Raw genomic sequence first — 71,510 nt, forward strand, 5'->3', positions numbered from 1 at the left:
TCCTTATTAAATTTCATCCTATTTACCTCAGACAACTCCTCCAATTTGTCCAGAACATTTTGAATGATAATCCTATCACTTGCAACCCCTCCTAGTGCAGTATCATCCACATTACTCAATCTGTATTTCCCTTGTGTTTATCTGCTAAAGGATCAGGCGTTGGTATTTTTAAAACACTTTGCCACAGTTCTTAAATTTGTAAAGAGCTGAAGTTTTGAGTTGTTCATATATTTCACATTACTCCTCAACTTGTGACTTTAATGTGATCTGTAATTAACAGGGCTCAACAAATAATATAATCTACTCGCCCATGGCGAGTAGATTACAACCCGGAAGAGCGGAACAGAGCAATCTGCGCATGCGCACAGCGCAGAACCACACAACTGGCGAGCCCTGGTAATTAATATTACCATATGCTTGTGAATCCTACTATTATAAAGTTAGTAGGTGTGGAGGCATTGTTCTATTTCATATTTATCTGCTGAAAGGCCAAACTAGAAGCGTGTTGCTCATCTATTTTTCCCCATGAACACAGCCAAATCATTTCTTGCTCTCAACTTCTCACCTGTTCTGAATTTGAAATCCTCACCCAGCCCCTCTAACAATAACTCTATATCAAATCAGATTATAAAAGTTATCCTTTCAACTGAGGATCTGACCAGAAGCACACCACGTTGCTTAACTGTTAATGTGAGCAATTCAACAGAATTAGACTTCAGAGCCATCTCACCGCTAGAGGGTAGGTGACAACGTTCACACTGTATATTGTTCAGATCTAGACTGAAAACAAAAGGCATTCAACTTTATACATTACAATCAGAAGAATTATGAACTAGAAAAGCTCAAATGCTACAGAATATGATTAAAGATCCATGGGAAGAACCTTTTATGTCAACAAGTTTTCTAGTGTAGACTAGGCGTTAACACACAACTGTAGTATCAAGTGCAGCTGCACCAGTGTTAAGCACTAATGTACACCAAACAAAGCCCAACCAGGTAAAAGTTACTTCCAGCTCCATTTGCATCTTGCTTACCTGAACTGGTTTTCACAGTTGTCTGGTCTATACTTGAATTTAAAACCAGCATAGCCAGTGTTAAAGACCTATACAGAATATGACAGTATAGACTGAGCTGTTGTCTCTTGTGTTTGCATCAATCCATTTCTATTGGACCCAGTGATGTGTGTTGGAGCCAGCCACAGCTTTCGTTCAGGAGCAGACAGAATATGGAACAATGGGGAAGTTACAAAAGGTTACATAAAGATAACATTTTATAAATTATATGAAATTTATTTATACCTTGTCTTCAAAAGCCAGAACAAGACAATTTAATTGCTTAGAAGCTTTCTGAAACATTTTATCGGAATTACATGGAAGTGCACTTAAATACTAGCAGAAATCTGGAATCAGTCAGTGTAGTACAAGACTTTGGGTTCTAACCAGAACCTACAAACTCTTTAATTCAATATTAGGAGCCTCCACCCAAAAGTGTTGAAAGATGTTACGATATCTGCTGAGCAGAGTATCAAAAATACATGTGAATCACTTTTTAAAAGTCAACACGCAAGTCAAGCAGATTATTGTCTGTTCCAAATTAGCAAAGTCATATTAAAAGCCAGTTCAATTTAAAATGGTTTAAACTTGCCCAGCCTGTGTGGATGAGGCCAAATGTCAAACAAACCATTTAGCTGGAACTCTTTAAACTACTACTTAGAACAGTTCAAAAAAGTGAGTTGAAGACCCAGTAGAGACGGGTGGCTTAGCTGATAATGGGACCTCAGTACTTTGAAGCTTCTAAGTGCTAACTTATCAATAAAAAAAAAGTTAAACCAAAGCAAGCAGCATTTTCTAGTAGGTAATATCAACTGCTATCCATTAACGGAATTAACAGTGAGCCACTTGGACATAAACCACCACACTAGTCGAGGTCATTAGATGACATGCCTAGAATTCTATTGTCACCAATACGTAGTCTTGGAGTTACAGCTAGTTGATGAAGACTCTAAAGATGATGAAACTACATATAATTATTGTCATATAATTCCCTGGGGATACACATCAAACAAACATACTCTGGGCCCTAGTTTTCAGAATTGCATGCTCTGAATTGCACAAGCATTTAGGTGTCTAATTTGTGCAAGTAACTGTGTGCAGAAGATAGGTACACAAATCCAGTCAATTCTGAAAGCACAGACCCTGGTGCAGTTTTACCTCAGTTTCTGACAATCAAGTTTTTTTAGTGCAATAGTCCCCATTACACAAAGCAAAAATCAACTTAAGTCTTCTTTCATGTCAGATTGAAGCTCAGCCCCAACAGACATGTAGTAATGAAGCTTAAGTTTTGGCGCCATGTGTATGGGGAAGTAATGGAGTATTACACAATCCATCAACAGAAGGGACATCGTTAATCAAGTGTCACTGCATAGGACATAGTAATTAGACATTATAATTTGCTTGTTACATTCACACATTTAAAGTGGAATGTACCGTACCTTTGTGTGACACATATTTGAGTTGTGTCCCAGCTTTCCACCTGTCTGCCACAATACTACACCTGTATACACACACTACATGAAGACCATATTCTAAATACAAATTCCCCTCTTTACATCACATCTTTCAGAAGACACCAGAAATTCTCATTTAAATGAAGCTCAGGTATTCAAACCATTATTAGAATTTGTAAAGTATACAAGGAGTGGGTATAAACACTACATATTATTATTCCAGTTTGTAACTCTCAGGTTGTCCGGAGGAACAGGAGAATTGACAATTTACAGGAACATTTTATAGTTTAAAAACAACGTAGAGGTAAAAGTAAAATTTTTGCTTTTGAATTCCTGTCAATGAAAGGTTGCATTTAATGCTTAACGGTTCAAACTCTAGAATACCAATGCCAAAGATGTAAAAAAATGCCAAGACAGCAAATAAGGTTGTGTCACATCTAACAATAAAAAGAAGAAATACTTCCTGTGAATTTTTTTTTAAAAGTAGTAAGAATTATCTTATCTTTTTAATACAGTTGTACTTTCTATGCTAGAAATTTATCACTAGAATATGATTATTTATAATTTATGCCAGTTTGTAACATGCAGCTGCTGAACAAATCTCTTATGCAGGTGCACAGAACTGTTAGTGTATCATTTAAAGACTTATTATTTAGGTAACCTATTATGTATTAGTAATATTGTACTACGTTAGAATTTATTACATATACCCTTCAGGTTGACTACCAGCATTATAAACTGTTAAGTGTAGTCCATAGTTGCTGTAGGTAGTCTTAAAATGCAAACCAATTTTTGACAGTTGCATCCAACAACTGGCTTTCCATTGATTGCTTCCAATGCTCAAACAACATTTAAGAAGCATATATTTTCAAGGCTTTTTAAAAAAAAGTAGTCTTCAACTATCAATTGACGCCATTCCATCTTGAAAGCTTTATAGTTTTATGGGATCTGAGGAAATCAGAGATGAATATAGTGAGCAGAAGGATATGGGGAAGAAAAATGAGAGGAGGCAGCAGAAATGGAGACAACTGGCTGAATTTAAGCTATGTGTCTTACAATCATAGCCCACAAGTGGAGATGTGCACATCAAAGTTTTTCTGCCAGTATATAATCACCACCACCTCTGTGCCAGCAGAAGCATTCTTATGTCAGCACAACAACATCTACACTGGGAGTTTTGTTGATATAGCTACACTGGTTAGGGATGTGGGTTTCTTCACACTTCTAACTGCTATAGCTACAGGAGTATAAATTAAGCGTAGATCAGTTGTGAGGCCTAGAATACACTAAAAAATTAGGTCAATCCAGCTTTGTTGTTCTGGGCTGTGAAAAATCCACTCCTCTGGCTTAGTTAAGCCAACCTAACCCTCAGCATAGGCAAAGCTAGGTCAATGGAAGAACTTTCTCTGCTGACCTAGCTACTGCCTCTTGGAGAAGTGGATTACCTACATTGACAAGAGAATCCCCACTGTTGGCACTGGCAGCATCTTCACTGAAGCACTACAGCAGCACAACTGCAACTCTGCCACTGTAGCGTTTCAAGAATAGTCAAGGGAGCAAGAGTAACACCCTAACTGGATGAGCAGCAGCAAAGAGACCCTTCAAAATGGATGGAGAGATCAGATACTGGAGCCAAGAAACTGTAACTCTTCAAAATCTTCCATATTTATTTTCAGATGTCAGAGATCATCTTGGGATGAGAAATGACAGGTGTCACGGATTTTGTGTCTTTTCCCCTAATTCTGGTATATCAGTTTATCTCCCATTCTAGTTCACTGATCCCTCAAGGAGCGTAGCAAAACCTGTGCCATCATATCATCTTCATCAGCATCATAATCCTAAAGACAAAAGGGGCATTAGAAACTGAACTTCATGATAACCGAATAAGGATACTAATGAAAACCTTTAGAAAATGTAAAAAGAAACAAAGTCTAAGGTGCCACACAACTAACAAATATATCATGAGCTTTCATAGGTAAAACCTACTCCATCAGAAAATGTAGGTACTTAAAAAAGCCACACACAAGCTACTTAACATGATCTGTATACCTCATAAAACAAGGTGAGCTGCCCGTCAGGACTTTGTCAATATGGGGCAGATTTCACAGAAACAGTTGAAACAAACTAAGTTTGAATACAATTAAGAAAAAAATGTGTGAGAGTCACCATTTTGCTATATTCCAATATTAAGGAATATCCTAAAATAGTTATTAGTGGTATTTCTAACTTAAAAAAATCAAACCCATGCCACAACAGATCTTATAGGAACACAACATAAGAACGGCCGTACTGGGTCAGACCAAAGGTCCTTCTAGCCCAGAATCCTGTCTGCCGACAGTGGCCAGCACCAGGGGCCCCAGAGAGGGTGGACCGAAGACAATGATCAAGCGATTTGTCTCCTGCCATCTCTCTCCAGCCTCTGAAACAGAGGCCAAGGACACCATTTTATCCCCTGGCTAATAGCCTTTTATAGACCTAACCTCCATGAAATTATCTAGCTCCTCTTTAAACTCTATTATAGTCCTAGCCTTCACAGCCTCCTCTGACAAGGAGTTTCACAGGTTGACTACACGCTGTGTGAAGAAGAACTTTCTTTTATTAGTTTTAAACCTGCTACCCATTAATTTCATTTGGTGTCCTCTAGTTCTTCTATTTAGGGAACTAATAAATAACTTTTCTTTATCCGCCCTCTCCACACCACTCATGATTTTATAGACCTCTATCATATCCCCCCCTCAGTCTCCTTTTTTCTAAACTGAAAAGTCCCAGTCGCTTTAACCTCTTCTCATATGGGACGCGTTCCAAACCCCTAATCGTTTTAGTTGCCCTTTTCTGAACCCTTTCAAAGGCCAAAATATCTTTTTTGAGGTGAGGAGGCCACATCTGTACACAGTATTCAAGATGTGGGAGTACCATACTTTTATACGGGGCAGTAAGATATTCTGGGTCTTATTTTCTATCCCTTTCCTGATAGATTTTAACAGTTTGCATTCATTACATACCACAAACGTATCATAGGAAAACTGATGTCGTCGCTGAAGATGTTCCATGAAGTTAGCACTCCGATAATTTGGATCTCCCCAGGGCATCGAGGCACAAATTGGGCAAACCTTAGAGGAAAAATATATGAAAACATGTTACCCAAATACTGAACTCGATTTAGATTTGAGTTCATAGGGAATATCCTCAGAACTGAAGACTTCTTTAGAGACTATTATTACAGCAGCAGCTTTTGGAATCTAGGTTTGCCTCTTGAAATTAAATTCCTTCCTCCCGCCCCCAAATCTGACTTAAAACAAAGATAATTGTAAAAATAAATGAAAGGATAAACAGTTTTATAGGCGTGTGAAGATTATAAACACAACCATGACCTTTATAAAAGACACTCACATTGCGGGAAACAAATTAGAACACGCTGCCAAATAATTTTAACACTAGGATATTTGGTTCCTCACTGCATTCTTTTGATTCAGTTTTTAGGTTTCTGAATTGAACTACTAACTTTGAGCTGCCTTTGTTTATGGACAGAATACTGAATAAAGTATCTTGTTTTGCAGAAATATTTCATCCTACCTCTTTTTCCAAGAATAAAAAAAAAATTTCCACCCTCATTATCCCCTTGGAGAAGATACAGGTCTGCATGGAAAAAAGCATACTCCTTTCTAAACTTTCCTAAAGTTACCAAAGCCACCCTGGGGACAAAAAGGAAAGAGCTATTAATTCTTAAAGCTGAATTTCTTTAAGTTTTACAGCTTGTGTTTTGCTTCCTGCTATACTTGTAAGATTAGTGATCTACTCTAATACTGAGGACATAGGGGCTTGTTTAGAGAGGTTCTACTGATAAAACTTCATTATACATGACTCATTTTAAATTATCTGTGGGGCAGGCAGTTTAAGATTGCCTTTTTAAAAAAGCACAACAGATTTTGTAAGCTGCAGCACAGGCAAGTGAAATACCTGATGTTAATTCTAAGACACCTTAATGTCTTTAAGGAAATTTGTCCTCTTTAGGCTCCTCCACTCCACCTCAAAAAAGTGTGTTTTTGACATTAGCCATCTTGTTATTTCATTCCAGTTGTTTGTGTTTTATTAAGTTATTACTACTATGTTCTATTTCAATTGTGAGGCTGTAATATTTTGAAAAAATTAAAATGGGTGCACCTGTGACCATGCCACACCTAAGTTCAGATTTTTAACCGTTCAACCCCAATGCTGCAAACAAACATGCATATATTTAGTTTTATTGCACAAGTAGTCCCACTGGAGTCAATAGGAGGACCCAAGTACTTAAAGTCAAGTACATGCTTGTGTGTATAAGGTTCCCAAGTCTGTAGTTTCCAAGAGATTTACCATTAAGACCAAAAAATAAACAGATTTCCTCATCAAAACTGTTACACTGAGATTAATACTGTATATATTACCACTTGTTTTGCATCCATGGTATGGTACTTTTTGCAATGCTCAACTAGTCCTTCCTGATCAAAATTTTTCTCACTACAGTAAGGACAAGGAAAGGTAAAACGATTTGGAACATTTCTGTAAAAAAAAAAAAAAAAAAAATCACAGAAAGGTTAATTAAAATGCAGAGTCTCTCTGGATATTCAAAGTCAGTTGGCAGGATATTGAAAAAACAGAGCACTCAGAAGTTAAATCCTCTTAAACAGCATAATTCTTAATACATTTAGAATTTTACAGCACTTACTTTCTAGCATCTACAAATATTAGCTATATCTAAGTAAATATATCATTTCTCAAGTTGTTTTCTTTGTTATATTTTGCAATGCTTTAATAAAGCACACAATTAAGTGCTAGATATACTGTAGTACGATTCAGATTAATAGAGCAGTGCAGATGTTTCCTTACCTAGGGCCTGCTCCTGGAACAGACTGCTTGGGCAATTTAAGTGACTGGAGCAGCATGCCTACATGCTCCATTGCAGGATTAGGGCCTAATTAACACCAGTCTCAGAGCATTAAAGTAAATATTATGCAAACTAAGTGACGAGCTAATGCTCTTGTTTGCTTTCGTTTTCACTTGCTGGCTCACTGGAGCAGCGAGCTGGAATATTTAAAAACAAACTCCCCCTACCCCCAGAGTCAATTAAAACCACTTCCATCTTAAACCTCAGCCTTGTACATTAACTACCCGAGAACACTGCTCTAATGGATCTGAGAAAGGAGTGTTTCATGAGGTATCATCACCTGGTGTTTCGAGGTGGTTCTTTAGTTACAGCTTTAACACGCTCCATTATATAATTCTGGTATTTTGAACAAGAAGCTGCATGACTTCGCATCTTTGAGAGGTACATCTAAGTGAGCAAAAGAGGCAGAGTTAACAAGCAAGGTTATTTTCAATTAAAAATTCAAAAAAGGATGATAAACAAACAGTGGAATCTACAAACCAACTGCTATAGGAAGAAGCTTCATGTTCAGATAAGACTGAAGTAGGAAAAGCCAAATGTTTTGGCCTATGTGGCAAAACAGAACAAGGAGCTATAAACAGAAGCTAAAAGTTAATGAAGCTATAACACTCTTCTGTTAATGGACATTGCATATTGCCTAGCACAGCTCACTCCTTTTTATATATTCCCTTTTGATGCACAAAACTACTGTATCTGCTTTGTACTAAGTCAGTTTTCTAGCTCCTCCTTTCACTATTCCTTGCAACAACAGGATCAAGTGGAAGTAGGTTACTCATCAAGTGACAGACTCTAAAATATACCTCACTGAGTATTATACCAGGGAAGAATAAGAGTGTCAGAGAAATGCAGAGGACAAAGGTACTTTCCTAAATAGAACTTTAGTGATCAAAGTCTAGCTAGTTATGCTGTTCTGGTTAACATATATAACCAGTTTAAACCATAAGCTTCTCTATTAATTCTAATAAGGAAATGGTTTTAAGTGTGGTTTTGTCACCAATGGCACACATCACTTGTGTCATCAAATTAAGGTCAAATATATTACAAAGGGTGGGATCCACAAAGGTGTTTAGGCACTGAAGTCCAAGTTTTGGCTCTCCTGAAGTACATAAACTACACACCTCTATAGGCACCTACATTTTTCAGAATGAAAGTTCCCCTAACATCTAAGTTTCTGTTTGTGGGCAGGCAGGCAGATGTCCTCTTCTAGGTGTCCGAAACCCATCTCCCACTAAAGCCTCAGACGTGCCCATAATCAAGGAAAAGACAGACCTGCTTTATAACACTTAGCCCTGTGGCTAAAACACTTGCTTGGCATGTGGCAAACCCAGGAGTAACTTCCCCCTTCTGCCAGAGAAGGACAAAGGATTAGCCAGGGCACAGAGTTATGGGGTATTCTGATATAGGGCTGCCTCAATCTCTCCTGTTAAAGTTACTGTTATGAGTGATTGGCGCATGGGGACTGGAGCTGGGATCTCCTACCTCACAGGTAGAAGTCCTTACCATTAGATTAGAGGAGTCTCTCTCTCTCTCTCTCCCTCCCTCCCTCCCTCCTAGCAGGTGAGGCTTTTTGTTGACTGGGCAAAGTTATTTTGTGTAGATTACACTTTTAGGAAAGATCAAGAAATTAAATACATGTAATAGAAATTTTATTAATATGCTTGCAAAGGGGAAGCAAAATAATAGTTTTAAACTGGTAAATGTTTCAACTTCAAACATTATTCATTTTTATTGAATAATTATCATATATAGTAAATTTGAATCAGACATTCATAAAGCTTCCATTACTCTTTCTGAAACTTATTTGAATTATTCTGTGATTTGTAACTGTAAAAATTTTCTTTGCATTAAAGTGACAGTTGAATAGGTAACTTGATTTTAATTTTTTTTATGAACTCTAATCATAACAGTCATGACTTTTTAATAATTATTTTTGTTTATCATCAGAAAAAACAGTGTTGCTCAAAGTGGTCTGCAGACCCACTCTAAGAAAGCTGCTACTGGGCCACAGGCATGGAGTTTCACAGTTCCCCCTTGGCAGCAAACAGCGAACCACAGCCAGTGGGAGCGTGACTGCGGAGCTGGTAAGTAAACAAACCAGAATGGCCTGGTAGAATCTCTCTCAAAGTGGGTCTGCAGATCGCTTTGAGAAACACCGATTTACACCCAGCATATTCTGGTGTAAAAAGCACTGCATTCAGCTAATTTAAGTGGCAGGATTGTTTATACAAATTTGGTATCTGTAGGTAATCATGAAGTATGACCTTATTTTGCACAAACAAATCCACAAACAAAAAACTCTTCAAAATATTTAATAGATAGTAGAACATAAGGCCAGAGAGAGAGAGAGAGAATGAATGACTCAGGTGTTAGTAGGATCTAATCTAACATCAAGGAACAAAAATGAAACCAACCAGAAACAAAAGTGAAACTCATTGAGTTGTTATGCTCTCTCAAGCTACATTAAATACAAAAAGCAGAGCATAAAAATGAGAAACAAAAAAAAGTGTGCGTTATTTAACAGGGAGGGGGCATTTAGTAACGATAATTTTACATGACAATATGTTTTACACGACAATGCCCCTTAAATAGCTTTAAATGATAATTTCCTTAAGGCAAATCTAAGATTAATCTTAATATTTAGATACAGGACTATATTAACTGTAGAAGTTTCACACTATGCGCCATATAACAAAGTAACAAGAGCTAATTAGTGCTTTTTATTTTTGTGGCACTTATCACCTGCTGTTACAGTTGTCAGTCCTCCAGGATTGCCCTGGAATTGTCAGGAATTAAAGGTTAATCTCTATTAAAGATTGTGTCATGTGATGGAACTTCCAGGCATATGTCCAAACTAAAGCAACTATTCTGCCAGGTATCCAATAATTCCTGAACTGCACTGTATACATGAAGGACTAGCAATTCCATTATTTCCCTACCATCAGAAATAAAATTGATTAAAGGATATTGCATACACAATCTTCTTGTGAATTTCACGTCTATAGAAAACACTACCCGTAGACAGCTTTGTCTTAAGATACAAACATAACTTTTAACAGATTATAATATACCTTTATTAGAAAATTATTTCTATTAAGAGACTAGCAGATTGGTTTATTAAGAGAGTTTTCACTATGTTCTGTATTTACAGAACTTATTCCTGAAGAAATAGATGTAACTCAGTACCTACTGCATCATCAGCTTCATGTGAACTGTGTATCTGTACCTGAAATCTACCTATTAATGAAAAAACAGCAGCAACAGGGGAAAGGGTATCATTACCCTATATCATGTGGGGGCAATAATTTTTAATGGGGTGGGAAGTGGGAACTCCAAGAATTTGGTAAGTGATCAAAGGCTGCGCTTTTATTATAGAAGGAAATGTGGAGTCTGAGTCAGAATTTGGATGCAGAAGGGAGTTTGGGGTAGGAGGTTGAGGTGTGAGACAGGGTTATGATATGGGGCAGAAGCTTGGATGCATGGTCTGAGAGGGGGTATGGGTGCAGGAGAGGATTCTGGCCTGGGGAAAGGGTTTAAGAGGGGGTACAATGGCCTGGGAGGGAGTTGTGACCTGGAGAGTTGGGGAGAGGGGGCTATAGAGGGTTAAGCTGGTGACCCTATGGCAGGAGGAAGTGGTGGCCTAGGACAGGTAGTTGTGGGGGAAAAAGAGGGGATGGGATGCCAGAGGCAGATTCTGGCTGAGAGGCTCTTACCTAGGTGGCTCCCAAACAGCAGCCCTGCAGAAACTGGAGGCAGGCTGTCGGCTGCTGTCCCAAGCTGGTCAAAACACCTGGATGCTCCATGTGGCTCTCCTCCAGCATGGGGAGGGTTCACATGTTGCCCCTGCTCCCAGCAAAATTTCTCAGCTTCTGTTGGCCGAAAACTGGCCAAAGGCAGTTGAGAGATTTTGCTGGGTGATGGACTAGCAGGAGAAGCCTCTATCCTTCCTCACCAGTGTCCAGAGCAGCCAGCCATTTAAAGTGGCACGAGCTGCTCTGTGCCTAAGGGTCCCAGCGAGGCAGCTGAGGGCCAAGTCTGGTGGTTTGGCACTCCAGATCCAGCCTGCAGGCCGCATATTGCCCACCCCTGCCCTATATGCAGTCCGTGCAAATTATTTATCAAAACTAAAGTTCTGATTGTTTATTCCCTAGAAAGCTGATGTGCAAAATAGTGCATTTCCATGTAAGCTGTTTGCCTATTTTAACTATATATGTACTTCCTTTTTTGTTCTTTCATACTTTTTTATTGCAGCCATCACAAGTGGTTTCTGTCATTTCAATTTGCTTTTCCAGGTCCAAATCTCTACTGCCAGGAGAGAGGGAACTGCGGCAGACTCCACAGACTGGCTTAATAGGCTTCAGACATTCCTGCAGGCATGGAGTGCAAAAGCTAATATGGGAGAAATACGATTTGTAAAAATGCATGTTGTAGAATATACGTGTATTGTTCCCATTAAAATAGAGACCTACTCTAAAGGAAAAAAGTCCCAAGTGACAACACCCACTGACAAATAATCTGTTGATATGTGTGTTATACTAAAGGACAGCCAAGTCACTGTAAATCTAGTCAATTTAAAAACAGTTTCAAGTCATGTCCCTGTCCCCGAATGCTCTTACCAATTTGTGGTTTATGCTACATTTCCTCTTTTCAAAGTTTCTCTTCACTGTTTCCAATAGAAAAATCCACACAAACAGCAAAACCCAATGATTACATAGAGAAGCTAACCAAAGTGCTGTCAAACACACAAAATAAACAAACTGAAAAAATATTCTTTTCATTTTTCAGTTTTAGTAATCTGAAATATAACCTGTAAAAGTCACCCAACTATTCTCCCTAGATGCATAAAGAGAAAGAAGGGGGCCTTAGCTTGCTCTGCAAAACCCTTTTCTTTAGGTCCCCCCTCCACCCAAGAACTTGAAGGCGATGTACATTGCTCTTTCAATGGTACATTTCACCTGAGAAAAATGTCATGTTAGAAAACATTAACTAGACCATTTTAATGGACTATTGCGACAGCAACATTGTACTGTAGAAAAGGAAAGCAGTGTGATTAACATAAGGCAGGTCTAACCTGAGGGCTTATTTCCTCTTAGAAGCCTCTCCTGTGAATTTTACAGGAAAGGAGGGCATCTTGTCCCAGCAGAGACAGAACTGTACTTAAGTTTCACTTTAGTCACAGCCAAACAGAGAGCTCATTTTGTAAGAAAGCTGTCTACCCCACCCATCTTGTCAGTGTCCCACTCACAGCCCTTCTATCCACAGCTCAAATCACCCACATTTTATCTAGTGTTTCCATAACACTCACACCACTGCACTGCAGATGAGCCCATATACCTGAAAATAAAAAGGCCAAGCTTCTTCCTTAGCCCATTCCACACTTCTCCTTCACCAGCACATGCTGCCTTCAATTAAATTGGTTCGCTTTCTATTCCCTCTCTGGTACAGTTTCCCAGAATCGACCGGCTGGGACTCCACCCTTTTCTAGCCATGGGAAATCCCGGCACTCACTGCTATCCATTTGAACAGTCGGATTGTCTACCAGGTGCTCAAAAGTGATCCCTCTAGGGCCCAATCTTTCAGGGCTTGCTCAGGAAAAGCTCCCCGCGCAACGAAATGGCCTGTGGCTTTGAGCCCCACTGGGGCTAACGGGCTCCAGGAGGAGGATTAACAGGTAGCGGGGGAGCGTTTCTCGGGAATCCTACAGCATCAGCAGACCCATTTCTTCGCAAGGGCTCAGGCCCGCTCCCCAGGCTGGGGGGGGGGTGTGGCGGGGGCCCACACGGGAACCGTGCACTAGTGACAACTCCGTCCTGGCGCCTCCAAGTGCCCGCGCCTAGGCCCCACCAGTCGTGCCCCCCGCCCTCTCGCGCGCTCAGAGGGGCCCCCCGCCTCAGGGATCCGCCCCAGCCCCGATATCACGGAACCCTCCCGTCCCGCGCTCGGCCCTCCCCGAGGGGTCCGCTCACACATGGCCGCAGGGGGCCCGCATCGGGCTCTCGAACACCTCCAAGCAGACGGGGCAGGTGAAGCGAGACAACGGGTCCTGGAGCGCCGGGTACCGGGAGCCGCTCTCTACCCCCGCCATCTTCCACCGGCCGCTCGCCCCGCACTTCCGCAAAGCAGCCCGGGCGCCGCGACGGCGGCCCAAAGGGGCTAGTTCTCCGCCACGCCCCCTCCGGCCCACTCCGAGTGGGCCACAGGGCGGCGGCCTAATCCGCACGCGCAAGACAGCAACGGCTTCTGGCCACGCCCCCTCGCGGCTCGGACACGCCCCAGGACGGGCCGAGTTTCTTCAGCTCCACCCACAGCTGGCCAGGGGCCGTACTGCGCAGGGCAGGTGGGTGGGGCGAGAGCTCGGTAAGGAAATAGGCAGGGAGGAGCCTGAGCAGAGCTAGAGCCACTCAGGATATAGTGGGCAAGTGGAGTGGCCAGGGGACAAAACTGGGCGGGAAGTGACTCAGCTAAGGAACATTTGGGCAGGGAAGTCACCGTGCATGGGCACAGGCAGGCAAGTGCATGGCCAGGCAGGAGAGAAAAGGGCTACAACATGGCATAGATGCAACCAGCCACTGATGGAGTTGCTAAAATTTGCTCCCTCCTTGCCTCTGCCATATATGGAGTGATATGTGCCTTTGGCTACACCGTCCACCTTCAATAATGCAATGTGTGTACAGCTCATGCAGTGTTGATTATAAATTCACTGTCCATTTTGTTCAGCCCCATGGTCCGAGATGTTAAAAATTGCAATTTTCATGATTTCAGCCATTTAAATCTGAAATTTCGTGGTGTTGTAATTGTAGAGGTCTTGGCTCATAAAGGAGTTGGGGGGAGATCACAAAGTTGCGGTGCTACTACGTTTACTTGTGCACTGCTGTTGGCAGTGGCGCTGCCGTTAGCATGGCAGCTACAGTGCTAAGAGCCCAGCTCTGAAAAAGCAGAGCCACCATCAGCAGCAGTGCAGGAGTGTCACAAAATGGTGTTGCCACCCTTGGTTCTGCAACACTGCCTGCAGAACTGAAGCCCTCAGTAGTTGCTACTCTCCAGCTTGTCCAGCTCTGAGGGCGGCAGTGCAAGGATGGCATGGTATGAACTGCCACCCTTACTTCTGTGCTGCTGCTGGCAGGGAGCTGCTTTCAGAGTGAGGTGCTCTGAAGGCAGCACAGAAGTAAGGGTGAAAATACCATGACCCTGGTAAAATAACCATACAACTTCTCTCCCACAACTCTCTTTTGAGTCAGAACTCCCAATTGAGAAACACTGCTCTCCATGGTGAAATCTTTATAGTAGAGGGTAAAAGCAGACAAAAGACCAAATTTCACAGCAGGAGACCAGATTTCACTGTTCATGATACATTTTTCATGGCTGTGAATTTGGTACGTCCCTACTTACTATGGCAGCACTAGGACTTAAGTGGTGCCTTCCCTCCCATGTGACCTTTGGTGGAAAAGTAACTGCAGAGAGGATGGAGCCATGTAGACTCTAGCCAGCAGCCAGCAGCCAAAGCAGAGACCTTAGACATTTAACTTCTTTGTTTTGAGTGGCCTTTCTCTGCCTTGTGGAGATTGTCTCCTTGCTATAATCCTCTCCCTCACAGTCTGTTCACCTCTGCTTTACACCGCCCCTGCCCCCTTATAGGGTTGCCAGATGGTTTCAACAAAAATACCAGACACACTTGACGTTACATCACAATCTACATTACATCTTATTTAGAAAATACTGGACATTTATATTTTCTCAATTTGTTTCCTGAACAGAAAGCTCAAATACTGGACTGTCTGATTCAAAACTAAACACCTGGCAACCCTACCCTCTTACCATCTTCTCCCCGGCCCTGTCGCTCTGCACTTTCCTTTCCATCCGCACTCCACACTCTCCAAAAAAGGTGGCCCTTAAGTGTTTGTTGCCCTCATATTTTTCAACCAGCTTGTGTGGTCTACCCCTTCTCCCATCCTGTGTCTGTCTGATCTATTTCCATTGTAAATTCCACACTGCCAGGGACCATTCATTACACTGTATTTATACAGTGCCTTGCACCATTATTGATTGATCTTTAAATATTACTGTCATATATATGATTAATAATACTAATTAATAATTAGGACTGAGGTACTATATACATGTAAAATTATTATAATTATTATGAGAACACATCTCTGCTGAAACAGCCTGTACTAGAAATGTGTAAATGACACACAAGAGATAGACACTGGAGATGGTTAGAAACTGGGGTTGCACATATAGTCTTTAATTGTATCGGGGTTGCTATATTAAGTGGAAGGAAACGGTGCAGAAGAAGAAGGGGCTTTAGTTTAAATAGTTCACAATATGACTGGTTCAGTGAAAGGAGTTCAGCCCCATCTCTTCATACCATCATCCTGTAATATAGGGAGGTAAACAGATGACAATACACTGGGGATGTAAATTTAAAACAATGCTTTCTCCCGTGGACAGCCAACTGCAGCAGGAGGAGATCAAAGACTGAAACAGAATCTTGACTTTAATACAAGCTAGAAAATACAGACAGAAATATATAGCAATGCTAAAATAGGAATGCCGAGTCTTATGCTTCATAGTTTAAATTCTTCAGTGCAGGACACACCCTGTCATGTCATATACTGACTAAGTTGTGTTATTGGTGAGTTTCATCTTCCTCTGAAATGGCAGGCATTGGGCATTATTTGTCTATCACCTTATGAGTTACAATTTCATCCTGTAAATCCTTTTTCACTGCACAAAAGGGAACATAAGGCTGCTGCACTACAGTTAAGTATGAGTAGCAGCTATGTGTGGGTGCAAGTACTAAGCTCTGAGAGCCAGACTGTAAGCCCAGTGAAGTCACTATTTGAACCCAAGGGGGTGGGCGGGTGCCAGCCCACCCACTTCTAAAAGCCCCTCCCCCAGCCTTGCGGGAGGGACAACTGGGCCCAGGGCTCAACTAAATACAAGGGACAAATGATGAAAAACAGGGTCAAGTGGTGCGGGTCAAAGGTTTAAAACGAGGGAACCGGATGGGGACACTGCTCCTCAAAGCTGTTTATGGAGCCAGCGGACACTGCCTAGAGGAACTCTGCCTCAATATGTGACACAAGGGTGGAACGGAAGTAGGCCCCACAGTTGCAGAGCACCCCCTCATCCAGCATTCTCCCCCTGGTATTATATATTGCGGCTTTTGCCAGAGCCAGAGGAGGTTGACGAGGAGGTCTTGTGACTTTGTGGGGCCATGGATGGGGTGTGCATAAATAAAAAGGTGAGGGGAAAAGTGCAGCCAGACCCTCAGCAATAGGTTCTGGAAGAGCTGGAAAAGGGGCTGCAACCTGGTGCATTCCAGATATTCATGCACCAGGTTTCCCCTCACGCCGCAGAAGGGGCAGGCGTCTGGGATGGGGGTGAACTGTGCCAGGTACGCACCCATGCTCATGGCTCCATGGAGGAGCTGCCAGCTGATGTCCTCAATGGGATGTGGGATTAAGGTGGAATAAACACTGGTCCGTTGGGATTCCTTACCTTCAACTGACCTTAAATAATCCTGCCATTTGGTATCGGAGCGGGACACGAGGGTGAGGAAATGCAGTGTGTGGAGCATGAGCGTGTACAGATGGTCTCTGGATGCGGTTCAGAAATAGAATGGCTACAAATCCTGCAGCCAGTGGGAGTCCAGGGATGGGGAGTCCGGGGCGGGGGCACGGAACAGAGTCCTGAGAAAAAGGGAGGGAGGGTTTGTAGTGGCGGCAGGGGGGTAGGGGTGGGGGGGAGGTCATACCCTCTCACAGGGCTCGCTGCAGGAAATCAAGAGCAGGCTGTGACAAGGCTGCCTTCACCTCCTGGAGCATGTGCAGGGTGGATCAGAGGGTGGATTGGATCCACCCAGTTCCCCTGTTATAATCCAGGAGGTCTCTAACCTTGGTGGTTTCTGCCAGGACCAACCTCTGGCACACTGAGGGAGACTCCGTCATCTGCACGCACAAGTCTGGATTGTGGAGAAGGGCTGCGCAAGGAGGTCCACCCCTCGATGGCCATAATGGACCAGGTTGCTGAGAATAGCTTCCAGGTCTGGAGGAGTTCCCAGAGGAATTCCAGCAGCTCTGAGAGGCTCACGGAAGACTTCTCAGATGGATAAAAAAGAGCTGCCAGTCAGTATCAGAGCCCTCGGAGGCAGCAGAGGAAGGCGTGCACCAAAGAGCTCCACACGAGACTACCTGCACTATACAGGAGTCTCTGCAGGGCCTGAAGGTGGAAGGTCCAGACCTGGCTGACATGCAGACCAGGCCCTGTCCGCCCTCCAGCTGGGGGAGACACAGGACCCCTGCAGAGACCCAGTGCAGTCCTGGCCAGAAGAACTCCAGGACTATCCACTGGAGTCTGGCCAGGACCTCCAGGACTGGACTCAGGGTGTTGAGCCGGTGCCAGAGCATGGACAGGACTAGTTGGTTCAGCACCAGCACCCTCCCCCGCAGGGAGAGACACTGGAGCAATCCTGTCCATACCTGCAGCTGCTCACCCACCCTGGCTGCTAAACCCTGCTAGTTCTCTGGCGGAGGGGGATGCGTGGCAGATAGAAAAACGCCCAGATAGAGCAGTGGACCTGTGCTCCACCTGATGGGCTAAAGCACGGGTGGGAGGGAGCCTGCCTGCCACCCGTCCCCGACCACCAGGCCAAAGCTCTTGACCCAGTTGACTCAGGTAGAGAAGGCTGCAGAGTAGACATCTTGGCAGGCCTCCAACCATACCAGGTTGCCCAGGTTTTGGACCACGAGGAGCATGTCATCAGTGTACGCCAATAGGACCAGCTGCAGCTCTGGTTCTCAGAGCACCAACGTCTGGCGGAGGAGACAGAGGAAGGGCTCAATCGTCAGAGCGTACAGCTAACTTGATAGCAGACACCCTTGATGACCTCCCCGCCCAAAGCTGACCTGCTCGGTCAGGGTCCAGTTGAGCTTGACCAAACACTCCACGGAGGCATACAGCACCCGGAGGAAGCCCACAAAATGGGGCCCGAAGCCAAAGGCCTGCAGAGTGCTCAGGAGATACCTGTGATCCACCCTGTCAAACACCTCCTCCTGCTCTAGGGACAGGAGGACAAATGACAGACCATCCCTACACCTAAGCTCCAAGAGATCCTGGACCAGATACAAATTATTGAAGATGCTGTGGCACGAGACAGTGTAGATCTGGTCGGGGTGGACCACATTCGACAGCACAGACTGCAACTTCAGCGAGATGGCTTTTACTACAACTTTATAGTCTGTACTGAAAAGTGAGACGAGATGCCAGTTCTGAAGATCGCGGAGGTCCCTCTTCTTTGGCAGCAAGGCAAGCACCACTCACCTGCACGACAGAGGAAGGACCCCGCTCTTCAAGGACTTGGCCCAGACTGTGACGAGGTCTGGGCCGAGGATGTCCTAGAACACGACAGAACTCCACAGTCAGCCCATCCATGCCTGGGGTTTTGTTGGTGGACATGAGACAGAGGGCTTCCGAGAACTTGGCCAGAGAGAGAGGCAGTTCCTGCCAGTCTCTGTCACCCGCACTAAGCGTCAGGAGTTTGGTCCAGAGCACCCTGCAGGCATCAGTGTCAGTTGGATCCAAGCAGAATAAACTGGCATAAAAGGCCCTGGCCCTCCCACGAATCGCCTCTGGATCCGTGAGGAGGGTGCTGTACTCTGCCAAAAGGCAGGTGACGTGCTGTTTGGCCCCCCTCTTTTTCTACAGGGCGTAGAAGTGGGAGCTGTGATCCATCTCCCGAATGAGACAGATGCAGGATTGAACAAAGGTACCCCGGGCCCATTGGTCCTCGAAGGCCCAGAGTTCCTCCCACTTCTCCTGGTACGCTTTGTGGAGGGATAGATCCTTGGGGTTGGATGCCACATGCCTCTCAAGCTTCAAAACCTCCTGCTCCGGCTGCTCTATAGCCACATCCCTCTGCCGGCTGGTGCTCTAGAAGGGGTCACGGCAGAAGAGCTGAGCACGTACCTTCCCCACATCCCACCTTCGCCTGCGGAGGGAAAGGCGGGCCATGAAGGAAAGGCGGGCTGCCAATGAAAAGACACCCATTGACTGGAATGGGCTTTGAATCAAGCCCCAAGTGTAGCCCTGTGGAATGAGCAAGTAATAAGCATCAAGCCGCTTGCATGTCTACCCCATTGCCACAGTGCAGGGTAAAAAGAAGCAATGCTGGGGAAGAATGAGCACATCTGAAGATCTCAAATAGCATCTTTACCACTCTCATGAAATATTTTGTCAAATGACCTTTGAGCTTTAATTTTGCTATTAGGAAGTTACTTGTCAGCCATGCAGAATCACTATCCTTAGTGCAGAACTGGGTTCCCCTGAGTACTCATTACACTTCCATATGCAGCATTTCAGCTGAGAGATACAGGATCAAGTTTTTAAGAAACAGATTGTCTGATCCGGTACAGTAACTCTTTTGTGTTAAGGAGGACTTTTCAGAGGAGTAAAGTTCTGGAAAAGCCTTCAAGGGGAGCAAAAAAACCTAACTGGCTTCAAGACTGAGCTTGATGTTTATGGGGAGAGGGGATGGTACAATGAGACGGTCTACAATGGCATGTAGCTGATCTGCAACTGCAGGAAATATCTCCAATGGCCTGTGATGAGACACGAGATAAGGAGGATTTTGAGTTACTACAGATAATTCTTTCCCATGTGTCTGGCTGGTGGGTGTTGCCTATAAGCTAATGATCTAACAAGACTGCCATATTTTGGGTCAGGAAGGAATTTCCCCCCAGGTCAGAGTAGCAAAGATGATGGGTTTTTTCTATCTTTCTCTACAGCACAGGGCACAGATCACTTGCAAGTTTAAACTAATGTACTGTAAACAGTGAACTCTCTGTAACTTGAAGTCTTTAAATCATGATTTGAGGACTTCAGTAACCCAGTCAGAGGTTGGGATCGATTACAGGAGTGGGTGGGTGAGATTCTGAGGCCTGCAGCATGATGGAGGTCAGATTAAATGATCATGATGGTCCTTCCTAGCCTTAAAGGAGGTGTGAGCAATAAAACAGTGGTGGTTGCCAGGGTTAGCCCTTGGAAGGCTGCTGCTGCTATATCTACCTGCGCCTCCACAGATACCGGCAATCGCACCTCCTGCTGCCTGCGGATGGCCGTTCCCAGCCAGTGGGAGTGGCAAAAAGTGGTGCAGACTAGGACACTGCTTCCTGCAGCTCCCATTGGTTGGGAACAGCAATCTGTGGACAATGGGAGCTGCGATCGCCAGTACCTGTGGAGGCTCAGGTATTTGCCCACCCCTGCCTTAAAATCTATGAGTGACTGAATGGAATAATGATCAATCTTTTCTTTAAAAAAATAAAAAAAGCATCCTTTCCTAACAAGGATGGTGGCAATTTATGTATGGAGCAGTTTGCAGATATTGTCCTAACCCACTGTCCTACTCTGCAGGATTTAAGTAAAACTTTGAATGCTTCACAATTAACTTTTGGTGGGGAGGAAGTTAGAGAGGAGAGTAGTGTGAAATGCAAATCAGGAAGGCAGAAGGAAAAATACAAGAGAAAACATACTGTATATGTGAAGCCAAATGTTTCCATTCATGTGCCAAGTGCCTTGTCACTTAACTAGCAGAATTAGAAAATCAAAGCTATGGATACACTGCCAGTGACAGAAGGTCTCTGTTCTTTTCTCAGAACTGTGCTCACAACATGCATATTAACTGCACATGCATATCCACGGGTAGGTTTAATCCTGAGTTTAAATTCAGAACCAGCTGCAAAATAAGGACTCATTTGTAAAGGCTTTAATGGGTCAGATTTAAGCCCTTATCATATGGTGCCTGACACTCTGTCTTATAGTTTAGACTTTGCTAATGCTTTGCTTCTGCCTGCAAGTGATACAGGCCTCCTGAAACTGAATTCACTGAGTGCTTTGTCAGATGGAGTCACCTGCCATACATGGAACATAATGCACTGAAGATGCAGAGAAAGAACAACTATGCTTTTGACATTCAGAGTTGGTCTTGGAAAACAATCAGCTTCTAGTCAGCTGTAAAACACATTAGCACTTATCACCAGCAGCCTTAGAACCTAAACATTGTTAGAACAACAAGCCAGGCTTGAGGTAAAATCAGCTCCCTTCAAGCAGAATGTAAAGGAAATGGAGTTTGTTAGTTTCAGACTGATCTTAAGTGGAACAAAAGGTAAATGATCCTGTTACTAAAAACAAACAAATACTTTAAAAAATAGCTAAGGCAACAGAATGTAAGTAACCGTTAGCAGGCAGAATCTGCCTGGTTTTTGACATAGCCTCAAGGATGCAGGTTGTCCACATTTTAATCATTATGTTATTCCTAGCATATGATTTGGGTGTTTTCTAGTAACAAAACGTCATGCTATTTTCCTCTTCATTTATCATCATGGCTGTTCTGGCTATATAAGAAATATTGACCTTTTTAGAAAAGGATAATGCTGTTGTTATTCTGTGGCTTTCAAAGCAATTTATAAAATAATTGTCTCATGATTTGTCAATAGATTTCATTGTTGTGAATGAGTAGCCACATTCTGCATTATTTTAAAGGATTTTTTTTTTTGCTGTAATTATGATGTAACACATTTCTCCTCTAGAAAGTGAGGAAATTGAGCTGCTGGAATTGACCTTAATGTCTTTCAAATGAGATGTAAGACCAAGGCTGTGACTCTTTCGCACATTTCAAAATCCCATTTAATCCCAAGAATAAGCAGGACTAGTGACCCAATGATCCTGTCAAAGCTTTCCTTCCTCCCACTTTAGTGCAGCATCCTGTTGCCTCCCCACATGTGATTGTTTTTTAGAGGTTCTGCTGGATTGCTATGGGTGTCCCAAGAAATAGTCCATGCTATGTTGCCAACTCTTGTTGTTTTATCACAAATCTTACAATATTTAATGTTTTTTTCCTTAGGCCTCAGTTCCTGTGTTCTTGTAACTGCATGAACATTTCAATTTTCATTTAAAAGCGTGTTTCTAGCTCAAAGTTTTAGAAAAACGTGGAAAATGTGAACCTTTATGAGCTTTTAAGCTCAAAAATAAAAATAAAAATAAAAAAAAATTATGCACGCCCAACTCTTGTTTGCAAGTCTGATGGCTTGGGGTCCTGAACGATGCTGTTTGAATACATCACATTGGTAATGCATTAGAAATTTTGGAATCAGACTGACTAAAGCTCATCCTCTTCTCTGGCTCTCTGTGGAACAAAGGTGATGAAGTAAACACTAAAGCAGGTCAAAACTTGAAAACAGTGTTTTTTCCATTCCTGATCATTTTCTGACAGTTAAATCATTTACAGGTGGGTGGCCAGGTCAGGATCGGAAACAGCATTTATTTTTCAAGATGGATTCTGTGGGGTGGCAGCTTTGTCCTGTTCCGAGGCATTGGTTGCAAAGCCCTAAAGGAGTTTATCAGTCACTGAGGCCTGGTGTACACTACACAGTTAGGTTAATGTAAAGCAGCTTACATCAACCTAATTCTGTAAGTTTCTATATTACTGTTTTGCTCCCACTGATTTAAATTGTCTACTACCCCAACTTAATAATTCTACCTCCATGAAAAGCTCAATTTAGGTAGATGTGTAGATATGATGCAATGTCCGTGTAGACACTACATTGTTTACATCACGTTGGCTGTCCATCCCGTGTAGGCTGATAGCTGGAGCGCACCTCCCCTCCCCATTATGGGGCAGAGCAGGGAGCAAGAGTCAAAATGTGAAATAGGAGTCCCCATGTAACTTACAAGAATGTCCTGGAGCTGGGAGCCTAGCAGTACCAAAAATCACCTGCAGATGAGGTTTCCAGGGCTGCTGCCACTGTGGTGTGAAGAGTTTGTCAGCCTCCATAATCCTGGCTCCAACTGGGCACTTGCAGGCTGGCTGCAGTATTGAGGGCATCTACCAACTCCAGCTGTGAGCTCCACACCAGACCGATTGCTCTGCCTGCTACCTCTACAGTGGGTGAGTGGGATCTCCAGCTGGCAGTGCTCCCACAATGCCCCACTTTACTCATTGGAAGTACTCCTGGTAGGGATGCACACCACTGACGAAGGAACATAGTGCGATGTGAAACATCATTTTAATTACAGTTATGGCTGTACATCAGCATAAAGTTGACTTAATTTTATAGGGCAGACAAGCCCTTAGCTAGTGCTAGAAAAGCTGATCCATCTTCTCCCTCACCTAACAAGGCTCTAGCTCTGTGGTGTCCAACCAGTTCTTATAGCAAACTGGTCACACTCAACCAGCCAAATAGCCACATGTGGATAGTGTGTTAGACACCGGGGCTCTAGATGAAGTACCTGGGACTCTCATTCAAGCAGGGCTGGTGCAACCAGGCACATCCCAGGACTATCAGCACCTGCTGCCAGAGCTGCCCTGTTGTGAAAAGCCCAGTTTTATCCAGCAGGCCACTTACAGCCTGGGCCCTTGCTGGACAGGAGTAGTCAAGCTGCAGGTGGCCTTGCAGGTCTATAGGAAGAGCCCTTATGGTAAGAGGCCAGGTAAAAAAAAAAAAAAAAAACCTGAGGAAGATACTCTAGCCCTTTAAATCCTTCTCTATGACATCACACGTGAAGTGACGTCCCCAAAGAAGCGCATGCGCAATGACTACGGACCTCAGTAGTACGTCACTTCCTCCGCCTAAACTGATTTGCTGCCCGTGGTGGCTGCCACTGTTTCGCTTTTACTGGAGCCAGGAGCATGCGGTTGCCTCGCTGGGGGGAAGGGACAAGAGAGAGGGACGGAGGGCTGTCTTACAAGCTACAGCAGTGTTTCCCGAGAGCACCGCGCATGCGCCAAAGCCCTTCCGGGTCCTTGTGCTTCCCCTCTCGCTCCCACAGGGGTCACTTCCGGCTGCTTGAGGGAGGGCGGGGGTCTGTATCCGGGTCACCGGCGGCTTCCTGCAGGCGGGCGGCTGGCCGCGGGGCGCGCTACGGCTTCCCCTCGTTGCGAGCTGTGAGTGGGGAGGCCCCAGCGGGGGAGAGTCCCGGGTGCGGGGTGGGTCTCGCTGCCTCTCCCCGGGCGGTCCCGCGGGTGCCTCCTGGTCGTAAGCCCTGCGGGTCCTTGTCGGGCCCCTCTCCGCCCGGCTCTCGTGCGCCTGCCGGTGCGGGGTGCCCGGCCTGCCCCGCTGCGGGCCCTGGGTTCGCTTTCCCTGGCTGGGGGAGGTTTGGGTAGCCCCGCCGAGCACAGGTGCGGAAGGGCCAGAGAGATCTCGGGCTCACATTGGCGTCCCCCGGCCCCTGGTAATGTACTCGGAGACTTCCTCCTCGGGGGGGGGGGGCGCTAGGCTGGGAGGAGATGCCTCTAAGGGTGCAAAATCTCAGCCCAGGGAATCATGCTGGAGCAGAGGTATGTCCCGTGTTGGGCAGGAGGTCAGACTAGGTGATCCCGGTGGTCCCTTCTGGCCACTGTGTGGCCTATGCAGAGAAGGATGGTCCATTGACTGTCCAATCCACAGCAAGTTTTGCATAGGGTCCTACGGGTGTAGTTACATTGCAGAAACAAATACCTGCCCTCCAGCTGTCTCTGGCCTATGCTGGGGTGCTAATGATAGCCATTTAGCTAGCTGCCTCTGCGGCTGTGAAATCATGGGAGTGGGAGAGAAACTTCAGAGTTTGAGTTCCAGATCAGTTAGGAACATTTGCATTGTTCATTTTAGTCCCAGTTGACCCAAGCTATGAGGCTTCATGATGTGGTTGGTCAGGGTTGGCTTTTGTTTTCCTTCAGTGTAAATGGACTCTGAAGTTAGAGAGAGGATGGGAGCTCCTGCAGGTAACTGATGGACAGCAATGATTTATAATAAAGTGTCTTGACTTTGTACCAGGCACAGGAAGGTTCTGAGGCTGAATTAGCAGCAAAGTTGACTGACAAGTAGCACTGGAAGAATATTCCAGGAGAATGGTCTCTTTGAAAATGTAGAATTGTCAACATGTTAAATGCAGTGCCAAGGAGAGAACCTAGCTTTTCTCAAACAGTATACCATGGAAACCAGATTGAGAAGGTTGCCAGGTTAGAGCAAGCTTTCACTGTATTAGGTATGGGTTTAGGCTTTCACTATATTAGCTATAGGCTCAGAAACAGATTGAAAAGGGAATACCAGAGTAAGTTATTTTATAGGTTCAGATGAATTTTTTAAAATCTGCATGCTTGATGAGACCCTGGTGTGTGAGCCTCTCTAGCCCAAATTGTTATTCATGAGAGATGCCTGTGGGTTTGTGGTAAAATTATTGTGACAGTTCAGCCATATTTCATGTTGAGTTGCTCAGTGTAATAAAAGCTATGTTCTCACTGTCTGGGGCAAGGAATTCCACTTACTCAATAGTTCTTTGAATCAGAACTTTGTATTTTGAATGGTGCTAGCTTGAGTAGTTAAGAAATATGGCAAGAAATTGCAGGGGGATTTTCTTCTGCTGGTCTGGGGATTTTTCTTGTCATATGCTTTAGAAACCATTTTGAAGACCAATCTAAGATTGCGTGGGTTTTGCTTATTCTTACGGGGACAGAATTATTTGACTTCCCTATAGATTGCCTCTCAGAGCTGTCACGTTTTTTAGAAAAAGCAGTTGAATTTCACTACAATCTTAATTCTGCTTTTTCTACTGTAATCATTATTCTGAAGGTTGCACATTTTATCGTCTTATAAGTGTGTTGAATAGGTCAGCTAGCTTTCTTTAGTTTGCTGTTTTAAGAGTTTTAGTTCTTCTGAGATAACACAACACAAATTATGCAGTTTATAAGCAAACTGGTTTTGATTAAGGGTGATAAATTAATGTCCTTTGTAGTTTTCTATCTTTTCATAAACTTAATCTATGATGCCTTATTATTAAAAGGCTCTTTCATGTTGCTAAGCATTGTCTTGTGTTCAATATGGTACTTCTTTGTGTTAGTGAACGAGATGTAAGTAGTTGATGACCAGATAAGCCTAAATTTATTGGGTAATTAATTATTGGGTACTCGCTTCCTTTACCCCTGTGCTGCCTCTATATCAGAGGCAGCAAGGTGGGGGACGGCAGCTGGCTTAAAGGCTGGTTCTCCTCCAGCACCGTCTTCGCAGTGCCATCTCTCCTTCCCCCTCTTCTCCCCCTCCCCCGCCCATGCTGCTGCCTCTAGTGGAGGCAGTGGGGGTTATGGGAGGCTACCATGAAGCAGCCTCTGCCTGCAGTGGGCCCAGGCTCATCATGGGCAGAAATTGCTCTGGCTACAGGCCCTATCCGAGGTCACCCCTGTCCCCTGTCCCCTGTGAACAGAGACTGCTCTGCAGACCAGGGGGAGGGGGAGGGGGAGCAGAGCGGAGCGCGCGGCCAGCTGACAGCCCAGACGCGTCTGGGCTGTCAGCTGGCCGCGCGTTCCGCCGCCGCTTTACTTCCTCTCCCTGGTCTGCTCGAGACCAGGGAGAGGAAGTGCCCCATTCGTAACTGCGGATCCGACGTAAGTCGGATCCGCGTAACTCGGGGACTGCCTGTACGTTTAAAATGCAGAGCCATAGTGGTCCAGGCTCTGTAGGACATACATTTAAATTGCAGAGTTGCAGTGGGGGCTATAGGAGCCGGCCTGCCTCCTCCTACATTCAAACTGCAGAGCCTTATGAACTAATCATGTAGTCGATATGATACAAATTGTATCGACTACACAATTAGTCAGTTACCTGCCTCTAAACATCCTTAGGTGAAAGTCTTAGAGACCGAAATCCTATTTCAACCCTATAAAGGTGATCGCATGAGTAGCAGCATGGTATAAGCTTTTCTTATGTCGGTATGGCTGTATTTCATCTCTATACTACGCTAAATGTTTCTAGGGTTGAAAGGGCAGCTGAATCTAGGGCCCATTCATTTTTTTTCCATTTCTATGCTTGGACTTTGTGATGAGGGGAAGAACTATATTAATGGCATTCTTTATGTCCAGAAGGAGCTGGACTAAGAGCACAGCTTGTAGTATATAGGTTACCACATGAGATGTTACAACTTTCTGGTTGAGCTGCATGGAGAGGGTTCAATGTTACTCAAGCTTCTGAGCAGGAGTCATTACTAGGTCTATTTGTGCACTGAATTTCTTATCCAATACTGTAACCATGTATGGCATAGTAAACTGTTGCCATCTAACACCTGTTAAAACCTGCTTGCTGATTAGTGATAATGATTTTTTTCAAGAAGTTAAACTGTAGGTGTGGAGAAGCAAAACAAGAGTTTTCTTAAGTTGTTGGTTTCTGACTAAGGCTTTGTCTACATTGGCACATTTGTTAACATTTTTATTGCTCAAGGGTATGGAAAAAGAAACAACTCTGAACAAGGAAAGTTGTAATGATGTAAAGCACTTGTATAGACAATGCTTTAAGGAGAAACGCTCCCACCCCTTGGTGGTAGGGATATTAAATGGTGTTTAATCAGCTAATCAACTAGTTGATGGAATTAACTCTACTGAGGCTCTGCCTTTTAAATGTATTAAGAGCCCGGTGGCATTTAAAAAGCTCAAGTGCAACAGGAGGGTGGGGCGGGGGGTGAGAAGGGCTGAGCATGAGCCAGGAATCAGCTACGCCTCTGTCTCTTCTGCCCTCCAGCCGAGATGGTGCTGGGGAAGAGGGATGCTGCCTAGAGGTATTAAGGACTAGTCAGTCCCATCACCCTTGCTGCCTCTATCGGAGGTGGGGTACTTCAAAGCGGCAGTGCCACGTGGAGCCCGGGATCAGCTGTGTGGTGCTGCCCCTTTGAAACGCCACTATGGTGTTTCAAAGCGGCAGCACAGCGTGGAGCCTGGGGTCAGCTGGGGCATTTCAAAGGGACAGCACCGCTCTATCGACTAATTGGTGCAAAAATGCATTGACTATTTGATTAGTGAATTACACACTACTTAACATCCTTATTACTGCCTCTCTTTGATAGGCAGCGAGGTGGGAGTGACTAGTTGATTAGACACTTACATCCCTACTTGGTGGAAGTGGTTTTATTTTGTAAAAGAAGCTACACTGTGCACCTTACAGTGTTTTGGCTGCAGTGGCATACCAGTGCTGTTGTAAGGTGTGAAGAGTAGACAGTTTGATTTTCAGCCATGAGCTGGTGAACCCTGGCATGTCCACAAATGGCAAGTCATAGTAGGAGCTGGAGATGACTATGAATGTCACAGTTCATAAGATCTTTATGAAGGACTTACTTGTCTTTAGGGGACTTCCTCATCTGAATGCCCTATTCATGTATGATACAAGAGCTTTGTTACCATTATTGAAAATAGAGATGGAGGTTAAGATATCTAATCCAGCTCCATTCTAGTACAGATTTGTTCTCTCTTTAAGTCTACTATCCAGACTGGTTTGAAAGTCACAGTTGATTAGAAACAATCAGAGCTCTTTTGCATAGCTTATGTATGTATTTATTTTGGTTGAGCAGTGGCATTCTGCTGCTTTTGCTCAGTTCTGTTTTATACAAATAAAAAAATAGCTTTAGGGAAGGGACGTAAATCATCTTGTGGAGAAGACTGAAATGCATTTTTATTTATGTTCTTTGGGCTGAGATATAAGTTTAGGACTCCATAGTCCCTGTAATTCACAACATAACTCCTACAGATGTCAAGATGTCCTACTTGTGTGCAAACAACTTAGTTTGTTTGTTGCCTCTCTCGTTGTATTCAGCATCATGTGGTGAAAGAATATTCTTGAATTTGGGACCACTGAAATTTCTCCCCTCTGTTTCTCTTCTTCATTAACTTCTTCCTGATGTATCTGCTGCAGTTCTCATTTTTGCCTCCTCCCTCTGGCTTCATTCCCATCTGCTAAAATGATCAGCAACTTAATAATTACTGATGGCATTTACATTGGATTAATGTGGGTTGGAGAGTTTACACTTTGAGTCATTGTTTCAGGCTGACTGCAGATTTAAAAAGACAACACTCCATTGACTTTCACTTGGTTCACAGTTGGGAGGCTTTCACAGTCATGAGTAGAAACAGTGTTCCCTATGAGTTTTTTCTGCTCCTGAGCGTAATGAATTTTTTAACCTTCATATTAGTGCGCGCGCACACAATTCATGTGGTGGCAGGGGAGCCAAGGGGTTCTTGAGTGTGGGAGGAGGCTCAGGGCTAGGGCAGAGTGTTGGGGTGCAGGCATGGGTTCTAGGGTGGGACTGAGGGATTTAGGGAGGAGCTTTGGGCTGGTAGTTGGCATGCAGGAGGGAGTACAGGCCAGGGATGTGAAAGACTAGTAGACTATCCAATAAGCAAAAGTTTATTGGATAGTTGATACTAGTTGACTAGTTGCTCCCCCCCCCCTTGCTGCCTCTATCAGAAAGAGGCAGCAAGGGGGCAGGGAGAGGAGGGGAGGCTTCAGAACAGCAGTGCTGCGTATAGCCATGGTAGAACCAGGGTCAGCAGGGGAGTCCCCAGCTGGCTTCTGGCTCCACACATTGCTGCTGCTTTGAAATGCCACAGGAAGCCAGGGGACTCAGTCACCTGCTGGCCCAGTGCTCTCAGCATGGCTTTCACCTTTGAAGTGTAGCAACAGCCTTGGGGCTCCCTTATAGGCTAATCAAATAGTCCATGCAAATTGCATCAACTGTTCAATTAGGCTATTAATCTAAATTTAGCATCCCTAGTTCAGGCTCTGGGCTAGGAGTGTGAGCTTTGGGATGAGGCTAGGAAAGAGGGCTTTGAATTACAGGCATGTGCTTAGGGCTATGGGGGAGGTCTAAGGTGCAGTTGGGGCTTGAGTTTGCCTGATCAGTTCCCTGTTGGGGATGGTGGAAAGGGGCTCCCCTCTGCTAGCCCTGACAGCTTCAAGGTTTGGGGAGAGGGATCTCTCCCTGTTGCTGCCCTGAGCCACTGCCTGGGGTTAATGGTAAATTGCACAGCCACCCAGCTTAGGGGAAACAGAGTAGAAGCATACTGGATTGAAAAATGAGAATTTGTATTCTGTATTATTTAGATGACATCTCCATAGCATTTGGAAGTCAATGTAAAGGGATTGACTGTGGTGGAGACATCAAGTCACTGAAGTAGAAACACAAACATCAATGCACCTATTAAAAACTAGGAATGTTAAGTCAGTTAAATAGGCAATCGTTTAACCACTGAAAACCTCAGTGGTTACAGTTACATACTGTGGGCTCTGCAGTATACTGCAGAGCCTGCAGCAAAATCTCTCGCGGAGCGGGGCTGCCAGCACCTGCCAGCCTGGCTTCCAGAGAGGTGGCTTTGCTGTGGCAAGGAAGCTGCCTCCCTGGGAACAGAGCAGGCAACCCTTGACTGCCTGGTTCCCGGGAGAGGAGGCTTCGTTCCAGCAGTGAAGCCTCCTCCCTGGGAGCTGGCTGAGCATAACAGACACCATTGAGCCATATGCATCAGCTTATTGGTTAAAGAGTTATCTGGTTACACTCTGGCCAGGTCTACACCAGGGTTAAGATACAGGTTAAGTAACTCCAGTTACATAAAATATGTAGCTGGAGTTGGCTTACCTTAAGCTGAGCTTAGTGCAGTCTTCATAGAGGGACGCTGATGGGAGCAAATGCTCTCGTCAGCTTCCCTTACTCCTTGTAACTGCAAGGAGTACCAGTACCAACAGATGCCACCCTCAACATCTGATTTAGTGGGTCTTAACTAGACCTGCTAAATTGAACACCAGAAGATCAATCTCCGGTATAGGGATCTAATAGTGCAGTCAGTTAACAGATAAGCAAAAGCTAACACTATAGACTACATGCATTTCCCTCCCCCTTCCTCCGCCAGTAAACTTTAGCAGGCTGGCCAGCAGCCTGGTTCAGTTCCGGCTCAGACCCCCTTAGACACGGGCTGCTGTCACCCACACTGCTGCCTCTTTATTAGAGGTAGCAGCACAGGGGACAGGCAGCTGATTTGCGAGGGGAGAAGCATCAGTGTGGAGTGGCAGGCAGCTCCTTGAGTGAGGCCAGAGCACACTAGCTGCCATCCCCAGAGACTATAGTCGACTAACTGATAAGAATTCATGAGGTTACTTGACTATTCAATTAATCGATATTTAACATCCCTACTCAGGTGCAGTAAGTGAAGACATGGTTATACATCCCTAGTGAAAAACAAATGTATTAAAGGGTTTTGTACTACACCTGCCTAATAGTCCAAGTAGAAAGTACTAGCTGTTGGAAGTAGGGACACGAGCCTTTTGATGTTTTAGATTGAAACTGGCAGTTACCATGGCTGTGTCAGTTGCTGCTCTCTGCCTCCTGTCCAGTTGCATGTGCACTCTTCCACAGAAATGAGATGAGTGTCCAGCAGCCTCACCTTTTGGGCAAGTTAGTGTATGCACATCTGGGTAGGCTATTAGTAGCGCACAGACACACAGAGAAGGATGGAAAGACTAAAATGCTGGACTGTCCAGTCTATGCAGTGGTAGGGACTTATAGCAGAAGTCCTGAGTTAAGTAGAAAGGACCCTTTTGGAGCAGTTCATGTTTATATGTTTTTCTGAGGAAAACAAACTAAGATAAAATCTCTGATTATAGTTATTACTCCTCATGCAACTTAACTCCGTCCCCAGAACTATATAAATAGGTAACTTATTTTTTCATGGCACCCACCTTCACTTTTAGTCATCAAATCTTTCTACTCCTAGGGACCCAAAAGCATTTCTGCTCTCTTTAGGCTCATGCGTACCTGATTTCTTTGGGGCTAGGACTGTCTTCACTCAAATCAAGATGGGACTTAGAAAATTGTTGTTGTGCACCCATTGCTGGAATTTATCTCCCAAATACTTACATTAGTCTCTAGCTTGGTTTTGTTCTAGGATGCAGTCAAGGAGCGGTGTATATAATGGCTGTGAAATGCTCTCCTTGGGGCACCAAGAGACCAGTACACCTATTACATGGCTACAGAGACCTGAAGGGTTTGTGGTTGGGAGCCACTGCTCTGTGCACTTTCATAGTCTCCTTTGGATATGTGGAAATTACAGGTATGCTGGAGGAGTTCCGCTGTAAACTTTGTTTTTCTTTTTATTTCAGAAAAATTACAATTACTGAAAACTTGTAAAAGACTCACTAATCTGCCTGTTGCAGAATAACCATGGAAGAAACAAGGTAGCCACCCAAAAGTGACCCAAAGTCCTATTTCAATGGATACGAAATATAAAGAAGATTTATTTAGGAAATATGTACACTTCCATGAATCCAAACTGAATGCTTCTGACAACAAACAGCGTCCTGTTAATGATGAGTATTTGCGAGCGGCAGCATCAGCTTTACTTTGCCTTCCCAAGATTGATCCCTTTTATAGATTCCGGTTGATTAAATTTTATGAGATGGTTGAAAATTCCCTAAGATCCCTGAAATCCTCCAATTTACGTTCTCTCCATAATGCATTCACTTTGCTGGAGGTAGTAGGTGTTAATCTCTTTCTTTACCCTTGGAAGAAGGAATTCAAAACTATAAAGGTAAGAAGTCTCACATATAGTGGTAATGTATTAGAATGATTGTCTGTAGTTTCATCTAATGTTATTCTTGAGTATTTTTTGCAATAGTGAAAGGTGACAGTTCTGGAGTCTGAAGTCCTCTGTATCCACAGAACAGTTACAACTCAGGAAGAATCAGTGCAAAGATTCCCTCCCCCATTGACTATTGTTGTATCCTGACCTTGGTGGTGAGAGAACATCACGAGGGTGAATGGATAGTTGACTTCTAAAGTTCACTCAAATATTTGCCCTTTCTGCCAGAACTCCAGTTGATTTAGCACTAACTGTAATGTGCACTGTTTTGTGAAGTGGACACTTGTTTACTGGAGACTGGATTGGGATCCTCAACTCATTTCACACTGGCAAGCAAACTTCTTTAGTTTTCTTTAGGAACTTTTCTTTGTTCGTGATCACATGGAGCCTTAATTTTCAGTATCCTTTCAAATGCCTTACCTGTGTCAGGATCTTTGCTTGAAAATTATAGTTTTTAAAAGCCTAACGTAATTTTCATCATCTGTGCTATTTGTTTAATACTTGCATATATCTCATTTAAGACCATGGAAACAGACTAGTTGGCTTCACTTCTGCTGCGAGTTTTGAGTCTCTTGTCTTTGAGTTCTCATTTATAGTAGTTCAAAGCTATAGTGTTTGCGTTGTAAACACTGCATGTGAAATTTTAAATCCAGACAAGTTGTTTTTAAAAGCTACATGTAAGCACTTCTAATATAGCTTTACAAAGCATTTTTCTAGACATTAAACTATTTGACAGTATCCTTTTTAAAAAATTGCACTGTGCATTTAGTAGTTTGTCTCATCTCAGAGGGCAAGGTGGGAAGGGCGGGGCTGGGGATATTCCAGACGAGTAGAATTCTCCATATGTCAACTTCCTCACTGCAATAAGTCCTGAGAGGTTGGAATAGTCTAGATCTTACAAGTGTCCTAGACAGGGATGTAATATTATATACTTGGGTCCTATATGATCATTTTTACCACTGTTCAAGATTGACAGAACCAAATATTTCCACTTATGACCCATTCTAGGATTTGAAATCCAGTCAGATAGCATCTCATTTGTGTTGCATCACAAGGGATTTGTGTTATGGATCCATAGGTTTCCTCATCCCCCACAAACCTCTCTTTACTGTAGACTCTTGACATATAAAACATGACACAGTCTTAAGAAAATTTAGAAAATAAATTTACTTTCCAAATCAAACAGTCTTCATGCTCTTTGGAGTCAGTTTTGTCAACACTATTGAAGGCTTTCTGTCCTTTATTATTAGCACGCGAAACACCTTTTATCTGGGAGACTTTGCAAATGCAAGTAATAAATGTTATGTCCATTACAGATAGGGGAATGGAAGCACAGATTATTTCAAGGCTTTGTGGCTGTAGAATTTGCTACAAAATCCATCTCTTCCTGCAGAGTTGTGCTCCAAATATGTTAAAATGTTCCACCCACTTAGTGTGAATAAAACCTTTGAAATGTGAACAGCATAAACCAGTGCAGCACCCCCTTCAGTCATCAAACCATCTGAAATATTTGCCGAGATTTCAACTATCATCATCCATTTCAGTACATATAACACTGAAGTCAGATAAGATTTAAATGTCAACCGTAACTATTTCAGTGACTGCTGTAGTGGAAACATTCAGTTAATTTTATGATTCCCATGTTCCCAATACAGTTAGTTTTCCAGATTCCTAAATTCCCCTACCCACTCCTGAAACCTCCATTCCCCTCCCCCTATACCTTGTACAGTGTAGTTGTCTTGTAAATTCCATTTCTGGTATTTTACAATTTAATACTTAGGGGATGCATAAAAACAAAATTTAACAGTGGCATTAAATGCTGATCATATTGCCTTCAAATTTAAGCAAAACCTTCCTTTTTGGATTATCTGATGCAAATTTAGTCTCAGACAGGAGTGCTACAAAATTTGGGTTTGACTTTCATGGACTATATGTACTCTTTGGTCATAGATTGATTAGCTAGGACTAACAAGGTACCTATATTGTACCCATCACTTAATGTCAAAGCATCTAGTTTCCCCACTGAACCTAACTGTCCTTTTTTTTTTCTCCTTCCAGACCTACACGGGACCTTTTGTCTATTATGTAAAATCCACACTACCTGAGGAGGATGTAAGACAGATTCTGAACTACATGGGGTATGTCCAAGAACTGGGAACCATGTATAAGCTCAAAGAGCTGGTTGATGCCATCCAAGTCAAAATGGTTTCATTTGAACTCTTTTTGGCAAAAATAGAGTGTGAACAACTGCTTGAAATTTATTTGCAAGTGAAGGATAAAGGTTATTCGGAGCTTGATGTTGTAAATGAGCGAAAAAATAGCAATGAAGATGTTAGAGGCTGCTCAGAAGCTATGAAACGGCGCACAGAATGCAAAGAAAACTTGAACACTTCTATGGCACGCATGGTTCTTCAGAAATCTGCTAGTGAAAGAGCCTCTAAAGATTACTTCAAGCCAAAAGTAAGCAAGCCTTCTAAATCCGTCGACACATATGACAGCTATTGGGAAAACAAGAAACCACCATTGATGACTACATTGAGTCTCAGAAAAGAACCAATTTTGGTTGATACAGAAGATGACATTAAAGATGAAATAATACGTCCATCACCATCTCTTCTTACGATATCAAGTTCTCCACATGGGTGTTCAGATGAATTTTTGCCAGTTCCATCCCATCCCAATGGCATGTTAAGAACAACTGTCCCCCACAACTCCTATTTTTCCACTCCAGAAGACTTAGATTTGTATACTGATCCTGATTCTAGAAGTATGGTACATTTTAAAAGACAAGAAGCTGGTAAACCTGATGTATGGCTAATAAGAAATGATGCCAATCCCATTTACCACAAACGTACACATCTAGCCAAAGAGACAACTTCCCTCAAGTGCCAGAATTGTGGCATATCTTGTGGCTCTTCTGTTTGCCAAAAGTGTGACAATGTGCTCATCTATAGGCAGGAATATCCAGCAGTGAAACAGAGCAGTTATTCAATCAAAACCATTCCAAATGAAGGCTTGTCTCCTGGCTCTGCATTGAGAGAGAAATCTCAGTATGCATTTCAGAGTCAAGAAAGAGCTGCTCAACTCAGTTCAAAATCCAAGCCTTCAGGCACCCTGCGATGTGGCTTCTGTAATCGATCTGGAGCTGCAAACACATGCACGTTCTGTTCAAAAGTCTCATGTGATGTTTGCCTCAATGCTTACTATTATGATCCCTGCTGTAGAAAGAGTGAGCTCCACAGATTCCTGCCTAACAATCAATTAAACTATAAATCAACCCAGCTGCCACACCTTGTTTATAGATAGACTTGAAATTGTGTGTTTGAGTGGGGGGGGAAACAAGGGCTAAAACACATGGAATTTTCTGATTTCACTGGTAACAAATATGATACTGACCTCTTTATATATAAGTGTAAAAAAACAGCTATGTCCAGTATTTGGAAATACATTTCAGTGACTAGGTGCCAGTTTCAGTTTTAGTGGCTTCACAAATGCTGCATACACATTAGAGTTCATGCTGCTACCATTTAGATGATTCTTATCCAATAACTTCTTTTCAATTTAGATGTAGGAGAAAAGCACACTTTCCTTTAAAACTTGGCAGCTGTTGCACTTTGACACCACACCTTTGTTATTACATGGCAGTTATTGCCTCACCCAAATAAAACTTCATAAGAATATAAAATCAAAATTCAGAGCAGCGTTTTCAGTGTATTGTGAACTCACTGTCTGTTTTGATAAAGTAACTTTAAAATATTTTCAGGAAGTATGTGAATTACTTGGTTGCCAAAAGACTCATTTATGAAGAGTTTGGCTGCATTTCCTGAGCTCTAAAATGTAAACACCAGGACATCTTCCCTTCATGTTTCTTCCTTCTCCTTTCCATCCCTCGATGTTTATCTCAAGCTTATACAATCTGAATTTGAAGAGAGTTCTTGCTTTATTTTCTAGTGTTGCCAATATCATCCTGCTGGTTTTTACTGTGTGATTTTTAAAAGGTGAATCTCTATACATGTCACTTAAATTATGCCTGGAGTGTTGTCTTTCCAATTGAGTTTTGATTTTATTCATCTTCTGTTGTACATGTGTTCAATCCCATTCTTTGTACTGTATATAGGTGATTTGGAAACAGTTTATTTTTTAATAAATATATTCAATATGTTGAATTCTGAAGGTGGTAAAATCATTATGTAACTATGAAGCCTCTCTGGGTTACTTGTTCAGATTACTTTCCTTTGTTTTTTCACTTGTACTGTATTTCATGGTTTACTACAGTCACTGTGGCAGACTGATATTATTGGCTCAGTTTTTCTTTGCTTCTTTCTTTAAAGAACCCAAAGTTCTCAGTCAGGAGAGACCCCTGCTAAATTAACTGGAGTCTTACCTGAGTAAGGACTGTAGGATTTTGGGCTTAAGGGCACATTTTCTTCCCTTATGCTTACGGGAACTGTGTGTGCATGGATGATACACCTGCATCTAATTCCACTACAAAGTCTATAGCATAGCTCAGTGGCTAAGGCAGTGATCTGATTAAAATTCAGAGAGCTTGTATGACTCCCATTGGAGTAAATCCATCAGTTGTAGATGTGAAGCAGGCAGTAGAACTTACTATTTATTTGTATGACTATCGTGCCTAGGAGCCCTAGTCCTAGATTAGGATTCCCTTGTGCTGTGTGCTGTACAGTTTGGCTCACAGGCCACATAATAAATTTAAATTACACTTTCCATGGACTGACTTGAGTCTATGGGAAAATAAAATCTACAAGAGCCCCCTTTTATTTAGTTAGGGTTGTCTTTTTTTTTTTAAACAGACAAGCTAGTTTGACAAAATATTAGAAAATTCAGAAAATCAAACACTTCAGATATCTAAAGAGATTAAGTGTAAATTAATCCACTATGCACTAAAATAATGGTTTTGATCAGTTTGATTCTAGAGGTTTTCCCCCCAAATGTCCATTGACACTGTGTGGAAAAACATGCATGAATGATTAATCACCAAATTTTTCTTATTGTTTTGGTTGGAGGGGAATTAGGCTAATATTGTAAACTTACTAAAATATTTTAGCCATAAGTGTGTCGATGTACAAAGAAAAAGGTGAACCTGGTTTTATAGAAGGCTGAGAGAACAGGCTGCTTTATGGCTTGCATGAAGAAATAAAGTAAATGGCATGTGGTTAGCTATCAGACAAATCAGTGGTTTAAGTGGGTACTATCTTGCTGACTTTGAAGGCTATGGAAAGGGTTCCCAAACTTTCTGTTGGCATAACTCTGTTTTAATTAATTATTTCCTGCCGGGACTCCAGATAGCATAGAGGATGCCATTTTGTAGAGCAAAACGGAGTCCTCTGTGACCCCATATGCTGATGGTGCATTGTAACCCACTGTTTGGGAACCTTTGGGCTAGGCTTATATGAAAAGATTTTGAAAATCTGAATGGCTTTTTTATAAATACGTATATATAATATATAAAATAGAACAATGTAGATACCTAATGTATATAATGCAGAATTTAAAACAATTTTACTACTAAAATACAGTCTAAGGGTGGCTCTCATTTTGGTAGTTATTTTTTCTGTTGATCTTTCTGAAGTGTCACACCTGTTCTGGCTGCTATACAATGTACCTTCTAGTTCACTAGTTCAACTTCCATAGTGCTACTTTCACTACAGTAATTAACTAAAACTGTGATGCCACGTAACTTATACAGTGAACATAGCAGGGACTACGTTATTTGCTTTAAAAAGGTAAAAGTCCTGTGTATATATCTGTCATTGAATACTGTAGTACAAAACTGTGTTGAATTGCAAGTAATACCATGCTCTATTTTCTGTGTATCTTACTGTATGAGGTTGCTGTGATTGAGACAGTAAAATATATGCTAACTTACAATGCAGGTGTTTTGCATCTGATTTCTGTTAAAACATCTGAATGTATGTATTGGAGCCTTTTCTAAAATGCCTCCGTCTTTACGGAAGGTGGGAGGGGAAAGTTGAGTGGATTTAGATGTCTCACATGCACACTTTGCACAAAAGTTTCTCATTTGGGCACTGAATGATATTCAGGAAATGGAGACTATTTCTCAGTAAATGTAGATTGAAGTTTTTTTTAAGCCTGGCAGCATGACATTGATTGGCTCATAATGTGAGTGTGATATTGCTTTCTAAGACTACCTGAGGTATATAGAACAGATATGCTTGGTGTGAGATCTTCCTTTAGTTTACTACTTAGACTTAACTGACTTCATTATTACAAGGACATATGTGCTTCTTTTAAAATCAGCTTCCTGATGTCCATATGTATGCTATAGCTTTTGAGTAAAATATGTGGAACTATTCACATGCTTTTTTTGGCAGTTGAGTTGAGATTTTTGGAAGATAGTTTTATCTTGCATATTCCAAACTAGACTGACATTGGATTTGCATATGTTTTAGAACTATTATGTGAGAGTCTTAAACCAGTAGAGGGCCAGTCCTACATGCAAATGATTTGAAAAATCTAGAGTTCCAGTTGCATGTTTGGGAGGATCAGGCACAAGAAGTGTAACTAAAACATTCTTGCAATGGCTCTCATCCTAGACTTATGTGCTTGTGGAGCTAATGTATTTCTAGTGCATAGAAAAAACCCCCAACCCATGTGGCTTTCTTGCTGCCTGACTTCTGGTTATGGTTCACTTTATTTTGCTCCCTCCTTTGCCTTAATAAAAGTTGACACATTGTCAAGTAGTTTAGACTGACAGTTTGCACTTTAAGCATATTCAATGGAGTAGGGATGTTAAATTTCAATTAATCATCTGAGTATTTGATGGAATTTCCATCAACTAGTCGATGGGGAGGAGGTGCTCTCTTGTATATTTCATAGGGACAGAGGCAGCAGGTTTCCGCTGCCTCTCTGCCTTTGAAATACAAGAGCCGCAGCAGCTCCTGTCCATTTCAAAGGGACAGAGGTAGCAGGTACCCGCATCAGCAGGGAGCAAAACAGTCCCTGGGTTTCTCTCTGTGCCTCTTCTTTTGAAATGTACAAGAACTGCAGGCGGCTCTTGTACATTCCAAAGGGAAAGAAGCAGCAGAGGGACAGGTGTGAGTAGGACTGTTTCAATCCCTGCTCGCATGGTTTCCCTGCTGCCCCCTGCCTCTACTTGCTCCCTGAGGAGTGTTGGGGAGGAAGGGGAGAAAATGGCTTTTAAGCCAGCTACCCCAGCACCAGCTTATGTTCCCTCCACTTGCTGCCTCAAGGGGTGGAGAAGCGACTAGTTGATTAGTCGTTTACATCCCTACTATGGAGGCTATTCCTCTGGATTATAAGCACCTAGTGTTATATTTACAAATATTCAATAGTACTTGCTAAAGGCTATAATATATTAGAGATTTAAAAATCTCTTCAGTATTCTTTATAAAGAGGCACTGGTCTGATCTCTGGTGCCTATGATGTTGCTGTACGATGAGGTTCTGAGTGAAAGACAAAGCTGCGAATTAAAGTAAGATAGCATATCAAGTGTACCTATTTAGGCTTTAATCCAGTTTTCTTTTAAAGTAATTGAGCATTGGATCTGACTTTCAATGTCCATTATTATGGTACATAACTAGCAATAGAGTCAGGTCAAGAAAGCACTTAGATTTTTTTTTTGAGGCTGTTTTATACCCAATTCAGAAAATGATGTAATTGTTAGGTTTAAGATCAACTTTGACACCCGTGCCTTTTCTTGAGAGCTTTTCACTTGAATGCTCTATCTATTCATTCTACTTACATTAATATTTTTTCATAATTAGTTGTGCCCATCTCGAAAAAAATTCTTTGGCAATGGCCTCTTCCATTTGCCTTTACCCTTCTGCAATGGACATGAATGTACATAACTTAAAGGTGCTTTGAGCAAATTATTTCATGTAACCTATCAATCTTCACGTCATGATCCACTGGTTCTGTTTATCTTATTTTGATATGTATCAGTCTTGTGCGTAAGATTAGACATATGGAGTAGGGAATACTTTCATTCACACATTTAAAAATCATAGTCCTCAAGTGAGGCCTCTGCATCTGGGCAGTCATATGCAAATACACAAGGCCCCCACTTTGCAATGGCTCAATTTATGACCCCCGGCACGTACAACCTTTCCTGTAAGTGCGGAAGGGGCCCCAAAAAAATGCCCGTCGTAAATGCGGACTTGGGTTATGACACCCCCAACTTGCGATGCTATCTCCAGAACTGATCGTGTTGCAAGTCGGGCGCAGCCTGTAGCCTTCTGTCCTTAAGGCTTAGCAGTGGTTGGTAGGGACTGGCTAAGTGACTCCCCATACAATAAGGGAATTCTTTAAAAAGAATAGGAAGGTAGATTTTTGTCTTTTGGCTGGGCTGCAACTGAAGGAAGGAGCCAAAGACTTCAGGGTGGCGCGACAGTCCTGGTTTGGAGGGGCTGCTGGAAAAAAGGTTTTAGGGTGAGTTTGAAAAAGTTTGTCCTGAGGTTTCAGTGTAGAATTAGCTAAGTGTTTGTTTCTTTTGATTTGTAATCTACTTTGCTCTGCCTGTTATCACTTATTACCACTTAAATCCTACTGCTTGTACTTAATAAAGTCACCTTTATTTCCTATCAAACCCAGTGTAAACAATTACTACCTAGGGGATCAATCAGTGTTTACATTCCCCCTTTTGTTGTTAAAGGTGGCTTATCCTGTTCTAATTCTTTGGGGTTTGATCTCATTTGGGGAGCGGTATCCCAGGAAGCTGGGCCCTAAACTGCACTCTCCTTAGACCTGAAGAGGTTCAGTGTCTGTACTGCTTCTCAGCTCAGGGCCCTGACTGGGGATACCAACAGAGCTGGCCCATCAGGACCGGGCAGTGAGAAGCCCCAGAGAATGGGAAGGCAAGTGGCAGTGACCATGAGGGTACCCACGAGGGGTCTTCTGTGACTGCACCCTGGCACACCTTCCCTCTCCATTTTCAGTTAAAATTACTTTCTGTATTCACTAGCATCAGGGCAGTTGCCTCATTCTGCTCCAGAGTACAAAGGCACTAATTACTGGATTAGGTAATCTGTTTGAGCTTTGCTCTGTGTAGGTGTGGTGCTTTCAGTGGTAGTTCTGAAGCCATGAAAATCTTTCTAATGCACTATATGGTTAAGATTTAATAGGTTTGTAAGGAGATGGTTGGTAAAGCCAGGGAGCAGTTCCTTTCTCTGGAAGGATTATTTAATAGACTTCCAAGCAGGTGGTAATATGTGGAAGATAGTGTTGCTTCTTACTTACGGCATCATAAGATCTTTGGGATAGGAAAGAAGTCTGTGTTTATACTGTGTTCATAACACTGGGACACAGTTCACGTGGTTGGGACTTTGGGCACTAACACAAACGCAGTGCTACAAGGCTACATTCTACAAATATACTACAGCCGGTTCCCAAGTTACAAACATTTGCGTTTACGACCAAAGCTCCCATTAAGTGGTCGTAAAGGCAGTCCCTGAGTTACGAACGCGACCCGCACTTACGAACAGCACGGTCACAATGTAACTCAATGGGGTCCGACTTACGAACATTTTGAGTTACTGCCAAGTGTTTGATCCGTAACCCATTCGTAACTTGGGGACTGGCTATAGAAGAAAAAGGAAGACCAAGGATAGTGTAAGCCTATTGCTCAGTGAAGAGTGAAAACCGGAAACGGCAGAGGTGCTTAATGACTTTTTGCACATGCGCAGATCGCCCGAACCCAGCTCTTATAGACCTGGCTCTTCCACGGGCAAGTAGATTGCATTATTTGTCAAGCCCTGGTCATAATTCAAAATTATGTGGACAAACTAGAGAAGTGGTCTGAGGTAAATAGGATGAAGTTTAATAAGGACAAATGCAAAGTACTCCACTTTGGAAGGAACAATCAGTTTCACACATACAGAATGGGAAGTGACTGTCTAGGAAGGAGTACTGCAGAAAGGGATCTAGGGGTCATAGTGGACCACAAGCTAAACGTGAGTGAGTGTGACATTGTTGCAAAAAAAGCAAACAATTCTGGGGTGCATTAACAGGAATGTTGTGCACAAGACATGAAAAGTCATTCTTCTGCTCTACTCCGTACTGATTAGGCCTCAGTTGGAGTATTGTATCCTGTTCTGGGCACCATATTTCAGGAAATATGTGGAGAAATTAAGAGGCAGTCCAGAGAAGAGCAACAAAAATGATTAAAGGCCTAAAAAACATGAGTTATGCAGGAAGACAACTGGGCTTTAGTTTAGAAAAGAGAAGACAAAGGGAATATGATAGCAGTTTTCAAGTATCTAAAAGGGTGTTACAAGGAGGAGGGAGGAAAAATTTTCCTTGGCCTCTGACTATAGGACAAGCAGCAATGGGCTTAAATTGCAGCAAGGGAGGTTTAGGTTGGACATGAGGAAAAACTTCCTGTCAGGGTGTGACACAGGGTGGGCATACCCCTCACTAGAACGGGAGGGGTGAAAACTCTGTGGGTGGAAGAAGTTTTGCCCCTTTGTCCCTGCACTTGGAGCATGCCCAATCAGGTCGGTGTAAAAGGCCAGAAAGCAGCTCAGTTGGGGCTGGCCGGTGAAGGGGAAGGATCTCTATACAGAGCTCCAGTGCTGCTACAGCCCACGTCCCAGACAGAGGGAGCTGAAGTGCCAGGAGGCTGCCACTACAGAGACCTAGGGAGAAACCACTGCCAGGGAGCCAGGAGACCCAGCCACTACATGGGACGATTCCCCACTGAGAGGGAGCGGTAGGTAGCCTCACTGCTCGCAGGGCCTTGAGTTGGGACCTGGTGGAGCAGGGTGGCCCTGGGTCCCCCTACCAGGGGCTAACTGCAGTCGTACTGACTCTGGCTTTTAGACCCTACTGCCCCAATGCCATGAGGGCTTATTGACTGTGGCTATTAGGCCCTACTGCCCTGAAGCAAGGAGGACTTACTGACTTTGTCCAGTAGGCCATTTTGTTCTGCGAGTAGGACTACTTATGGACTTGGAGTTGCACAGGGAGCAAGTGAGTTATGGACTAGTCACCAGACCAACGGCTGGCTCGCTAATCAAGCGGCGACCGCACTCCAGAATAGCCATATTCCAGTGACGGGGTCGGCATACGCTGCCACAGGGTGGTTAAGCACTGCAATAAATTGTCTAGAGAGGTTGTGGAATCTCCATCAGTGGCGATATTTAAGAGTAGGTTGGATAGACAGCAGGGATGTTCTAGATGGAGCTTGGTCCAGCTGTGAGGGCAGGGTACTGGATTTGATGATCTTTTGAGGTCCATTCCAGTTCTAGTATTCTATGGTTCTAAGTGACTTCACCAGTGCTGTAAAGCAGCTAACAGCTACTAGTGGGCTTGTGTGGTGAAGTGTGTTTCACCAGAGGGAGGGGAGAAGTACATACCTAACAGAAGTCATTACCTCCAGTTAGCTAGCTGTGGGTGAAATAGCAGTGAAGACAAGGCAACTTGAATTAGCAGCTCAAGTTAAAGCCTGAGGTTGAATCAAACTACTAACCTAAGGGTACGTCTAGACTACATGCCTCTGTCACCAGAGGCATGTAGATTAGGCTACCAGACATAGTAAAATGAAGCAGCGATTTAAATAATCGCTGCTTCATTTAAATTTACATGGCTGCCGCGCTGAGCCGACAAACAGCTGATCAGCTGTTTGTCGGCTCAGCGCGATAGTCTGGACGCGCGGGTGTCGACATCAAAGGTATTTGTCGACCACCCAGGTAAACCTCATCCCAGGAGGCTTACCTGGGTGGTCGACAAATACCTTTGATGTTGACACCTGCACGTCCAGACTATCGCGCTGAGCCGACAAACAGCTGTTTGTCGGCTCAGCACGGCAGCCGTGTAAATTTAAATGAAGCGGCGATTATTTAAATTGCTGCTTCATTTTACTATGTCTGGTAGCCTAATCTACATGCCTCTGGTGACAGAGGCATGTAGTCTAGACGTACCCTAAGTTAAACACACACCTCTTTCTGCAGTGAAGACCAACCCAAAGTTAGGGAAGCAATGTGAAAGGCTGGGCTGCCAGGAGGAGAGAAAGAAATAAACAATTGTGGGGTGAAACCCTTGATTATTTGAGGGTGTATAGCAATGTGTATGGGGACGATGGGACTCAATTTAGGAAAAACACCTACTTTAATTTTTCTTTTGGTTAAATGCTTGAAATAAAGAGATTTTCTTCTACGCACATTAGGAATCTGGAAGCCTCTGAATTCTAGATTCTAGTCAGCTCAAGGTAGGTCAAATGTTAATGATCTTAACAGTATCTATTTGTTATTAATAGGTTCCTTTCTTGGCTGCTGAGGGCTCAGGGTTGGACTACTACTATTCCTATAATTTTCAGTCTAAGGCGCACATTTTTGCTGGCTAGTTTCTATTGAAGCACTTCCTGCCTTAAGGTGAGAATTCAGGATGTTTACTCAACTAGGTTTCCAGAAATGTAATGGTTTTCCTTGCAGTGAGTTTTCGGTTGATCCTATTATCATCTAAAACAATTATCAAAACTCCCCCTAGCTTCTGTGGTGCAAGCCATGGCCTGAGTGTTTAGTAGAGTGTTCCAGCTACTGATGCTCTTGTTGAAAGTTGGGGCCTGCCCTCTTCTCTGCTCTGGGAATGGCTTGCAAGTTGAGCACTCTTCCCGAAGGAGACTTTCATCCTTAAGTAGGGTTGCCAACTTTAATATTTAAACTGGGCATTATGGCAGGAATGTTGGAGCCTCCCCTGTCCTCTCCCCCCATTACCTGTGGCTTTGTCCTTCTCCTGCTGTGTTGCCCTTGCAAATTCCCCCAGTCACCTTGGCAGCTGCATTGCTGGTCACTGCAGCCAGTGCCTGGGAGAGATCCTAGCCAGGAAGGGGTAGTGGCCTGCTCCCTGCCTGGGTTCTGCTTCTCACTTTTTGGTGGAAAGGAAACTTTTGCCTCCCAGGCCCATTTTATTCACATTCCTTTGTATGCACCTGGCTCTGTTAACGGTCCTGAGAGTTTCACATTATGCTATTATAAACTGAATTGCTGTTATCAGTCTGTTCTTTTTCTGTCTAGAGGCAATATTGCACATGCATAAATTCTACCCTCTTATTTGCTTTCAAATTAGGCTAGACAAGGAGCTCCAGGAGTGACCTACTTAGGGTTTGTTGCCTGTAGCATGTGTAAGCCAAAAACTCTGATCATCAAAACAGCTGCTACCAAGTAGCATGTCTAACAGCTTGTTTATAAGACTCTAGTTATATTCATATATTCAAGCTGAACCTTTGTGGGGGGAAGCGGGGGAAAGAATCCCCACAAAATGCCTGTCCTCCTCCCCACCTGGTCTGTGACTGACATGTCCCGACCCATCCTTAGTGCATTGCAGAAAGAGCCCTCCAGTATCCACTAATCACATTGAGGATGTGGATAAAGTACCAGTCCTTAGCATATGACCTAGGAACACTATTAGACACTAGCATGGACAGCCTTATGGGGAACAGTCAACATCCAGCCGTAAGCAAATACTGAAGACTCTCCAGTTGCTAAAATAGCATTCTACTCTCTGATGCTGATAAATACAGCATATTGATGCTGGAGAAAGCAGAGGTCCACAGGAAATGCAGACGTCTACCTTAAGTCTCATTGTGTGATTTGAAGTGAGGAGTTGATCTCACTAAAACTACTCCCGCAGTCAGATGTTACATACTATTTCTGATTAAAACAGGTACTTTTAAAATCCAAAGTAGTATTTTGCAGAGAAATGATCAACACATGAAGGATAGAAAGCAACTGTTCAGATTCATAAGACTGTGTGTGCACTTGAAGGAATGAGAACTCTAGTACAGTGGTTCTCAAACTTTTTGGTTCATAGCCCACTCTGCTCAATACAGACCTTTGTGTCTCATGATGACAATGAGCAGGAGGGGGTAGGTGTGTGGGGTCTGGGTGGCAGGTAGGGTGGGAGGTAGGGGCAGGAGCAGGCATGGGGGAGAGGGGAATTTGGGAAGGAGGGAGGGGTACAAGGTCTGGGCATAAGGAGCACTTAACCTGCCTCCCACTGCTCCCAGGCACCCCTCCTCCCGCTCCCATTGACCATTATTCCAGCCAATGGGAGCAGCGGGGTCAGCCTCCAGGCAAGCGGTTTCCTGTGCTGCCATTCCCCCAGCCATGGTGGGTAGGGTGCACGGCAGCATGCAGAGCTGCTTCCTTCCCCCGCAAGCTGGATCTGGCCCGGGAGGCTTGACCCCCCCTCCTCCCCCCCGCAGTAGGAAGCCGGTACCTTCAATCTCATGGGGAAGAGGGACATGGATCTGGAGCATCAGCACAGGCTCCCTGCTGGAGGGGGCAATCCCTGTGCCTGTAATTCATCTGCAAGATGGTCCTTGGACCACACTTCAAGAATCACTGCTGTAGTATTTTAAACAGATCCATTAACAACTGCATAACCCTTCCATAGTGGGCTGCATCTGATTTTAAAATGCCAGCTGTTACAGAAGAGCAGTTGGATTAGTGGTGGCATGCCCCAGTCCTCTATCACAGAAGCACCTTCACAAGGACCTCTTTGCAGTAGCTTGACCTAAGCTTTCAGTACAAGAGGCCTCATGGCTTGAAAACGAGATGCTGGTTTGGAACTTTACTCCACTTGAACAATCTGTTTCTTTATTCTTTAGCATGGAAGTTGTTCTGTTGGAGATAAGGTGCCTCTGAGAGTCTCCAAGAAAAGATGGGAAATGGAGCAGGCACAAGAGGCATGTAGAACCTTGCACCTGTAGGGCATTGGTCCAAATCTGCATCAAGGCAAGGATGATGAAAAGTCTGACACTTTTGTGAAGTGAACTTAATGAGTCCTCAGCCTAGTTGCTCATCAGAATGGGTTTTCTTTTTAGTCTTAGCAAAGATACAAAGAGCGAGTGGACACGGAGGCTAAATAACCCAGGGACTCTGATTAGATTACCGGTGTATATTGAGGGGAACCTCTCAGGGGCTGTCTGTAACCTGATAGAGACACAAATTTCCTGCCCCAGTAAAAGTCCATTGCCCCCATCAGAGGTATCTATGTATCCTGAGGGTCTGGACAGGGAATTTTTTTCCAAGATCTTTATTATCCCTCCAGTAGAGTAAGGCACATACTGTAGTGTTACAATTTCTGGCTTAAATGCTTAGGACGATGGAAAGCCTGGAGCGTAAGGGAATTAGTGGACTTTTGGGGGTGGCAGAGGGTGTGTCAGACCCAGAGAGATTGTGCTGGGAGTGTGTTGAGCACAGCTTGTTGATGTCCTTGTCCATGGGTGACTGGGGGTGTGGGGAAGGGGAGCATAGCCAGGAGGTCTGTGGTGATGTGTAGCCACTGGCCACAACTAATGCAATTTTACTGACAGGTTTTGGACAGGAGCTAGATGGCAGATAGGAGCGGTCAAGGGACAAATTCTGTTTAGTCATGCTGTATTCGTGGGAGCAGGATTAACCCATTATGGTCCTCTAACAGATCTGCTCCACGCTAGGGAAGTGAAAAGTTAGCTGGTAAGCATCGCCCTAAATGGGTAATGCTTACTGGTTTTGGTTAACTGGTAGGGGCTGGAACAACTCCACAGGGGGAACCGCCGTAGCTGGGGGCTGCTCTCATCTGGAGCAGCCTCTGTCCGTAGGGTGCCCTGTAAGCAGGGGCTGTCCATGGGGTGCTCCGTAAGCAGGGGCTGTTCCCACAGAGCAGCTTCTGTCTGTGGGGTGCTCTGCCGACTGGCTGCTCTGGTGTCTGACGCAGCCTTTGTCTGAGGAGTGCTCAGGCCTGCTGTGGGTGGGGAGCTCGGAGCTGGTGGCAGCCCCAGCATGGGGGCGGGGAGATGGGAGCCCCCCATCTCAGATCCCACTTTAGTCAATCAACCTGTTAAACATTAGGTTAACTGATTCACCTGGATTTTACATAATTACTCCACAGTGCTCTATACACAGTACAGTTTCACCAAATATTCAGTTCTACCACTTCCTCTTGGAAAACTGCCATGTTAGCAGCCAGGGAATGTGCCCATATTGTGTATGGCTCAGTTACGTGCTCTGCGTCGAGACTGTGTGACAGCGAGACTGTCGCTTCTGTTTTTCCTCATGCTGTGTGTGCGTGTGTTTGAGTCCCGTGTCTAAAATGACGGAGACTATGGAAGAGGACTTTTTTACGTCCTCTTGCAGGACAAGATGGACTCCTCTGACCTTTACGGCCATCTAACCAGCTCTCTTTTGAGCCGTCTCTGCAGAAAAGCCAGGGAGTGAATGAGCTGTGGAGATTGATCTACCCTCTGGTAGCTGCAAATCGTTGCTGGGAGTAGCTTTGCTGTGTACCTACACTGCTTAACTGACAGCCCTTCTCCATGGATGTGAAGGGCACCTCTTGTGGGTTAAAATTCACCTATTTAATAAAGAACCAACCACCATGGAGGCAACTCTAATAGGCATGTCCTCTGTATTGCCACGTAGAAACTCTAGATGGTGCTCTGAGATCAGTTCCTAGTTGCTTGCTGAAGTTTCCTTGTTGAAAGCATACAGCACTGGGAAGGTCTGATTTGGGGGAGTAACAGCTGTTCTGGCCAGTTTCTAAAAGGTACATTGATTTAGCTTCTGCAATGAATTAATTGCGCAGAGTGGAGCATAATCCAGGGAGGGAAAGGGAGAAATTGTTTAAGGAATAAGAATTGGATAACATTTAATGATGTAGTGTAAGCTTTGCAATGTAAAAAATACTGAGTGACAAGTAGGCTCTTTAGGAAAAAAGATATTGGAAAGATTCTCTGATTTCAGAGAGACTGGATTTTCCAAAAACCTCTCAGCTCATATTAGGGACTGGTGTATGTTTATAATTAAGGTGCTAATCTCTGCAAGGCCTATTCTGGGATGCCTGAGACACCTGCATTAATGTTACAGGGCCTCAACAGATTGCCCCGGGAAGGCCTTGCTGTAACCTGAAGTACAGAGCAGGAATTCCTGTGGAGCTCCTGGGCAAGGTTGGGGTGTGGTATTAAGCACCTTGTACTAGGCAGAGGCTAGTGGTGGGGGTAAGGGGGGGGGGTGCTCTGGTCCCTTCTTCCAGATCTCTGCTGAGGATTCTGAGCTGGTGTGTGTAGAATGTAGTCATGTATTTCAGATACTAAACCAAAGGAGCATTAGAATTAAGAGAAGTCAACACACAGTGGGTACAGTTATTCTGCCTGGTTCTCTTCTCAAAGAGGAGAGAGTCTTAAGCAGTGAGGAGGATCTTGTGTAGGCTTGGATAAATATAACCTTCACCTCTATTTCCCCTCTGGTGCCTCTGTACAGACTTTTTCCAGGGCCCCCATCATCTTTTTTCTTACCCCCACGTCCCAAGTGGTTTAAACTCCATAGGTCACAACTTCATTGAAATCCATCTTGGTTGCCTTCCACCAAGTTAGCAGAGATCACTGCCACCAGTGCAAAAACAGACACTTTTTCATGGGTTTAAAGTGTTCCCCTTTCATTCTTATTCCTCCATTCCCCCTCCCCCCCCAAATAACTGAAGCACACCAATCTTACTCTCTCTTGCTTGAAGTAAAACTCATGTGACTGCTTTAGAGATCTGCATACAGACACAATCATTTGCAGCCTCCAAGCCTGTGGTGTTTTAGTCTGTCTGATATGAAGATTTTACCACTTTGGAGCCTAGTTAATTTTAATAGTGCAAAACAGAGCATGACAAATTCATTGCTTTAAGAACTAGTGAGCTCTGCAAGTTGCTAATAAAAGCAGTGGTGTGTCTTCTATTTTTAAAAAAGCAAATCCTGCTTCCTAAAGGGAGGGAAGTAGAAGACACTCAGATACTGGCAGCTGAACTGCAAAGCCTTTGGGCCAAATTCAGGCCTGGCATATGTCTACTGCAGTATCCTAGTATCAGACCATTATTATCCCCTTGTGTTGAATCCAAGTGAAAGTATGATCAGGATGTGGAATTGGAACCAATATTCAGCACCTTAGTTTCACTCACCATCATGGTGTTTCCATTCTTCCATTCAGCACTGGGAATTAGCTCACATGCTCGCAGGGTGCCTTCCTCTGGCTGGAGTCTCCCCGTGTCCTCACTCCGTGTGCTCTCTTCCAGACTTATGTAGCTCCCAGACCACAGCGTCCTCTTCAGGACACTGCCCTCCAGCAGTGCCCACTCCAGTGTCTTGTGACCCCCTTCCAGGGGGTGTTTAGCAGTCTGTGCACTCCAGGGAACACCCAGTTCCCCTATACGCTCCTTGTCTGTGACCCACTGCCAGTCTCCATCTAGCCCCTGCCTCAGGGGCAAACTACAGTCTGAAATAGCCACCCATCATTGGCAAGGAGGTGTGGACCTGCTGTCTCCCTGCAGCCCTAGTAGCCTCAGGCCTTGCTTCAGGCCCTGCAGTCCGGGAGCTTGCCTGGCCAGCTTGCCTCCCCTGCTTTGCTCTGCTCTACCGGCAGGAAGCCTCCTGTGTTCCAGGCAGCCAGGTCCCTCCTGCTTTCCAGCCAGAACAAGAGTAAGTCCTCCTCTCCCTCCTGAAGCCCTTCTTTATATAGCCCCCAGCTGGGCCCTAATTAGCAATAATTGCCTCAGATGAGGCTTCCTCCTCAGCCCTATCTCAGGGCTGGGCTTTGCTCTTAAAGGTCCAGTGCAGGGCAGATGCACGACTATACCTTCACACGGCCATACTGGGTCAGACTAAAGCTCCATCCAGCCCAATATCCTGTCTGCCAACAGTGGCCAATACTAGATGCCCCAGAGGGAGTGAACACAACAGGTAATCATCATGTGGTCCATCTCCTGTCATCCATTTCCAGACAAACAGAGGCTAGGGACACCATTCCTACCCATCCTGGCTAATAGCCACTGATGGACCTAACCTCCATGAATGTATCTAATTTTTTCTGAACCCTGTTAAAGTTCTAGTCTTCACAACTTCCTTCACAACATCAGATAAAGCCACATCATGTTTCTGTATAGGGGATAGAAAATCTTTATTCACCAGATCCATAAACTCCCTGTGAAGAAATGGGAATTTTCTGTAACTTTATGAAAGCTAGGTGTGCCTCAGTTTCCCTCTCCCTGTGGAATTGCTAACCAGTGGGAGTGTGAAAGGGTTAGCATTGCTTCTGCAACAACACAGGAGACATGTGTATTGCCTTGATATCTGGGGGGGATAAATAGGATCATATAAGAACTGGCTGAAATTGGCCCAAATGTATATAGGGTCCAGCAAAACAGAGCTGACCCTACAATGACTCAATCAGCCTTTATCAACAGGAAACCCCAGCAGGTGGAACTTGTGAATGAAGCTGAAACACAAGGAGAGAGGAAGTTGATTTTTTTTTTGAGGGCTTCACGTGCTTTCACCAGGCAGACAAAGTGGAACAGAGAGAGAGAGAAGTGAAGCCCATCACAGCTTCGCTGGCCCATCACGGCACTGGTTGGAGCATGGTCCAACTTCTGTCTCTTTGTAAGATTCTGTACGCCGGGTGACTAACAATTCATCATGTTTTGGGAAAAGCTGCCTGTCACTGTGAATACTCAGAGAGCTTGGCACCCTGAAGGGCAAAGAGCAATTTTCCTGCAGGAGTTTGGCTTGGCTGGATTCACTGCAGGGAGCCAGAGAGAGACAAGGAAGGCTCCTGCTAATAGCCCAGCCTGTAAACTCTAATGTAGCCGTGCTAAGCAGACAGGAGGAGAGTTGTCCCACTGTCTTAATGAGTCCAGCCCCAATGAGTGGCAGTAGCTAGGTCTGTGGGAGAAGCTATTCCACTGGTACAGCACTGTCCACCATCAGTGCTCATGACAGTGTAATTTATGTCATGCAGGTGAGGCTTTAGGGATGTACAAAGACCCCCGTTTAAAAGTTAATCAATAAGCCTGGGCTTATCAGTTACCGTAAACAGTCACACGCAGGCTCCCACCCTGCTCCTGGGGAGCTGGCTGCCGTCCTGTGTTGCTGCCTTTGGAGATGGGAGCCAGCTGCTGCCCCATGCTGCGGATGCTCAGTATAAAGCTTATACCGCAGAGCTCGCAGCGCAGCCAGCTCCCTGGGAGTGGGGCCAGCCAGCTCGGCTCCTGGGGAGCTGGCTGCATTGTGGGCTCCGCCATATAGGCTGTATATGATGGAGCCCGGCGCGTGTAACCGTTGAGATTTCCAGCAGTTCCATGGTTACCCAATTTACCCGCTTTTGAACATCCCGTGTTGGCTTATTCGCCCTCCTGAGCAGTGCAAACGCTACCAATGTACGTGAGGCTGTGTCTACCCTAACAGACTCTTGGTGGGTATGGGCCTTCTCCTGTGGAAGTGTGTGGGTCCTTGGGGCCTGGCCCCTTCGAGGTCTTTCCTAGAGGACTGGTGACAGACTGGGGCATATATGAGACACTGTGACCCTTCATTCCCCCTGGCTCCTTTTTTTGAGGCCAGGCGATTCTGCAGCTAATGCACTGGCCTGTCAGCCAGTGAGCCTGGGTCTCCACTCTGCCACTGGCCCTCAGCGCCATGTTGAGAATGTCATTTCTGTTCTTCAGTTTCCCCATCTGTAGAATGAGAGAACGGTCGACCCCAGGGCATGTCTGAGCTTTAATTTCATGTCTCTAAAGCAATCCGAAGTCCTTGAAGGAAAGATGCTGTATAAATGGCAGTCGGAGGGGGTGAATATCATCTGCACACCTGTTTCTCACACATGTGGCAGTTTCCAGCAGTAGCTTTGGGATGCCTAATAGTGTTGAGTGCATGTATCCCCATGGTTCTGCACTTCATGGGGTAGGGAACCTTTTGCTGATCCACAAAAAAATCTGTCAGAGGCTGCACACAAGTGAGAAGCAAAACAAACAAACATAAACCCCCCAAACTTCACTGATGTGGCCCCCAGCTGAGAGAGAGTCACTTCCCATATTCCCCTTGCACACCAGAGCCGAGGGAGTCCCAGGTTAATAGATTTTGTGTGCTGAGGCCCTACTGAGGAATGGTGAGGGGGCTGGAGCTCCAGTGCGGGCTCCCCAATGCTGAGGAGCAGCCTTGGGGGCCGGATCTCGCCCCCGGGCCTTACGTTCCCCACCCCTGTAGTTCCATGGGAGAGGGGGACCATAGTCCTCCAGGAACTAGGAACAATGTGGAGTGAGAGGCATTAGGCAAATTCATGCAGGTACCCTGAGCTCTGTGCTTTGGGTGTGTGTGTGTGTAGGTCCCAGGGTGATTTGAGAGATTACCAGGGGCTTGGCACCGCACTCACCAGTGGCAGCAGGAGCCTCAGGAAGTAGAGCAACCAAGCCCCAGGTTGTATCAAAGACAGCAGTGAGGGGTGGCAGCTAGCTTCCCTCCTGGGAACGGAGACAGGTAGGAGCTGGTGCGTGGTGGCAGCTGGCTTACAAACCGCCCCCTGCTGCTGCCTCTCTCTCAGGCTCTGGATCAATATTCAGCTGGGGTAGGAGATTGGGGTGCAGGCTCTGGTCTTGGGCCAAGGGGTTTGGAGTGTGGGAGGGGCTCAGGGTTTAGCCCAGGGAGAGGGGTTGGGGTCCAGGAGGGATTTCAGGGTGCAAGCTCTGGGAAGGAGTTTGGGTGCAGGGGGACTCATGTCTGGGGCAGGAGGTTGGGTATAGGAGGTGATTCAGGGCTGGGACAGGGGTTCAGGAAGCAGGCTCTGGCTGGGGACTGTTCACCTGAGATGGTTTCCGGGTGGTGGAGCAGTGGGGTTAAGGCAGTCTTACTCCTGCCCTGACCCTGCACCGCTCCTGAAAGCAGTTGGCATGTATAGAAATGGTTCCATGGTGCCATGTGCTGCTCCTCATCTACAGGCACTGAGCCCACAGTTTCTAATGGCCACGGTTCCCCGTTACTGATCAGTGGGAGCTGCAGGCGTGGTGTTTGCAGGCAAGGACAGCATGTGTTGACCCCCTGCTCTGCCTTTCTCTGGGGCAGCAGGGACATGCCAGCCACTTCCAGGAGCAGCAATTGCCACAGGGATAATTACTGCAGCCACAACAGATTAGGCATTTTAAAACTCACTGCTCAAAGAATGACACTGAAGTGTAAGAGAGAAATGCACAGAACAGTCAAAAACCAAAAATAACCACTTTGCAAGCAGTAAAAGTAGTAACAATCCCCCCCCCCCCCGTATGTGTTTGGTCGGGTGATGAGAGTGAAGGACAGTATGTGTTTGTGAGAATGACAGACACACACATTGGCTGCATCTAGACTGGCATGATTTTGCGCAAATACTTTTAACAGAAAAGTTTTTCCATTAAAAGTATTTGCGCAAGAGCGCATCTATACTGGCATGTGCCTTTGTGCAAAAGATTTGCTTTTGCGCAAAAGCATCCGTGCCAGTGTAGTCGCTGTCTTGCGCAAGAAAGCTCCTATGGCCATTTTAGCCATCGGGCTTTCTTGCGCAAGAAATTAACGTTGCTGTCTATACTGGCCCTCTTGCGCAAGAATACTTGTGCAAGAGGGCTTATCCCTGAGCGGGAGAATCAGAGTATTTGTGCAAGAACCACTGATTTTGCACATTACAAAGTCAGTGTTCTTGCGCAAATACTCGCGGCCAGTGTAGACAGGTGGCAAGATTTTGCGCAAAAGCAGGTGCTTTTGCGCAAAATCATGCCAGTCTAGATGCAGCCATTGTGTGAGAGTGACAGAGATTTGCATTGCTAAGCTCCCTCCACTCCCTTCTCTCTGTGTGGAGATCAGGTACAGAAGTGGGGGAGGAGGGATACCCTGACATCAGCGCCCCCCCCCCCATCCTGTACATCAAGCAGGATGCTCCCAGGGAGGTAGCTCCATGGCAGAGGGCAGGAACAGCATGACAGTGTGGGGGAGGGGCAACTGAAATGCCAGTGCTTGATAGCTTCCTGGCCAAACCAGTCAGGATCACCTGTCAAAGGCTCCAAGATCTACTGGTAGATCCTGATCTACTGGTTGGTGGCCACTGGTCTAGTAGCACCTCAAAGACTAACAAAACATGTAGGTGGTATCATGAGCTTTCGTGAGCACAATTCACTTCTTCAGATGTTCAGAGTTGCGAACAGTCTCCATTCCCAAGGTGGTTGTAACTCTGAGGTTCTTCTGTACACTGAACTCTCCTGAAAAAACACAACTAAATGACACTGCTCACAGTAAGTGAACAACGTGCACTTCTTGCTGCAGTGTCTTTTGTTTTGTGTCTCCATGTAGAGGCAAATCTTGGTCCGGGTAATCTACGTGATGAGCTGGCCTTTGCACTTCGGATCTCTGCAATGGAAGAAGCTTCTTCCACCTCAGACCTAACTAATGCATCCAGGGATGTGCATTAGCACGTGCAGTGGTTCTCCGCAGGAAGCCCCAGGGGAGACCTGCGTGCTTCCATTGCAGGCCTTTCCAGCTCTATGGAAAAGATTTGGTTTCTGCTTACTGATTTGCAAAACTCAGTAATACCCACTAAACTCACAATAATGATTAGTGTGATCATTCATCTGTCATATTCCTAGTTCCCCTGTAACTTCAGTGTCCAAACTGCAGACAGGGAAATTAAGACCTTGCATTCAGCTAATCATAAAGAAGTAACTCTGCTCTTACTCCTAAACTCAGCCTCTGTGACTTGGAATCCTCACTTACTGTCTTCTCTGTCGGTTCTCATGATCAAAGGAAGACTTTTGCCAAGAGGGTTTTTTTTCACTGTGCTCTGAAAGTCTGGCTGAGACTCGCTCTAATCTCCAGAAGTTCCATTACTGTTCTCTCCTCATTGAGAATGCCCTGCTCCATCCTCACAAAGCCTGAAGCTGCCCTCTATCAGGGTATGTCTGCGCTACAAAGTTAATTCAAAATAACAGCAGTTATTCGAATTAACTCGAATAGCGTCTACACAGGCAAACTGCTATTTTGAAATAAATTTGAAATAGTGGAGCCCTTATTTTGAATTCTACGAGGAGAAACATCAAATTCGAAATAGCTATTTCGAATTAAGTCCTGTGTAGACACTTAATTCAAAATAAGGGGCCTTCAGCCCTTCCTAGAGAGCCCTGGTGGCCACTCTGGGCACAACCAGGAAAACTTACTCTCCTCTCCCCCAGCCCCGGAGCCATTAAAGGGGCAGACCCTGGCCGCAGTGCCTGTGCCAGCTCCAAGCCTGCCAGCCCAGAGCCAGCAGTGGTCACTGGGGCCCCTGACCCGGGGCCCTAAAACATGAGCCAGCAAGTCACTGGCAGCCAGCCCTCCACCGCTCCCCAGGAGCAGTCTGCCAGCTCCTAGGAGCCTGACAGGGGCTGGAGCAGGTGGGCACCTTCCTGGTCCAGGGTGGACACCATGGACCTTATTCAGGTTTGAGGGGGATGCCCCCAACATCCATGATCTCCGCACTAGACGGAGGAATGTGGCTGTCTATGGCAGGATAGCTGCCAGCCTGGCCACCAAAGGCCACATGCGAACCCAGGAGCAGGTTAGCATCAAAGTCAAGCTGGTCTGGCGAGGCCCTGAGCTTCCCCTCCCCCTTCTTCCTCTTGCTTTCTGCTTCTAGCTCCCTCCTCCCAGGTTTCCCCCTCCCCTCTCTCTTCCCCTCTCCCACCTCCTTTTCCCAGTCTCCCCAGAGGCTCATCCCTCCCCCCCTCCAGTTTTGTTCAATAAACTCAGTTTCTATTTTTGAAAATACATGTCTTTTATTTGACATCAGGAAGGGGGGGCTAGGGAGGGGTAAGTGGAAGGGTGTGAGGGAGGAATGGGACATGAGCCCCCGGTGGGGAAGACCATGGAGACTCTGAGGGCTCCTCGGGGTGGACGCTCTCCCTCAGGGCCTCTTGGATTCTGACAGCCGCCCGATGGACCCCCTCCCGGATGGCAGCCTGCCGAAAGTGCAGCCGGGCTGATGGCAACGACCCCACGAGACGCACCGGCGTGCCCAGGGCCAGCTCTGGCTCCATGTGGCCAAGTGCTGTGGTGTCCCGAGTGCAGGCACTCAGGGCGCTCCAAGACACGACTGCTTTGCTGTCCCTCATCAAGGTAGACAAGCAAGCGGGGAACCCTGAGAACTGTCTGTCTGGGGTGGGGGTACGGTCCTTTTAAGCACGGAGCTCAGTTAGCGTCAGGCAGCAGCCCCACACACTAAGTCCTAACCTGATGCCCTGCCGGCACTGGTTTCGGCCAGCCTTAACTTCGGTTCAGGGTCCACTCAGTGTGGACACGCTATTTCAAAATGGCAAAATGCTATTTTGAAATAGTTTTTGTGTATAGATGCGTTATATCGAATTAGCTTAATTCGAATTAACTATTTCAAATTAAGTTAATTCAAAATAGTGCTGTAGTGTAGACACACCCTCAGTTTGGGCATTCCCATGAGGGCAGTTGCCTAGGCAAGTGTACTGTGCTACAACGTCTGGCTCTTGCTGAAATTTGTGACTACTGGTGGGACTGGCCAGCTTGGGACCTAGGCTAATGAATGGGCTGCATGACTGGCCATCCTCCATCTCAGTGGCCTGCAAGACTGTCATAACCAAGATAGTCTCCCGGGATACAATAGCTTTGCTTATAGCTCTTGTGTACCTAAGAATTTGCAGGGTGAGCCAATTGAACCGTAGCAGCACTTTAGATGCAGAGGGAGAACATGGCTCTCGTGATCAGTGTTGTGAGCAATCAGGATGCATCTCACTGGACATGCCGTTGCTTTAGGTACATGTCACTTTAGTAATACCACTAGGGAAAAAATACTATATGGATGGAAACCAGGGACTCTGGCAACCGTGCGCATGAGCAAAGGTAAACAGCGTCTCATGGGCCACACATAGAACCCTGATGGGCCTAAAATAAAGTGTCATGATCTGCATGGTCATCAGCATTGTCCTTTGCCCACATTTAAACCCCTTTTCTTCCCAGACCTGCAATCCCAAAGCCATGTAACCAGCCTTTCTGTTTTCTACCACTGGGCATGGAGTGAGACTAGCCATATGTATGATGGATGAACACTGGTGTAATGGCAATTTGATTTTGCTTTTCTGCCTGAGGCATAACACACTCAAACTTTCTAGTGAAGAACTTTATTATTTCCTCAGAATAACTTCCATGTGACCAGACAATGGCTGAGGCCAGAGATTTTCCTGTCCAAATGGTGGTGGTGGATATTTTCCAGTCAGAACATTATCTGGAGCCATACAAACCAGTCTCAAAACATAAGCACAGTATTTGGTTGAAGTGACAGTGAGCGACCCTTTCATAGGCCTTGTCTGTCTTTTTGAAGGTGGCTAAAAATCCAGATACAATTCATCTTCCTCAAAAGACTCTTCTGCAGAAACACTGTTAAATTCACGTTATCTTTAAGCTCACACGCTAGTTTTTCTATTACATTTCTGGGGGAGTATCGTGCCCGTGAAAGAGGTCAGATTGCAGTGTTGTAGGCTGAAGTCTTATCAGTCCTCCCACTCGACAGTGGCAGCTCGAGCTCCCCCAACAGCCAGCCTTGGCAGTGTGCGCCAGCCATACCTAAGTGAGAGGGGACATCAATCTTCAGCTTTTCTTCAGGCTGCCAACGAGTAACCAGTTGATGATGGGGTTTGTGATGGTGAATATTGATCCTCAGGGAACTGGTCTGAAACCCACCACAGTAATTACACATCAATCATCAACCAGCTACCCCTAATGTAATTTAGTCAGTACTGACATGGCCTTTCTTTGAAAATAATATCACAGCCCGATTCCTTAGAGTAGGTCTACACTAAAGGGGAAGATCAAATCAAGATACACAACTCCAGCTATGTTAATATGCAGCTGGAGTGGATGTACCTTGTTTTGAGTTTCCCCACCATCCTCAGAGCAGGAGATTGACAGGAACAAATGCTCCTGTCGACTTCCCTTCGGAGCAAGAGGACTGGCACCAATGGGGGCACCCTCTGAGTTCAATTTAGCGGATCTTAATTAGACTTGCTAAATCAAACTTGGGAAGATCACTCACAATAACACCGGTCTCCCACTTAGTGAAGACATGGCCTTAGTGTGCTAAGCACCTTTAACTCCCAAAGTTATTGTGGTTTCACGTGGATATAACTATTGATTTCAAAGCCATTGTGCTTAGATTTACATTAGTGTGAGAGGACTCAGGCTTGAATATTAATACAAGACAAAAACAAAACTTCATTTTTAAAAACTTAAATGACAGAGTTAAGGAAATGGAGGATAGAAATATTCAAATTTGCACTTTCAGGAGAATGCTTATTAGATAACACCCAAACCAAATAGATGTATGAATAGGGAGATAAGGTGAGCAAGTCATTGGCTTGGAAATTCTTCAAAGAGAAGGAGGAGAAACTGATTTTAAAAAGGGAGCAAGATAACAAAGTGGTATCTAATGACTCTGCATGCATAAGTGAGCCTTTCCTGAAATACTCTCTTCTGTGTTCCAAGTCAGAGAAGCGCAGTGGGTATGAATGGAGTTGACAGATTTCAAAGGGAATATTAATTAAAACCAAATTGACTATACAGGCGAAGGGTCTGTTTAAACCAGGATATTTCCAGAGGGAGTTAGCAGCAGTTGCACATTTGCTAAGAACTTGATAAGGTACCAAAACTGGCTGCATTCAAAGTAAAAAGATACCTTTTCAAAGGCACTTGCATTTGAAATGGCCATTCCTATGCTAGTTAACTGCAGAGATGCTGGATAGTAAAAGAGCATGATGCTGGCAGGGCCGACTTGCATCCCAGTAGCCAGAATGCTTTGTGCTTCCAGCTACTTTGCAGCTGGACTGCTTGCATGAGCTATAAACGTGAACAGACTGAAAAGTTTGGCAGGAAGGGGTCAGTTATTTTTTGAATGTTTTCAGTGTCCAGTCCCCTGGCTTTTTATTATCACTTGTTAACATGACAGAACAAGAACTGGGCGGGGAGGGAGGGACAGCTTCTTATTTGTGGTGAAGGAGGAGCAAAACTCAGCTGAACATCCCCCTCCTCTTACAACAGCGGGGAGGTAGAAGTCCAGTTAGCTGCTTAAAGAGAGAATGCCTGAAAGAGGGGCTGGGCTGTACCACTAGAGATCATGGGGAGGGATCGAACCCCCAACTGGGGAGTTTTCTGCTTATTGTTTTGCTTCTTGTCTTATTTCATAAAAACTTTGTGAGCTGGTAGAAATCATTCCACTGAAGTCAATGGAGCCCTGCCAATTTACATTTAATTCCTTAAGGACAAGGCCTTGCTGACTGCAACAGATTTTTTTCTTCTGCTGAGCTATGCTCCTGTTTACAAACATATTAACCTGTGGCAAAAGGGTCTCTGCAATGAGAGTCTAGCTGTGGGGGTGTGCCAGGTGCCTGCCTATAGGCCGATTCATCTATTGAAATTCAAACTGCAGTGATCTATTAACCACCAGGAACCACGCTTACTAGGTGAGCACAGGAACCCTGGGAAAATCACAGGTAATGAGAGAGTATTCACAGGGTAGCTCTGGGCTTTGGTAATGGGCTATGGGGAGCCTAGTAGAATGACTTTATCAAGTATCAAAATCTCAGAGGGGGTAGCCATGTTAGTCTGTAGTCACTGAAACGTCATGAAATCCCAAGTTCTTCCTGTCATGGGGCCAAAACAAAATGTAGCTGCAACTGACACATTGATGCCTCTGTAATCCTGCATTTGCATGTGCGAATACATTTTTGTTCTGACTGTTTAGAAAAACACATGCACCTACATACATAGTCTGAGGCACAGATTTTCTTTTCATGTACAAATGAGAGTCTTGTGGACATAAATGGCTGTTTAGGGGCAAGCACAGTTGCAAAGATTCTGCTGATAATTAAGTCTTTTCCATCCTAATTTTTGTCAAGAAAAGCCCTGAACCTAAAACTGGGACAACTCTTTCACAGTTCCATCTGGAAAAATAGGCAAGTCATAGAATCTTAGAGCTGGAAGATACCTCAGGAGGTCATCAAGTCCAGCCCTCTGCCCAAGGCAGGACCAATCCCTACTAAATCAACCCAGCCAGGGCTTGTGAAGCCGAGACTTAAAAACCTCTAGGGATGGAGATTCCACCACCTCCCTAGGTAACCCATTCCAGTGCTTCACCACCCTCCTAGTGAAATAGTTTTTCCTAACATCCAACCTAGACCTCTCCCACTGTAACTTGAGACCATTGGGCCTTGTTCTGCCATCTGTCACTCCTGTGAACAGCCTCTCTCCTTCCTCTTAGCAGCCTTCAGCTTCCTGAAGGGAGGTTCCAAGCAAATCCCCCCTCACTCTTCTCTTCTCTTCTCTTCTCTTCTCTTCTCTTCTCTTCTCTTCTCTTCTCTTCTCTTCTCTTCTCTTCTCTTCTCTTCTCTTCTCTTCTCTTCTCTTCTCTTCTCTTCTCTTCTCCAGACTAAACAAACCCAAATCCCTCAGTCTGTCCTCATAGGTCATGCACTCCCGCCCCCTAATCATTCTGGTCACCCTCTGCTGGACCCTCTCCAATGCATCCACATCCTTTCTATAGAAGGGGGCCCAGAATTGGACACAATATTCTAGATGTAGCCTCACAAGAGCTGAATAAAGGGGAATAATGACTTCTCTGGATCTGCTGGGAATGCTCCTCCTAATGCACCCCAATATGCCATTAGCCTTCTTGTCTACAAGGGCACACTGTTGACTGACATCCAGTTTCTTATCCACTGTAGTCCCCAGGTCCTTTTCTGCAGTATTGTTACTTAGCCATTCGGTCCCCAGCCTATAACAAGTGGGGGGATATTACAATGTATTCAAAGGACATAAGTTGCAGAACTTGTGAATGCTGTTTGATGAGAGCACATTTATTCCCTTTAAGATAACACCCCATAGCAAGCGATGAAAACAAAACCTAGATCTCCCATTCTATCCCTCAGGCACCGCCACTGTTATCAAACAGCAGGGAACAAAAAGAGCATTGTAGGTAATAACATATACAGGAGTACCAACATTCCCAGATCACTAAGCAACATGAATTCCTAGAGCCTATATTGTCACTAGGGATGTGAAAGTGTAAACCATGTACACAGTTAACCAATGAGCCTGGGCTCATTGGTTAACCTTCATGGTTACATGCAGGCTCCCGGAATGCACAGGGAGTCGGCTTAAAAGCCAGTTCTCTGGGCACACCAGCTCTCAGGGAGCTTCATGACCTCCCCCCTCTGCATTACTGCCTTTGTAATTAGAGGCAGCAGCCCGGAGGCAAGAGGCAGACAGGAGCAGGCATTGGCGGGGATTCCCCTGCTGACCTTAGGCTCTGTGTGAGGATTCCCCCGCTGACCCCAGGCTCCTTGTGGCGATGCTGCTTTGAAACGCCGCGGGAAGCCTGACATTGTGGGCATTACAGATATCAGACAGGATCACAAAGAAAAAACAGTTTCTTGCCATTTCAACCAGAAAGGACATTGTCTAAACGACTTGATTACTTGCATCCTGCTTCAAAGGCCTTTTAAGACTTCACTTGAAAGAGAATCCTCTGAACTGTCATTCATGCTTAAATTCGACACTTTACACTCAAGTTTGAATAAAGACGCTAATTATCTTATCCATTACAAAGATAGCTTCCCCAATTATCACCTCTAATATCATTAGCTCACAGACATTTACTTCCCCTCCCCCCATCCCCCTTCTGTTCTGAAATTTGATTTGTCCTTTTCATATGTGTTCATTTTTTTAATTGTATCCTGTGGTATATATGGTTGTGACAATTTTCTTCCACTATTTGATCTGAGGAAGTGGATCTGGCCCACGAAAGCTCATCACCTAATAAACCATCTTGTTAGTCTTTAAAGTGCTACATAGTCCTGTTTTTTGTTTCTAATACCTAGTCAGTGTCAAGTTGTAAAGAAGCCATACAAGGAAATGTTATGGATACAGGCAGTCCCCGACTTACACGGGTCCGACTTATGTTGGATCCGCACTTACGAACGGGGCTTTTCTCGCCCCAGAGCTCACGGGCGGCAGGTCGCCACCCGTGTCCTCCGGGGCGAGAAAAGCTTCTCCCGGTCTTCCTGGTCTTCTGGGGGGGTCCAGCAAAGCCGCTGGACCCTCCCAGAAGACCAGGGACACCCGAGCAAAGCCGCCCAGGCGGCGGGAGTCCCGCCGCCTGGGCGGCTTTGCTCGTTTGCCCCGGAGCAAAGCCGCCCAGGCAGCGGGACTCCCGCCGCCTGGGTGGCTTTGCTCCTGTCCCCCCGGTCTGCTGGGGGGGTCCAGCAAAGCCACTAGACCCCCCCCAGCAGACCAGGGACACCCGAGCAAAGCCGCCGCCTGGGCGGCTTTGCTCCCGGGCAAACGAGCAAAGCTGCCCAGGCGGTGGCTTTGCTCTGGTGTCCCTGGTCTGCTGGGGGGGTCCAGCGGCTTTTCTGGACCCCCCCAGCAGACCAGGGGGACAGGAGCAAAGCCGCGGAGCACGCCCGCAGCGGGACAGCCTGGGCGCACCTGGGCTGTCCCACTGCGGGCGTGCTCCAAGGCTTTGCTCCCCGTCTCCCTGCAGACCAGGGAGACAGAGAACAAAGCCGCTGAGCACGCCCGCAGGGGGACAGTCCAAGCGCGCCCAGGCTGTCCCGCTGCGGGCATGCTCAGCGGCTTTGCTCCTGTCCCCCTGGTCTGCTGGGGGGGGGGGGGGGGTTGCAGCTAGTGCCACCCCCAGCAGACCAGGCTTTTCTTGCCTACCCCTGGGGTAGAGCAGCTGGGGGCTGCCGGGTTGGTCCCGCAGCACCACTCCGGATCAACTCGGCAGCACCCCAGCTGCTCTGCTCCAGGCGTCCTGATTCAGCCGCTGCTGGTCAGTTTCAGCAGCGGCTGAATCAGGACCTGGGGCAGAGCAGCTGGGGTGCTGCTGGGTTGCTCCAGTAGCGCCGAGGAGCCGCGCTACTGGAGCAACCCAGCAGCACCCCAGCTGCTCTGCCCCAGGCGTCCCCAAGTCAGCTGCTGCTGAAACTGACCAGCGGCTGACTACAGGAAGCCCGAGGCAGAGTTGCTCTGCCCCAGGCTTCCTGGAATCAGCCGCTGATCAGTTTCAGCAGCTGCTGACTTGGGGACACCTGGATTTCTTAAGTTGAATCTGTATGTAAGTCAGAACTGGCATCCAGATTCAGCCACGGTTGAAACTGATCAGTTTCAGCAGCGGCTGACACCAGTTCCGACTTACATACAGATTCAACTTAAGAACAAACCTACAGTCCCTATCTTGTACGTAACCCGGGGACTGCCTGTATATCTACCTCACAGCCCAGCTAAGGGAGCTGCTATTGCGTTTAGCTCTAGGAGTTCTCTTGTTAGCTGATGGGATGGGGTTCTAGTCCGTGATCCTTCTGCCAATGTATGTGCATTTCATGGCCAAACGTGTGTTCCTAAATGTTTTTCCACAAGAAATTAAAATGCAGATTTGTTGAAATAAAAACTTTCTGTGTGCGCATGTGACTTTTGAAAAAAAAATCATTTAGAAAAGAAACTGAGTGTTTCAATAAGGTTGAAACATTCCCTTTTGACCTTCTTAGAATGGAAGGTTTTGATTTTTCATATTGAAATGACCACTTTTGTGTGTGTGGGTGGAGGGGGGAGGTTAAAAATCAAAGTCTGAATGTTTTTAACTGACGCAAAATATTTTTGTTTTCAAATTCCATATTCTGGGATATTTCTTGGATTTGCTCTGATTTAGAGCAAAAGAAATTGGGAGATGTCAAAATTTCCCATGGAATGGAGCTTTTGGGTTTTGATCAGCCCGCTTTATACAGTAATGATAAATTGGGTTGCAACCTCATTGTTAGAGAGCTTCCTTTTCTATGTTTGAAAGAGAATTGCTGTTCCCCTTCCTCTAATGTTAGTGGCAGTAGTGTGTAACTGTTGTGGGGAGAATACAGCCCTTTATAAGCAACTGCCCTTTCTGGTTTTTTTAATGGAAGATTCAGCTAACAAATACAAATAAGGAGCTTCCAGTGTTTCCAAGACTCATTTTATTCCAAGTCTTAGCATATTTGGTGATTTTCTTAAAGTCCCAGCTCCCAGAATTATGGGGTTGTGGAAAATCTCAGTGTCATTTAATTAAAAAAGAGGTTTCCAATCCTCATGGTTAAGAAGAAAAGCTTGAAAAGGGGCTTGAAGTGAATACTAAATGTCCAAAAGCCAATTTAAAAATAAATGAATGGGCAACTTATGATTTTTGAATGCTTGAGTCAGGTGATGTTGGCTAAAGGTTTTGGTTGCATCTGAACTGGAACTCAGAAATAGACCTCTCTCTAGTTCTGGCTCTAGCCCATAATTGTAATGAAATTCAAATGGGCGGATGTGAATGAATCAGAAGTCTTCCTTGTGAAAATAGGAAGGAGGCTCTGATTTTGGTTTGCTGCTTCAACTCCATACTGATGAGTAGCTGCCACTGCAATATGTGCATACTCAGGAAATTATAGACCCGTGAGTTTGACCTCAGTAGGTAGGTAGAATTTTAGAGACATTAATAAGCGATGAGATCACAAAAACATCAAGAGAAATAAGAGTTGATAAAAACCAGCCAGCTGGGCTTCATCACAGATAAATCTTGTCAAACAAATGTAGTGAGATTTTTTGTAAGGAGATAATGCACTGAGCAGAGAAGAAAGCGGGAAGCGATGAACACAGATTTCAGTACGACATTTGAAACAAGGAGGCACAGTAGACTAATACATAAGATTAGTAGGTACAGAACGTGCCTGGGAGATAGCGAGAAAAATATTACTTTGCCCTGCTATAGAATTGATCATGAAAAGATTTCAGAGTGCTGCCCAGGCAATTAATTTAATCTCATCACTCTCTGTGGTAATTAAATAATGTTTCTGTTTACAGAAATATTGGGTAAATTGAGGCATGGAGCAATTATGCAACTTGCCCAAGGCAACACAATAGCACTGTGATTAAAAGCGCATATGTCCTTCTATCTAATGATCACACAATACATAATAAAAATTAGTTAGTTTGTTAGGGTAGGTGTCACTTTTAATCATAGTCTTTCAAGGTGTCTTCCACAGCATGTGTTCTGAATAGAGACGACATCGCATGTGTTGTTTTTTGGTCATGCAAGGATCTGGGTAAAGGGGAATGTGAGTAGATTGGTTGACTTATGAGAGCCAATACTTCAAACAGAGTTGCTTCCTGGGAACCTGGCACTGGTATCAGGCTGCATTCCCGGGGAAAAAAAAAGGAATGATGTGCATGCTGTTTTTTACCACCTCTGTTCCAGGACTGGAAAATATGTGTAAATAAATAAAAAGGCTACATACCCATATTCCTCCTAATTTATTTCTCCTTCACTGGGAAGTTAACTTGCAAGGTCCTGGTCATCTGCTATGGCTTCACAGTGAGGCTACAATATCACAGTTTTGCAGATGGGGAAACTGAGACATAAAGAGATCAACAAAGCCAAGAATAAAATGCAAGATAGAGTCATGGCTCACTCGTTCCTGATTTAAAAACTAGGCCACATTGTTCTAGAGCTAGGAATAGAGCACGAGGGGCAGATTAAGTACAACCTTTAACCTTGGTTAATTAACCCAAATAAAGAAATCTCGCTCTCTTTTATTTTTTCCAGTGTAGATGTACCCTAAGTTGGGTACATTAAATGCTTGATTGCTGCTGACGTGTTTTCACCAGTATTGTTAAGATATTGAAACTGCTCTGCAATTCCTTTCTGGAGAAGCTTCAAAATGGGAATCCAAATCCAAACCTAGACTACTTCAAACACCCAAACTCAGAGGTGGTTTAGATTCAGGATTTTGGCTTGCGCACACCTGTGAGAAAGTTTGGCAGTTTTTCTAGTCCCTGTTTCTCAGAGGACTTGGAGCTCAGTTCTGTCCTTGGAGTCAATGTAACAAGAGCAAGTCTTTGGGAAAATATCTTTTACCCCCTTCAAAATGCTATTAACCTATGTTCTTGTAAGCCTAGTATTTGTCTACTTTATTTTCTAAATGTAACGGTCTACTGGGTGCCAGATGTGGCCATGTACCAACCCTGGGTTCGCCATTGACCTACCTGGTGACTTCTGAACCACCCTGTGTCTCCCTTATCTACCATACAGTGCTCACGACATGTGCTGCTGATGAAAAGTGCCTTAGAAAGGCTCTACCACCTGCCTTACCCAGCTGGCTAACCTATTTCCCCTCTGGATAGATATAAACCAGTCACTTAACAATCTGACACTCCCCTACCTACTGCTGCCAATTTCACACTATTTTTGTTTAACGGATCAGTTCTCTATTTTCTATTGTATTTACTGATGATTTATTTGCAAATCTTTTTTTAAAATTATTTTTAGCAGAAGTATTCCCCAGGTTGGCAGACAGGGGCTCTTTCTTCTTAACTAATTATCCTTTTAACACACCGTAGCTTATTTTTTAAAATAGATCTTTACCCATAAAATACTGGATAGTTTTAAAAACTGTCAGCCTACTGCTTACTCAGATCTATACATCCCTGTGGAACCATGCTGGCTACTGGAAGTCTTTTAATTGATTAACTTGAATGAATCACAGCGGGATGACTGCCAGGTATTTCTTTAATATTTTCCACTTGCCTGTGGCAGATCCTATTGAAAAGTCACAGGGCTAGTAAAGAGGTTTGGAGTCAGGAAAGGGTCAGGACTCTTTATCTGAGCTGAGCCAAACATGTAACCTAGTGGAGGTTTGGTCTGAGGGATGGATTATCGTTCTAATTGATTCTTCCAGTTCTATAGTGACTTCTCCAGTCCTCTTATGCAGGAGTGACATACATAGGATAGATAGCCTGATAGTAACAGAAAAAACTCACACTTTAGGGTACGACTACACTACATGCTTATTTTGAAATAAACTATTCTGGAATAATCATTTTATTTTGCAATAGCACGTCTACACAGCAGAGAAGTCTCAAAATTAGTCCAAGGCAGGCTTCCCTAATGTAGATGTGATATCTCAAGTTAGAGCCCCAGGAGGCACTGAGGAGGAATAACTTAGAATGGCCCTGGTGAGGGGCTATTTCAAAATAGCAGCCGTGGAGCTGTTTACATATGCCTTATTTTGAAATACAGTAGCTATTTCAGAGTTTGCATTATTCCTCGTAGAATGAAGTTTACAGATTTTAGAATAAGCCATCCCGTTATTTCAAAATAACAGAATGGCTGTGTAGACGCTCACATTGTTATTTTGAAATGATGCTAGTGTAACCCCCAAGGAGATTGCTTGGATTCCCGGGGCTTTGTCTGCTGGCAGCTCAGGGAGAGGCACTCTGAGTTTGCCTTGGCTCCCCCTCCCTACCAGGGCCAGAGTCTGCCCGGCAACCCACAGGGAGTGAGATGCCCTTCCCAGGGGGAAGGAGAGACCATTGTTGAGGGGAGTCTGGAGCCAGCCAGGAAAAGGGGAGGACTGAGTGTGTGGGAGCTAGTAAGCCCCAGGCCTGCATGCAGGGTTCCCCCTGAGAGCTAGCCTCTAGGGACCTGAAGGCAGGATCCCTCAGCTGGGTTTATGTCTCCACTGTTGATTCCCAGTTGTGGAGTTTGCTGGGAGGCTTCCCCAGCCAGGCGGAGTTGGCTCTCCAGCTCCCTGGGTGAGAGAGTCACTGCATGGTCAGCTGGGCTCTAGCAGCAAGTTCAGGGCTGCTGCCTGCTGTGTGGGTCTGAATGCTGGCCTGGGAGGCTATAGTTTTGAATTTTGGTGCAGTTGTGTGGTCTGCATCTTGAGCCCTGCACCCCTTCACGGTGAGGGGAAATTCTGGGACCGAAGCAGCCTGGTTCCTGCTTGAAGAGGACCCCTGTGAGAAGAGAGCAGCCCCTTTGCAGAGACTGAGTCATCTCTCAACCTGAGGCTCATTCATGGAGTGTGTGAGTGCACCAATTTTTAGTTAGTAAGTCAGGGAATTTGTTTGGGGATTTTATTACCTGCAGCATATTAAACTGTGGAGGGATTTACTGCCTTCTCCCATTTGTGAGTCCTTTGGGCTGTACTGGACCTAGTCAGCCCCACTGCTAAACCACTGCAGAGAAGGATTGTGTGGTCAACAGTCATCAAGGGCCCCAACAAAGTACGCGTACCAACGGGACACTAACTTCACAGTTGCAGGGCACCGGTGACCCTAAAAATAATGTTTTACCCTGTTCTGTTATAATTGTCTCCTGTTTAATATAATTGTGTTTATTATAGTGTATGTGTTTGTGTTATTTTCTGGGAGTCTCCAACTATCTGGCGAATACGTGGGGATTATCCTGGGCTAGAATTTTCCTCCCAAGCTGCCCTGGCAACCCTGCTAGGAAGGAGTGAGGGGGGTGGAGGCACCGCCAAGTACATCAATCAGAAAGAATAAAATTGAGTAGGTGGCGGGATCCAGAAGAACCCAGACCTATCCATCCGAACCTGAAAGGAGATTGGCTCTAAAAGAAGGTAACCAGGTGGAGAGGGGGCGCTACATTGGAGGCACCGCTGGGATCCCGTCTTTTAAACTCATACCTTATATACACTCCTGCTGTCTTCCTGGGATATTAAGTAAATTCCCAGTATGGATTATCAGAAAAGGCTTATAGCTTGGTGTGAGCTGGAGGGAGCTGACCCTGAACGCCACTTTCTGCTCACTAATGTACCCACTGAATGGGAAATTAGACAAATTGAAGATGAGATTGCTAATGTCAGAGAATGGGGAACCTGTGTGGTTCGGAGTCAGATGAAAGCACAAGGGGAAGCTACTTTATCTCTTCTTGTAGAGAGCAAGATTATACTGTCTACTGTAGTGACTCCCCATGTAATTCTGCCAGATGGAGAGAAGGACGGATGGAAGGTGACCATTCAAACACAATCACGTTTTCCCTCCCCATCTGCCCCACCATCTGAAACTAATGGTTTTCAGTCCAAATTGGGGAACTTCCTTATGCAGGAAGGGAAGACCATGACTGAATTAAGGACTCTTTTGGGAAGTAGTCCTGTGCCTCCTTCCAGTTCTACAGACCAAATAATTTTTGCTATGGGAAAAGCAATAGGGGAGTCCATAAAGACAGCATATGAATCAGGCCCTTACAGAAAACTGAAGTTCTTTTCAGGCATTAAACCTGTGCCTGTAGGGGAAGATGACTATGACACTTGGAGGCATCAACTAAATCAGGTGATGCAGGAATGGCAATGTAGTGAGGCTGAAAAGAGGAAACGTGTGGCAGAAAGCCTGCGAGGACCTGCAGGGAATGTAATCTGTGCATTAAAAGCCAGCAAGCCTGCTGCCACTGTTGATGACTATCTCTCGGCGATGGAGGATGCCTTTGGGAGCCTAGAGACTGGGGAAGACCTCTACTTTCAGTTTCGATCCTGTTACCAACATTCAGGTGAAAAACTATCTTCCTATCTTCACAGATTGGAACCATCCCTTCAACTGTGCATCCGCCGTAAAGGCACTGAAAGGAGCAAGGAACGCCGAGTACGACTAGAACAGGTCATACGAGGTGCCATTTATGATGATTTTCTAATTATGAAATTGAAACTTGCAGACCGATTGAACAGTCCTCCAGAATTCCACCAACTGCTGCGAGAAGTCCGGGAGGAGGAGGAAAAGAGAACGGTTAGAGAGAGGAATAAGATCTCAGTGAGCCAGACCGTTGGTCCTCAGAAACTGAAGGATGACCTTTGTCTGCCTACCACTGAGGACCTCCATCAACAGCTCAAAACCCTGACAGCACAGCTCACTGAATTTATGATGAGTAAGATGCCTCAGGGGTCACCTAGCGATATTCTTCCACCAACTTTGACAGAAAGGAAGTACCCTCCTTTTCACCCAGGGAGAAGGGACCCCAACAGAGAACCTGTAAAGAAAACCTTGGTGACCCTCCCAAGGAACAAGAGATTCT

At 44.9% G+C, this 71,510-nt stretch overlaps 2 protein-coding genes across 4 annotated transcripts; one reads left to right on the top strand and one right to left on the bottom strand.

Annotated features, from left to right (window-relative positions):
- Positions 1-4,153: 4,153 nt before the first annotated feature.
- RNF114 (ring finger protein 114) lies at positions 4,154-13,620 on the bottom strand. Its single transcript, XM_075901216.2, has 6 exons — positions 13,391-13,620; positions 11,663-11,813; positions 7,708-7,814; positions 6,928-7,042; positions 5,509-5,616; positions 4,154-4,344 (listed from the first exon to the last, which is right to left on the bottom strand). The coding sequence occupies exons 1-6, from the start codon at positions 13,507-13,509 to the stop codon at positions 4,279-4,281; spliced, it is 666 nt and encodes a 221-aa protein (XP_075757331.1). The 5' UTR covers positions 13,510-13,620; the 3' UTR covers positions 4,154-4,278.
- A 9,465-nt stretch (positions 13,621-23,085) lies between these two features.
- SPATA2 (spermatogenesis associated 2) lies at positions 23,086-38,734 on the top strand. Of its 3 annotated transcripts, none has more exons than XM_075901220.2 (3): positions 23,086-23,370; positions 32,363-32,790; positions 34,900-38,734. In XM_075901220.2, exons 2-3 carry the CDS (start codon positions 32,473-32,475, stop codon positions 36,145-36,147), a joined length of 1,566 nt encoding a protein of 521 aa, XP_075757335.2. In that variant the 5' UTR covers positions 23,086-23,370; positions 32,363-32,472; the 3' UTR covers positions 36,148-38,734. The 3 variants fall into 3 exon arrangements, with proteins under 3 accessions (XP_075757335.2, XP_075757334.2, XP_089625810.1); XM_075901219.2 differs by lacking the exon at positions 23,086-23,370 and adding an exon at positions 24,042-24,366; XM_089769684.1 differs by lacking the exon at positions 23,086-23,370 and having other exon boundaries at positions 26,794-32,790.
- Positions 38,735-71,510: the final 32,776 nt, after the last annotated feature.

This window comes from Pelodiscus sinensis, chromosome 17, assembly GCF_052426305.1.
Source record: "Pelodiscus sinensis isolate ZL-2025 chromosome 17, ASM5242630v1, whole genome shotgun sequence".
NCBI lineage: Eukaryota > Metazoa > Chordata > Testudines > Trionychidae > Pelodiscus > Pelodiscus sinensis.

Coding starts and splice junctions, on each gene's coding strand:
- RNF114 (XM_075901216.2), bottom strand. CDS start 13,509: ATGGCGGGGGTAGAGAGCGGCTCCCGGTACCCGGCGCTCCAGGACCCG. Junction 7,815..11,662: donor GTGATGGCTGCAATAAAAAA/GTATGAAAGAAC, acceptor TTGCTCACTTAG/ATGTACCTCTCAAAGATGCG. Junction 4,345..5,508: donor TTTCCTATGATACGTTTGTG/GTATGTAATGAA, acceptor TTTTGTCTTTAG/GATTATGATGCTGATGAAGA.
- SPATA2 (XM_075901220.2), top strand. CDS start 32,473: ATGGATACGAAATATAAAGAAGATTTATTTAGGAAATATGTACACTTC. Junction 32,791..34,899: donor AGGAATTCAAAACTATAAAG/GTAAGAAGTCTC, acceptor TTCTCCTTCCAG/ACCTACACGGGACCTTTTGT.